This window comes from Camellia sinensis, chromosome 6, assembly GCF_055761805.1.
Source record: "Camellia sinensis isolate YWXY chromosome 6, ASM5576180v1, whole genome shotgun sequence".
Classification (NCBI taxonomy): domain Eukaryota; kingdom Viridiplantae; phylum Streptophyta; class Magnoliopsida; order Ericales; family Theaceae; genus Camellia; species Camellia sinensis.
The window spans coordinates 204,461,625-204,533,713 of NC_138966.1; the positions used below are offsets into that span (position 1 = coordinate 204,461,625).

Consider the following 72,089-nt stretch of genomic DNA (forward strand, 5'->3'; position numbering starts at 1 on the left):
AACAAAACAAAAAGCGTAATCATAAGCATTTCATGTATTCTTCATCTTCTTTCTTCATTTTGGAATTGGTGTAAGCATTTCATTTGAGAATGGAATATCATTGAACAGTATTTCCAGGGCAGAATGATTGGCAGAGGGAGGTTATTAATGGTGTTACATTGAGGAGATTCATTGGGCAAAGCAAAATTGTGGCTTTAACATCACACGACATATAATTGATAAATGAATTTGAGTGTCTATTACCAATTACATACAATAGCAATTTCACAGCATCAGACAAATTTTGAAAGGAAAATGGCATGAAGGGCCAATGCCATTTTACTTGAAGAAACAAATACATACATGTATGTTTGTGTGTTGCACATGAATGAATGAGTGTGTGAATACTAATAGACACTTGACATACATACAGGATATAAGTTTCCATTCTGGTAACAAAGGTGGAGATATAATAAAAACCACACCATCGCCGCCTGCGCCTGCAGCTGTGTGCGTGTACTCTCTCACTAGTGTATGTATGCAACGCAAGTTACACTTTGACTATTCAAAAAAATAAATAAAAGGAAAAAATAGCAATTATGTGGGGACAGGGTAAGTATATTTACAATTGGAGGTAAGTTATATATAAATGAAAAAATAAATTATAAATACATGAAATCTCAAAGATAAAAATTGATGATGGAATGGAATTAATGGTCTCCCAAGTTGTTGCAACAAGCATAGAATGGAGGAAATAATTTACTACGCGATACTACAAACAATTTACTATCCAAGTGTAAATTATTATACATTTAATCCTATATATATAATTGAAAATTTAACTAAGCGACCTGGCTAATTAGCTAATTAACTAATACAAATTGTTATACAAGTTGGTTATCAAGATAAATACGGCAATTGATAGAGAATTGTATTCTCCTCAAATTGATGACACTCCACAAATTACTCACATAAATTGACTGCTAATCCATGAAAACAAGTTGAGTAGTGTGGCTTTTATAATGTAGATATATAAAGTAGCTTGATCCTCACTGGAGATAAATTTCACTTTTCAGAATCCTTCTAAACCACTTATTTCCAAACCAAAAAAAAAAAAATCCACCTTAACGTGCTTTCCGTATCAGCCGCATGAAACACCACGGTATCCTCTGCGTCAATCGAAGAGCGAGAAATAAATAGACTGTTTCTTTGCACTCCATGTAATAGGATTGGGTCAGAGGAAAATACAAAACTGAAGGGGGAGCATCAATCATTCGGATCTTAAGCCCAATCAACATCAGAGAACCAGAAAAGAACCAGGCTTGTAAAGGATGCTATGGGTGATAGTCCCCTTGAGACATCTTAGAATGCGCTTTGACAGCCACGAAATAAACATCAATGGGACTAAATGCATATATTGACAAACACTTTTTGTAACAAAGAAAATGTCAATCTTGTATAAGGGAGATACTGCAAGGCCCCTTCAATGCAGTGAGATGCAATAAAGATATGCAGTAGGATCAAAGAGAGGCGTAACGATCGAGTTTGCTTAGTCAAGAAGAGGGAGTAGTACAAAAGGCTTTTCCAAGGCTTGGAGGCCATCATGTTGTGTTTGTGTAGAACATGTGTCATACTTGGCCTGACTGATAAAAAAAAATACCAGAAGGAAACAGTATAAACTTTTTAACCCCAGAAAACAATGCAGCAGTCCCAAATCCTCAAGGTCAAAAGCAGACTTGAGTTGGTCAAGAAAAGCTGAAATGCCACAAGTATCATTACCAGTAACAGTAATGTAACAATGCTATCATCCACGTGTAGAAGGGAGATAAATGGAGGACTTGTCCATGCGAACGATGCTTCAAACCAAGGGACAGAATAAATGCACAACCATGAGATGGGTACATGGGGTAAACACTTCCAACTATTTTATGTAATTGATAATATTTTTCTTGTAATTTAAAATGAACTCCAGTAAATAAATTTACATAGTGTTTCCTACTGAAATCTGGAGCCACGCAGATCACCGGTACTTAATACATTTTATCTCATGAATATGATTTTAAAATAAATAAATTGCAGTCAATGTAATTATTCCTTAGATTGCTCCGTACTTCAAACGTTCCCATATGAAGGGCTGCAAAACACAAACAACTTTAGGCGGGCTTTTGAAAAGCAGAGCCGCACATACACAGACAGCAGCAATGGCCAACAGTGAAAGCATTGCTGGCCTGTAGACAGCCACCGATGTTCTGCAGCTTCCATATGCCATCTTCTGTTGACATGCCTTGCAATGTCGCTGAATTGGCTTCAATTCATTCTTCTCAGTATCCAAGCTAGCAACCTTTGCCGTCTTATACCCATCCGTCAGTTTTTGAGTGACGTTGTATTCTAAGAGTGCACCAGGGATATCAAGCACTACATGCCCATTTCCTGATTTCCTGTTGATTTTCTTCTGGACCAGATGAATATAGGAATAGTAGCTTCGCAGGCAGGCGTAATCGTTGGGCGTCAATCCTGTGCTGTCACGGGCACCCTTCCAGGCTTCAATTCCCACCTGAAATGTTGCAGTCTAAGTCAGCACAGAGAAGATTTTCTTCTTCAGAGAAGACGTGAAATGTAACATGAGACTAGAAGATATAAAATTTCAATTTTAAATATCATCCTGATTGAGCAGTAGAATATCTCCTGTTTTTTAACGAATTCATTCTTCTGAGCCATTTAACTAAAACAATGTTCAGAGCTACAACCCATTAAGGGACAAAATTATTGGTTGGCAAAAATGCAGAGGGCAAAGCAGAAAGCAAAAGAAGTCTCAAATGTGTCAGGTGGTCAGTCTCAATTGTGAATTCTAAAACCTCATGACGCAAGTAAACAATCATAATATATGCTAGGCAAGGAGGCAATACCGATCCAGGATCATCAGTTAAAGCATCCAACACACTCTCAGAGCCATCACTACTGGCTGCTATGTGAAGAGGAGTCAAACCCCCAGGGCCGATGGCATCTGGTCTAAATAAGAAGTTGGAGCCCCTGTTAACATGCTGCTGCTGTTCGGAGACCGGTTTATCCACAACTTCAGTTGGGATGTATCTCAAAAGAACTTCCACCATAGATCTGCAATTTCTCCGCACAGCTCTGTGAAGGAGGCCCATGTCCAGCAATGCAAGTTCAATGGAAGAATGCCCTCCTGCATCCACAGTACCATTAAACACAATGCCCAGAAGTTTCTTCACTACAGCACACCAGTCATGCTCCATGGAGAACTCCATTAGCCACCTGAACCGTTTGAAAGGAAATAGATCCAAATTGGGGTCCATGCTACCCAATCTAAACTTCAATTGACTTCTGTGAAGAAGCCAACCCATTTCATGTATAAAGTCAAGTGCATTATTCCTGGCTTCTACCATTTCAGATTCTGCATGAATGTCATCAGCGATCTCAGCCACCTCTATTGCACTCTCAAGAGTACAGATCTCAGAGCAAACATCCTGCTCTGTGACTATAAATGGAAAGAAGCTGTTGCTGAAACTGTGGTCCTCAACCTGAATGGAACAAATAAAGAGTTCATGATTTATATAATAAGAAAAATTGAGAGACAGATAACATATACATATGTTTTATGTTTCCTGAATGAAGGCATAACCAAACCAAACCAAACCAAGCCTTAAGTCTCATCGTTAGTCAAATTAAGAAATTCGTATCTCTATCTACTATACTAGTCCACGTCAATCTAGGTCTACCCCTTCCCCTAACACTACCATCTACCGTCATTATATCGTATCTCTTCACTACTGCCTCAGTTAGTTTTCATTGTATATGACCAAACCATCTCAATCTATGCTCTCTCAACTTATCTTCTATCGATACTAGTCCTACCCATTCTCGAATATACTCATTCCTAACTCTGTTTTTTCTAATCTTGCCGCGCATCCACCTTAGCATCCTCGCCTCAGTAACATTCATCTTATCTACATGTTGTTTCTTAATTGCTCAACATTCCGTCCCATACAACATCGCTAGTCTAATAGCCATCTTATAGAACTTCTTTTTTAATCTAATGGGTACTCATTTATCACACAGTATTCCAAACGCACTCCTCCACTTAAGCCACTCTATCTTAAATCTGTAGACCACATCCGCTCCAATCTCCCCAGTCGTTGTGATAATCAATCCTAAATAATGAAAATGTTTACTCTTAGGTAGTTCTTGGTTCTCAATTTTACTTCTCCTTTGCTTTTATTGTGACTGTTACTAAAATTACAATCCATATACTCCTCGGTTCCCTTATTCCTTTTTCATAAGATTCTTTGGAAAGCGAGTGTCCCTTATAAAGTGAAGTTTTTCATGTGATCTTTCACTCAAAGAGGTGTTACAACTAATGATGTTCTTCAGAGGAGAAAGCCCAATCACTCTCTATGCCCCCAATAGTGTGTGATGTGCAAGAGTAATTTGGAGGTAGCTGATCATCTTTTTCTTCATTGCCCGGTGGCTACAGTATTATGGCAGCGTCTTTTCAGATTATGTGATGTGCAGTGGGTTGCTCCACAGGAGCGTATGCATATGCTTCTTATTCGGTTTGACAGGTTTGGGAATATCAAGAAAGCCAAAAAAATGTGATTAGGCATTGTTTTTGCTATTTTCTGGGTTATATGGTTGGAGAGAAATGTTCGAATTTTTGAAGACAAGGAAGTAAGCGTAGAGGCTTTGTGGGATAGGGCTGAATATTTGGCTTCTTTTTGGGCATTTGTATCTCCTCCTTTTAAAGGAGTCCCTTTATTTTTGATCTCTAGGGATTGGGCTGCTGTTTGCCATTCTTAGAGTTTTGAGTTTTGCGTTTTGCGATTGGGTTTGCTTTTTCTTCTCTTTTTTCTTTCCTTGTATGAGGACTTCTTGTCCTCTCCCTCTTTCCCGTTTTAATAAAATTTTGTTGTTATTCAAAAAAAAAATATATATATATATATACTCTATCTTAGTTCTACTTATACTCAATCCTTTAGATTCAAATGTTTTTTTCCAAATCTCCAACTTAGTGTTAACTCCTTCTCTAGTCTCATTTACTGACACGATATCATCTGCAAAAAGTATACACCATGACACATCATCCTGAATATTGCACGTCAACTCATCCAAAACTAAAGCGAAAAGATAAGGACTCAAAGTTGATCCTTGATGTAACCCTACAGTAATTGGAAATTCACTCGTCTCTATAGCAAGTGATCTAATAGTGGTCACCGCACCTCCATATAATATCCTTAATCACATCAATGTAGGCATACTAAAAAAAAAAAAATGAGATGAGTTAAGACGACACTTTTCCTTCACACACACAGACACACACGGGAAAAGCCCCTAGCAAGTGCCAAGCAAATTCAAAAGCCCAATGGTGGAAGAGAACAACAAACCAATGTTAGCTGGGATGACCTTACCTCAATGAATCCTCTTCCAGAGACATTTGGTATAGAGCAAGAAAAGCTAAGGCACTGGATCTCATTACCATCAACAAATGTATCAACTCCCTCCATCATGTCGGAACAACTTTCCTGCACCAGATACTTCCCTTCTAGTGCACAGAGTAACCTGAAACAGAAAGTAGAAATAACTTTGTAAATGTGCAATGACCTAAAAAATTGCAGGAATATTGAAATAAAACCTGAAATTCAGAATGTTGCCTCAGTGTTGATGCTCATGTAACATTAATGAAGGGTACCTCATAGTAGACTGGGACAGGCTGAAGCCTTTAACTAAGAACTGAGTTCTCTCAGAGAAAGAAACTGCAACTGGTTTGATGCTCAAGATCCTGGAATTTTTATGGCTTTTAAGAGGTAACAGTGTGTCCAAAACAACCTGGCCTGTGGCACAAATAAGAGAAACAAATTATCCTCCTATTAGAAATGTTATTGCCCATCCCCTTCCCCAGGGACGTGATAGAAAAAAGTAACAGCAGAAAAGAAATAAACCATAGAAAAGCAAAGAACAAACCATCATATATAAATGCTACGCGTTGCTGCACCCTAGTATACATCCACCCTGTTCTCCAGAAAGAATCGTTTGATGCATCAAGAAGCCTAGTCAAACTGGAGCTCAGATCACAGTAAAGCTGTACACAGCAACAGTAACTTAAAGCATTAGAAGGGATTTTCCAGGGATGAGGATTAGCAGTATTCATTCATAGTAATGACAGATAGGCTTACCTCCTCCCATGTGGATTTCCCTAATCGAAGATAGATAGTTAATATGATACAGCCAGGTCTTATGTAGCTTTCAATTTCAGTAGGACTGTGAGATAACCAGTCAAGTATCTGAAAATTTGAAACAATTAACAAAATAAAAATATGTTGACGTAACATTAAACAACTATATTCAAGTAACTTCACAAGACAGAGATACCTGTTTCCGCAGGACAAGAGGGAAATCACTTGGATCTTTTCCAAAGAGTTTGAAAACAATTCGATCTGTGCGACTCTGAAAATTAATCAACAAAAATAACAGAGATAAGAAAATAAATCCTCAAGGCCAAAAACAATTTAAATAATCCTAATTTGTCTGATAGAGGAGTATGTTCCACCCCTTTTGAGTATTACTATATTCAAAAGTTGGCAAGAGTTTTTTAGTAGCACAAACCATCAACTGAAAATGTAAAAACATTAGGATTGAATAGAAATTTTTTTTTTTTTTTTATGATAAATAATGAGTTTTATTGAAAAAGCATCAAGCTGATGCATGACAAAGAGAAAGAAAGAAAGCACGCCTAACCAATTACATCATTCAAAAAATCTAAGAAAGAAAAAAAGATCCAGCTCAACTTTACACTCCAACCAACTATACAAGGTAACTAAGAACCAACCCTCCAACCAAGCCACCGAATGCTGGCTGTCCTGGAAAATTCTCCTGTTTCTTTCCAGCCAAACCAACCACATCAAACAAAAAGGCACCAAGGCCCACACCCGTCGCCGACTCCGGCCAACCCGAGCTCCCCTCCAACTCCACAACATATCCACCATCTCCTTTGGCTGCACCCACGAAATCCCAAAAAGAGAACAAGCCAACCCCCAAAGTTGGGAGGTAATAGAACAATGGAGGAATAAATGGTCAACTGACTCCGCAGCAACACAACACATGCAACAACAATTGACTAACACACGCCCTCAACAAACCATATTATCAATGGTAAGATTATGACCTAAAGCAGCCGTCCATAAAAAGAAAACCACTTTAGAAGGCACACGAGGCACCCAAATACTCCTCCAGGGAAATGCACCACCCACTACCCCCACTAAACTCCGATAAACGGACCGAACAGAGAACAGACCTTTAGTTCCCACCACACTCCAAACCAACACATATTTCCCCTTACCCGATAGACCCAATCCATATAGGAAACTGAACAACTCCCTCAATTGATCCGTTTCCCAATCCTGAACTTCACGCCGAAGCTGAATATCCCAAACCACCACGGCTCCACCCCCCAAATAAGACTCAACCATTGCCTCGCGGTCCTTTGCAATGCCAAAGATCAAAGGGAAGCGCACCTCTAACACCATTTCCCCACACCACCTATCCTTCCAAAATCGAACCATCTCCGCAGCCCCCATAAAAAAATGCACCCTCTCCCAAAACTCCCCTTTCCCCAAGTAAATACCTTTCCACAAGCCCCTCCCATGAGACCCCATCACCTCCTCCGACCTCCAATCCCCCACAACCACCCCAAACTTAGAAGCCACCACCCAACGCCATAAACGATCCCACTCTCCAGCAAACCGCCACAACCACTTCCCTAACAACGCTCGATTAAATTGCACTAAACTCCGCACCCCCAAACCGCCCACCTCCTTGGGTTGGCAAATCCGCCCCCCAATCAACCAAGTGATATCTAAAATCTTCTCCCCAACCTCCCCACAGAAAGTCCCTCTGAAGTTTCTGTAGACGTGCAGCCACAGATGCAGGAATAACATGCAAAGACATAAAGTAGGTCAGAATACTGCTCAACACACTCTTAATCAATGTCAACCTTCCCCCTTTTGATAAGTATTGCCATTTCCATCTAGCCAAACAACGTTGAACCCGTTCCACCACTCTATCCCAAACCCCTGTCGCCTTGAAGGTAGCACCCAACGGCAATCCCAAGTAAGTCACTAGTAAAATTGCTACCTTACAGTCTAAAACTGCTGCTACCATAGGCAAACGCTCAACTTCCCCCACCGGGATCAACTCCGACTTGCTTAAATTAATCCGCAAGCCCGAAATTGCCTCAAAACAAAGTAGAACACAACGAAGGAACCCCACTTGCTCCACATCCGCATCACAAAAAACCAAAGCATCATTAGCATACAGCAAATGAGACACCACAATCGCTGTCCCAGTCGGAGACCCCACACTAAAACCCTCCACCAAACCTTCAAGCGCAGCCTTCGACAACAGACGACTCAAAGCCTCCATAATTAGGATAAACAACAAGGATCCCCCTGCCGAAGACCCCGAAAAATCAGAAAGAAACCAGCCGGTGAGCCATTCACCAAAAACAACATCCGCACCGTGGATACACAAAACTTTATCCACTGACACCATGTGACCCCAAAACCCATCCGACACATAAGATAAAATAGGAAATCCTAATTAACATTATCATAAGCCTTCTCAATGTCTAACTTACAGACCAGACCAGGTCACCCTTCTCGAAGTCGAGAATCAATACACTCATTAGCAACCAAAACCGTATCCAAAATCTGCCGCCCCCTTATAAAAGCATTCTAGGATTCAAACACCACGCTCTGCAACACACCCCGAAGTCTGTTTGCCAACACTTTCGCCACCAACTTATATACACTCCCCAGCAAACTAATAAGCCTAAAATCCCTCACATCGTCAGCCTCCCCTTTCTTCGGAATCAAAGCTAGGAAGGTCGAATTAAAGCTCCTCTCGAACTTCCCTGTGGTGAAAAAGGACTCAAACACTGCCATCACATCCTCCTTAACCACCCTCCAACAATGCTGGAAGAAAGCCAAAGTGAAACCATCTGACCCGGAGCCTTGTCACCACTCATCGTCTTCAAAGCCCCACACACCTCCTCCTCCGTGAAGGCCCGCTCCAAACCCTCCCTATCCCCTTCAACAAGAGTATCAAATAGCATCCCATCCAACCCCGGCCTCCATGCCCCATCTTGTTCCCGGAGAAGCCGCTAATAAAAACCCACAATACCTTCCCGAATCGTGTCATTTGTAGACAAATCTCTCCCATCTACCCACAGACGCACAATCTGATTAACCCTTCTATAAGCATTTGCCATCTTGCGGAAAAACTTGGTATTCCGGTCCCCATCTTTCAACCATAAACAACGAGATTTCTGTCGGAAACAAATCTCTTCCATATGAGCCAAACGAACATAATCTTGCCTAGCCGCCTCCCTTCTAGCCACATCCACCCCTAGAAGCCCACCAGAAACTTCCTGCGCATCTAAGGACTGTAGAATGTCCACCACTTCCACTTTCAGAACTTCCACCCGACCAAAAGTCTCCTTATTCCACAGTTTCAAATCTGTTTTGAAAAGTTTTAGTTTCTGAGCCAACATGCAACTAGGAGTGCCACTAACCGTATACGTACTCCACCATCGACGGACCCTCTCTAAAAAGCCCTCCGAATGCAACCACATATTCTCGAACCGAAAAGGCATCGACCCAATATGAACCCCTCCACTGTCAAGCAAAATAGGCCAATGATCTGAGACTGGACGTGGTAAGCGACTTTGAACGACCTCTGAAAAGTGCTCCTCCCAACCACTAGTGACCAGAAATCTATCAATTCGGGACATCTAGTGGCCATTAGACCAACTGAAACTCCCCCCCTGAAGAGGCAAATCAACCAAATTCAACTCATCAATAAATGCAGAGAACGCCCGCATGGACCCATTCGCCCTAGTATTCCCCATCTTCTTAACCGACCATCAAACCATATTCAAATCACCCCCCATACACCATGGCTCAAACCATCAATGCGCAACATCCCCCAACTCTCCCAAAAAAGAACCCCTCTCTGAATTTCGCACCGGCCCATACACTCCAAAAAACGCCCACCTGAAATTATCTGCCACACATCGAAAAAGACAAGACACCGAAATACCTCCTACCTCCTTATCCTCCTTCACCACTACTCTATTATCCTAACATAGAAGAACCCCTCCTGCCGTACCCACAGTTGGTAAATATGTCCACTCCACAAACCGACCACCCCAGATCTCTCTCACCACATCTCCACCCAACACCTCCATTTTCATTTTTTGCAAACATACCACATCCGCTCTCACGCTACAAAGCAGGGACCTAACTGCTAGGTGTTTATCCTTCTCATTCAAGCCATGCACATTCCACGATAACACTTTTAACTTCATTTCAATAACAAAGGACCTCCTCGCTCTCTCCTGGGGCCCCACCCACTCATCTCCCCTCCATGGTCATAGTTAACAGAACACTCCAAATTTCTGAGCTCCCGTAACCCTTTACGTTGCACCACTCCTGAAGAACCACCCTCCTGTGATGGAGCCCCTTGCCTCCATAAGTTTTCCACTGCTCTGAATAAACTCATAGCCTCAATCTCATGGCCTTCAAAAGATACACCCAGCAAACGACTAACCTCGCTAATCCTACTAAGCACCCACTCCGAAACAGTGTTTGCCGAGGGAGCCTCCATCTTATTCAAATCAACCTGACACTCAACCTTACCTTGGGGTTGCTCGGAAGAGGCCTCACCATGGATGGCAGCAATCGAAATGGCAAGAGGATGGACCACAAGAGACCACTCCCTCCCTAAATGCCCAGGATCAGATTCGTTCCTCCCAACCCAATCTGTCGCAGCATTCACTGCATTGTCAGTTACCCAGTGCTGCCCCAAATCCTCATCTATATCAAAAAACTAGCTGGACACTTTATCGTCCTCCAATACATCTCGCAATCCACCCAACTCCTCGTCGCGATCAGTGACAGACATCAACAATGTAACGTTCTTCCCATTCCCTAAAGGTCCTGAAGTCGAAGACCGACCCGTCTGACTTGGATCCAAATCACGACGCAAATTATCAAAGACCTGGGCCACTGGGGTAGTGAACCCAGAATGGCCTACAACTCCTTTCACAAAATGGGCCAACTCCTTCAACCCCAAACCCTAGACCCTATCCTCAGATTGGCCCACCCCAGTATTACCTTGCAACGGGTTGATATCCCCAGCCTTGGGCCCTTGAAAAGATGGACCACTAATTTTGTTAAATTTTCCCCTACCCCGGCCCAACTTAAGGCAAGCCCAAACTTGGGCCTTTGAGTATGGGGCCTACTGCCCAGATTTTTTTGGTTGCCAGGCCTTCTTAGGTCCGACCCAACGCTGTGAAATCTGCGACTGCATCTTCTTCTTCCCCAAATCACGACGACCATCACGCAGAACAGATAGCACCAAATCCCGGCGTTCTGTCACCAACTCATGACAATCACGCTGCTCCGGCAAGCCGTAAGTCTCCACCACCGGTCTGTCCTCCGACCAAATAGGCAGCGAGTATCTCCAATCACCCCAACGAATGGTGATTCACGGCGGAGCACCCTTAGTTGTACCACGAACTTTGAGTCGAACACATCCTAGAGGTCCCTCCATCGCTGTTGCTGCATCAACCTCCAGGAACCCCCCACAACGATCACCAATCGGGCGATAGACCTACTCGCCACGAAGATGTAGCAGAAGTCCAAGCACCTGCACCTAAAAACTCTGACTCAGCAATTAATGACTTCCCTTGGCACATAACGCCTCCGACGACCACCAATCAAGACTCAAACATCGACCGTCGACCACCCATTTACCTCCTAGAATTCTGATGGCTTTTGATTTAGATGGAAAAGCAAACAACATGTACTGTCTTCCGATGACCTTCACCTACACGCCTCCACTAACCTTTCACAATCAGTTAACCCACACCGAGAGGGCAGATAGCTCCATCCCCTTCCCCCCCCCCCCCATTCTCCCACTCTCCCCACCAGACATGAATCCAAAAAGGACACCCATTCGGCACCAGACCCTTGTCTCACCACCATATCCTCCCCCCCAACCCCAGGGACGACCACTGCGTTCCCAATCAGCCAGGAATTATGTCTTCCCCCTCTTAAATCCTGACCTTGTATGACCGATCCATTCCCCACCATAAATCCATCCAAAACCATAGATGTGCCCTCCCAGCCATCCCCAAACAATGATTGTGGAAGGAACATCTGAGTACGACGATCACCCATATGAACCACAATCTGAACAGCTGCCCCCACCTCCTCCGGACAAAGCCAACACGCCACACTGCGCCGCCCTCCAAAGACACGACCCAAAAACACCCCAACGGTGTTCATCTTGAATGCCTTCCTCATTTGATCCGCTACCCATTTGATCTTTGCACCGAACAACTCAATTGCTAGCCGAACCCCTTGACCACGTTCGACAATATCTACTCGACGTCGGCCTATTGCATCTGCCAACCCCTCCTCAAACTCAAAAGACTGATCGCCCAAAAAAATCAATCTCTGACGAAGCCTGGCCGACTCTACCGAAAACATGAGAGACAGAAGGAATGGCTGAAAGCTTCTCAAATCCATGAGGATTATGGATAACAAATTATATTATTATTCAAATTCAGTAATAGAATTTTATGCTTCACATAATAGAAAATACCAAGTAACACAAAATCTAACTTAGTGCTACACTTGCCCCTTTTGCAGTACTTACTTTCCCCTAATTTGAATAGAAAATCATAACTATAGACTTCAAAAATATAAAGAATTAAACAGTTTTTTTTTTTTTTTTTTTTTTGGGGGGGGGGGGGGGGGGGGGGATAAATAAATTTAGCCATGTATTAACCAAAGACACCAAGAGGCCACCATCCTAGTACACTAGAAATCACTCCACAGAAACTCAAACTAAAAACAACTTGGCAAAACTGAGCTCTCATATTAAATCAATCAAAGAAAAGGATGACTCAAAGAACTTCTCTTTGAACCAGAAATGAAACGACAAATTAACAATAATTTTAACCTACGAATAGCCATCTCTACATCCTTCAGAGTCATGTGGTTCTTTTGGCCCCAAATGCAACGCATCAAGCGCATGGGTGACAACATCCAGACCTTCCACAATCTATTAACATGACATCTCACATAAAAACAAATAACACCTCTAACGCCAACAAAATCAACAATTTTTATCAAATATCAGATCTCACCAAGACAACACCATGGCCATACAACTGCAAAAGTTTAAATATGAAACATTTAATTGATGATGGAGCAACATTCATGATATATGGATGGTTATATTCATCAATCCATGCTAGGTATAATTTCACAGTTTAATTTCAAATTTCAATTAGGAACCATGCACTTGAGACAAAAATATACCTGAGCCTCCCTGCTCGAACTAGATAGTGACTGGGTGGGTGTGGAGCCTGTATTCCCACTTGTATGAGGAGGGCTTGACTCTTGACCATCATGATGTCCCCGTAGAGTGCAATCAAGAGACCCAATCCCCAGATTTACAGGAGCATGATAACTCTCCAGGTTTTCTGAACAATCCTCAGAACCATCGTAAACAGTATTCAAGTCTATGTCTTTCAATTTCATCCTTCCCACTCCATTGTCTGGGGCACTTGCTTTGGCAGGAATGCTGTCTCTTGCAGGACATGGAATTGCACATGGAGTTTGAAACAGTCCACCCTGTGTATTGTCTGTGAAAGTTCTCTTCTCTGTCCCTTCAAATGCCATACATTGTCCATTAGGCCTCAGAGAATCCTGAATATCAATGCAAACATCCATCTTAGAAATAGAACCAAGCATTGAGCTGCATTTAGGACCATTTGAAATCAGATCTGGAACCTTTTCGGGAGTTCCAAGAGACATCGTAGCCTTTTGCAAGTCTTGAGAACCAGGCAATAATCCAGATATGTTCCTCCCATTAATTGAGCCAGAAATACTAGTAAGGTTTCTCAATAGGTGGGATAGCATATCCTGATCCTTCGTTTGATCCAAGCTATTAGCTGCATTACCATGAAAGGACAGCCTTTATTAGTTAAAGTAAGTGCAGCACAATGAAAGGAAATAAATTTAAAAACCATTAACTAAGAAAATGGCATCATTAATTCGATGAATCGACGCTATTCTCAAAATTTGGAATTCACTTTTCCTTGGATTGAATTTTCAAAAATACAATGTGGATGCCTCAAAAGCCAGATCCAAATGGGTGCATAAAGAACTTACACTGTAGCAGTTTTTTTTTATTATTATTTATATTTTTTTGGCAAGGGGGCAAGAAATAAGTAATCGATGGCTTTCATGATTAGGTGGACCTGAAAAGCCATAGAAAGATCCATGCCCACCATAATAGGACGAATAGCAGAGCAGACAATTTACAACACCGGTAGCAGTCACAAACTACCACATAACACCTCGCACTGACAAATAAAAAAACTTGATAAATACCTTAGATTGTACAATAAGTTCACAATTACAAACATAGATTTACAGTCAAACTATATTCATACGGAATAAAGGTAATTTGATCCTCAGCTAACAAGGAATACTACCTGCAAAGCACAGTACAAGAGTTAAACCCTGAAATCTAATCAGTGTGTTTGGTTTGAATTTTTTGAATTAAGTTTTTTGAAAACTGATTTTTTTAGTTTTTGTGTCTTTTTGTTTTTAGTGAATATTTTTAAAATTTTAAACATTTTTTTTACTTTTTTAGATGCACCTTACTTGGATGTATCTAAAAAGTAAAAAAATTGAGAAAACATATTTTAAAAAATTAATAAATACATGAAAATACAAAAAATGCACTGAATTCTCGTATTTTTTTTTTGTATTTTTGGTATTTAGTGAATTTTTAAAAGGTTTTTTTTACAATTTTTTTACTTTTTAGGTATATTTATGTTACGTATGTCTAAAAAGTTAAAAAAAAATTTGCTTAAAATATTAAAAAAATTCAGTAAAAACAAAAAAAAAAAAACACGGAAAACAAGAAAGTGGAATTTTCTGAAAAGTGTTTTTGGAAAAGTGTAACCAAACAAAGTGATAATGCCATTGCAGACTAGCCTGTTAAGTAACAAGACTTGAGCGCCTACCTACTACCTAGTATCAGAAGCAATTTCTTTCATTAGGCAAATGCTAAACAGCGCAATTCAGTCAACAAATTTCCAAGCTCCGGCACTGCAAACACGTTTCCAAATACCCAACAAACAACACTTTCTAATTGTTTAAGAATTTAAACTCATGTTTAAACACAGCAATTGTACAAATTCCATGGAACAGTCTGAAGAATGGTAAGAATAAATAATAATTTCCATCAAATATACAGTAGACTTCAACACTATGTTATCTCAAAAATCTCTAACATTGGCAAAACCACTGAGAACCCTTAATTTGAAGAAAAATTCCAAAACAGGAAACCAAACAAATTAGTTTCTACACAATTTATTGATAAACATCTTGAACTAGAAGCAAAATGCTATACAGATATCAAAAGATGTTAGTTCCGATGTCTGAACTAAAATTAACCCAAATGGTGTCCAATGCATCAATTTCTAATGCATTCCAGTAATTGAAGTCCAATAAATTTCCAATAATTCATATATAACAACACTTCAGGAGTCACTAAAGTTTAATCAGGATTTAACTTTTGAAACCTTCTGAAGCTCAAATTGGCACTTTCAACTTCCTTACAGATTAACATTGTTATTGTGTATTTTCACATTTCTAATGATGAGATCAAAAGAAATTAATATCTGGTTACTTAACAGCACTTTAAAAAGAACTTAACAACAGGAATTCCTTGAACCAAATTAACTTAAAGTCTGCAGCACAAATGCATTATGAAAGACGTACCATCATGAAAAATAGTGAAAACAAAACTTCCACCAAACAGCCAACCTCCAGGTCAAATCTGTGATTATGTCCTTCAATTCAACATCTCAAACTTTTTCTTTTCACAGAGAGAATTTTAACATTATTCTGAACAATGGAGTAGGCACCTTGCTTTTGTTTCATCAGTACAAGATTCTAAATAGCAGTATCAGAATATGAAGCGGTATAGAATCAAGCAATATGTATCGGAAATTGAGTCGTGAATTTTTGTAAATCATTAGAAACTCTCTAAAACTCAATGATATGTGTGTTTGGATTATTTTAATCATAATTTGTCCATTTTTTTCTTGTAAAAAACATAAAATAAATAATATAATGTCAACAAAAAAATATTGGACATTTGATATGCAATCAATCAATTTATGAAACAGTGGTCCGCACTGCAAGATGCCCACATTCTCCTTTGGAGCAGGAATGAGAACAAGGGGCTCTGCTTATTATATGGCATCAATCCCACATCAAGCAGATAAGGAACATGAGCCTCACAAGGTCAATTATAGAAAACAGCATCATTTCAATGATTCTAAGAGAAATGATTTAATCCCACATCAGCCAATCAAAAGGACTAGAGTGTGCCACCGGTTTTAAATAGGACACTACTCTTGCACTAAAGCACTGAGAAGCCATATCGAGGCTTATTTTAGTTATTTTGTAAAATTTCTTATTACTGCCAATTTAACAAACTGGACGGGTTCAGAACATAATCATTTCGTAAATCCGGTTTTTGCCAGTTCATACCACGAATTGGCTGGTTCTAAAGCGATTTTGATTTTACACTGGCATACAGCGGGATTTATCCGACTTGGTATCCCGAAATTCCGGTTCGAATGGGCTGGTACACCTTGTTATTCATCCAACTGAGGCAGATGGTTTGCAGAAATCACTTTCCCATCCAGAAAATTAAGATTCTGTAGATATCATCATCACTTGCGCCTTACGAAGAAAATTGTTAGCTTTTATGGGAAGACAAGATTAAATATTTATCATCTCATCTACCACAATCACTTGTAGAGATTACTAGGTATTAATTCTGTCTCATGCTGATAATGTTATCAATAGAAAGTAATTTAAAAGCAACAGTTAATAAAATTGAAATGCAATTATTGAATGCAAAAAAACACAAAAACATCTATATAAAACTGTCCCAGGAAAAAATAAATAAATAAATAAAAATCATATGCACAATCAAGTCCTGTCACATTAAGGTAAAGATGCAAAATATATATAATTTTTCAGCTAGACAAATACTTACTGTGCATGTTGGCGAGTATCCTCAGCAGACTAACAAGCAAATAACTACTACCATGCTCATCGTTCAAGGAGACTCCATTAACCACATTTTCCGGGTGTTTCTTTCTCCTACGTTTATTATGGCCTGCCAAGCGCCTACGACAACTTCTCTTCCCTTCATCAAACTCTTGAAGAACATGAAACCTGCCCATATGTAAAACCAAAATGTACATATTGGAGAAAATCTTCACGAAAATACAAATATGCCTTGTACAAAAACAACTTGCAAAGAATATTGAAATAAAATACAGAACTTAAGCACAAATAAATTTTGTACAGTTTGTTTGATTCAGCTTCATTTTGGTTCATCTGGTTAGGAGAAACAACTAAATGAAAGGCCAAGATTGTCCTTCATGACTAACCAAAGATATTCCTAATTCTTTCTCTTTGCAATTAAGCATAGACCATCACAGGAAACCTTTAAAAGAAATCTTCATACAAGAACTGAGTACTGACCTGCTACACTGCTGACAGAAGCGTTGCATAACATTTCCCACCAATGCACTACCGGCCTTGGAATGCATGTCGCAAACCTTGTGCCTTATGTGATAATGTTTGCTATTAGTCAAATCGACTCGACAATCATCCACCTGACACACTGAACAGTTAGAGGAAGTTGCAACCACTTTGCTCTTCTTCCCACACCTTCCCTCAGAGTTTTCCATCTCGGCTTGTGTGATAGGGTACACTTGCCCACCAAGCTTCAAATTAAGGGACCTGGCTTCATCATTACACTCTTCTTCATCCTCAACAACAACCACCCTCCTGCGTTTCTCCAATACCCGCTTTCCCTTGTCATTTCCCAAATTGGTTTCATCCGAACAAGCCAAGGAAGTGTTTGACAAACCAGGATTAATTGGAATTTCAGACACAAGAGAGAATAACTGCCTACTCCTGCAATCTGACGGCACAGAATTAAGTGGAGGAGCAGCGGTAAACAGATCCCCGTCCCATTTCCAATCATTTAAATCCCATTCCACACCCTTCTTCCCAGCTGCCTTCAAATCTGGCATCACCGGACCACATAAATGATGAACCTTTCCTCCAAATTGAGCCTCCTCCATTAGTCAACAAAATTCAATTCAAATACCCAACAGCAACCCTAAAAAGAGCACAAAGACTATAACAAACCCCAACCCTTAAAGAATCAGTAACCCCAATTGACGAAAAAGTGAACTCAGCCAAACAGCTCCTAATCAGCGGCACTACTACTACGCCCCCAAAATTCCAAAAAACAACAGCAGAGCAGAGTGACACAACGCATGAGTCCAAACCAAACAGAGGAGAGGAAATCACATGCCCAAATTAAACGCCTAAATAAATTAACGAGTGATTAGCCAACAAAATCACAACAACCACAAGCTCTGATTTTCATTACCAAAAAGAGTCAAAGATTCATAAATAATAAAAATAAATAAATAAATAAATACTAAGCCAGCTCAATAAACAACCGTAATTGAAGACCTAAAAACAGACAAGAACAGAGAATTAACATGCCAACTGAGGTCGTGGCGATGGTGGAGTTGCGGATCTGTGAATATCGCCGACGATTTAGATAGAGAGAGAGAGAGAGAGAGAGAGAGAGAGAGGCGAAAATTTAAAAACTTGGAAGGACTGAGACATATATATCTACCACAGGAAATTAAACAAAAATGTAATAGTAATTTATTTATTTATACTACAGCTTTTATTGGTCTTTTCTTTTATGCTGTGCTCTTGGTCTTTGGTATTTCATCTTAAATCTTTTCACTTTTTGTGTAATACTAATTTACTCTTCTTCGACGACTGTATAATATATATATATATATATATACTACTACTACTGTAATATAAATAATAAAAATATAAAAAAAGTTGAAAGAAACAGATTGAGGTTGTATTTGTTATTGTATATGATGTGCATGAGTTCTTATACGAAATCATTTAAATACATTTATATATATATATATATATATATTTTTTACAAACTTCTGTTAATGGTAACGAAATGTAAAATGTTCTTTTTACTTTGATCTCCAAGGCTTGGTCTTCTTCTTGTACCACTTTGATTCAAATGTCGACTACTAATACTGTTATCAAAGATAATTCATAATAAAAAAAAGAGAAAAGAAACAAAATCCAATTCTCCTGTCACATCCAGCACAACACTTGAACCCTACCCAACATAAAACCTTCACTCCCTGTTGACTTCCCCTGTCCATTGTCACCAACCCTATGTGGGTCTCGTGCAAATTTCTATTTCCACACTAGTATTTTTTTCAAGACACACTATTTCCTCATCTTTTTTAATTACTATTTTGACACTCAACAAAATTACCAAAAAGGACAAGAACATCTCAACTCAAATCATCTCCTATTTTGCAAATCCTAGTCGGGGTTGCAGGGCTGGCCTTGGCCTAACCCCAGTAAGGCTATCTCTTAGGTTCCAAAATTTTGGTTCAAAAATAGAATTTTTAAATTTAGTAAAATGTTATGGATCCAATATTTATTTATTTTTTTGATCAATTTAAAGAGTCTCAACATATTTTATTGGGTCCATATATGGTATAACTCATATATATTTATAAATGTAGTTTGACCCATATTTATTAAAATGAAAATATATATTAAAAAAAAATGTTTGGATCCAAGAAGAATAATACATACAATATATGGGCCTTAATTTTTTATTTTTACCTTCTTTATCAATTAAATTTTAGTGAAATAAATAATTTTACCTTAATTTTTTTACCTAGGTCTTTATCAATTTTAGCTGAATAATTTTTTTGTCCTAATTTTATTTCATTAAATTGTTTTGTTTATAATTTTAATGATTATATGTACAAGTAAATTTTTTTATGTCTACAAATAAATAAAAAAGTTATAACTTATTATTTTATCCATAAACTTTTTTTTTTTTTTTTTTTTCAATGTAAGGGAGTCCCATTTCCAAAATTCACTTTAGTCCCCCTAAATCTCTGAGCTGACCCTGCAAGGTCGGCATTGGCATCAGCACTGGCGACGCCATACACCAATCGTCAACCCTCGAAACACTTTCTCCACCCTTCCCCGTCACCTCCCCCAACTACTTTCCCTCCCAGTTCCTTTCTTCCATCCATCACTCCTTTTATTCCCCAAAAAAAACGGCCACTACCACCGCCACTGCTACCGCTGTCGTCTTTTCCGTGAACACTCTCATTTCCGCCACTCATTCCCCCATTGCAGTGCTACCGCAGCTTGCAACGAAGAGATGGAGATTACGATTGAAAAAGAGAAAAATCGCAAACGCGGCTTGCTATCTCCCTCGTTGCCCCCTACCTTCGGCGCCATCTCCCCTTTGTAACAACTCTCCAGCGCCCCCTTCCAACGACCCCCCCTTCCATCACACCAATGCAAACCCTCAGCCATTTTCTCGCGCCATTACACTTTCCCTCTTCTTTTTGTTTACTCTTTCTTTCTCTTTTTCAATCGATCGAGTTCAGTCGATCGTTAGGATTAGGGTGACAATCGCAAGGGTTGGGGATGGCGGTCTCTAGGCCTACGGTGATGATGGGGTTGAAGTAGGGAAACGCTAATATTTAAAGGAGGGACGGTGACAGTCGGGATAGTCTATGGAGGGATGGGCATAGATGGAAATAGGTCACCGGAGCTAGCAATAACGGGAAAGGAGACCACCGAAGCTAGGTTAAGGTTAGGTTAATTTTGATTAGGGTAATTTTAGTAAATATGGTGTGAATTGTGGAAGAAGAAAAGAAAAAAAAAATGTCAGGATATGAACCGAGAAATGGTATGAATTAAGTTGTGGTGGGTAAATAGAAGCTCTCGTCTCCTATTTTTTACCACCACCACGGGTGCCTCTATTTACACATCACCTTTCATCTTAAGGCATATCTTTAATAATTTGATAAATAAAAAATTTGTTCAATACACACCATAATCTTCCATCTTTATCCTTACTCACACACCTCATCTACGATCTTCCATCTTTACCCTTGCTCACTCACACACCCCACCAACAATCTTCAATCTTCCATATTTCCTATAGTACACACCTCCACTTGAAAAACACACATGTTGTGAACGTCCCCCTCCATTCTCTGTTTCATTGTTATCCTAGAGGTTTGAAAACCAGTTTAAACTAGTCTAAACCGATCTCCATTCGTGTTGAAAACACCTAGATCTAACTGTAACAACCCTCATACTGTTTACCGATTAATGACTGATTGATTACCGTTAAACCGAACTGATTATGACTGATAACCGAACTAATTAAAGTACTGAACTGACTGATTGAAAAACTGGAATCGAATTGACTGAGTATGTGTGTTAATTTGTATTCTATCTGTTTGACTGTTTGACTATCTGTTCATATTTTATGTTTAAACTGCTAATTGAAGGCCCTATCGGCGGCCGAACTGGGAATTGATTGAATGTTTCGTGATTCTTGGAATTAATGTGATTTAATGGTATAACTATCTGAAAACTGATTAGGTATGATTAGATTAGATTAAATATTGATCAATCGCATAGTTTGATTTATCTACCATCTTGCCATTGCTAGTGGGCCTTTATTATAACATGTTAGAGCCTTTGTATGCTTGAAACAAACATCTTGCTCAGCTCATTTCTTGCTTTTGCCGACTAGAGAGAGAGAGTTAAGGGAGAGAGTTAGATTTCACCTCATTTGGCTTGGTTTTGCTTGGAAATTGAAGAAATTGAAGTATAGATTTCATAATTGAGCTTCCTTGCCTATAATTCTAGACTTGGGTAAGAGAATTTAACCTTCTAGCAATGTATTTGAACTTGTTCATGCTTAGCTCTTGAGCCTCTAGTGATTTGAGCCTTGAATTGGTCCATGTATGTTGAATTGGAGCCTAGTTCATGCATGCATGCCTTTATTTTGAAGTTGTCTCTCATAAAATTGTGCATGCATGCTCATAATTTTACAAGAGACCATGAACTCATCATGTTTTTGAAAGATTTGGCTCCTTAGAGCATCAAATTGAAGCTTTGAATTGATTGAATTCATGCATATTTGCATGTCCTCCATGTTCATGAAAATGGTTTGAAATTGGGTTTGAATTAAACACCCTTGGGCTTTGATTTCTCAAATTGAGCTTTGAATCATGTTTAACTATGTGTTTATAAATGTTTTCCAGACAATGGGCCCAAGAGGATCGGTTTTGATGCATTTGAATGTGAGTTTGAGCTTGGAGGTGCAATCTGGAATTCCCAGATTCTGCATTTCCGCTCGAGCGGGGAAAATGCCGCTCGAGCGTGAAATCCGAGCATCCAGCATCTCTCTGCACTGTTTTACAGTCCGCTCGAGCGGAGGATTGGGCGCTCGAGCGGAGTCATGTCTCAAGCTCGAGCGGGCGTCGAGTGGAGATTTCACCCATCCAGTACTTTTACAGTGCGCTCGAGCGGTAAATTTGACGCTCGAGCGTGTACCTTTGTTGCATGTCCGCTCGAGCGGGGTTACCTGCGCTCGAGCGGGACTCTGTTTTTCTGAAACTGTCTTCCGAGTACATCTTTGCATCCTCATCCCATTCTAGGCATTCTTAGGCCTAGTTTTAGACATCTCATTGAGGATAGATGTAGAACACACCGAGGCATTAGGGATTAAGTTGTTATCTTTCCCAACTGTGTAGCTTAGTGTGTGTTCAACCTGTGAACTGTGTAGGGTTGGCGACTGGGGAGACACGCTCTAGCATACTGTAGCCCAAACTCTGTGAGTAACAATTGTGTAAAGATATGTTCAACTGATTATCTTTTGAATACCGAACTGAACTGTTTACTGAACTGGTATTACTGAATGAATGCATGTCCTTTATTTCTGAACTGTACTGTGGCATCCTTAGCACCTACTGTTTACTGTTACTGTTACAGAGATCTCTGTCGGTTCCCTCGTGGAGCCACTACTGTTTACTGACTGATGGCCATCATTACTGCTCGGTCTTTTAAGACCTACTGTTACTGATATGCTAATGGGTGTACCACATATGACTGTTTACTGTACTGAGCAACTGAAATACTGATTGAAATGAACTATTTTCATTACTGTAAGGACATTCATTCCAAACCCCTTTACGCTTTATGTTATTCACTGGGCTTTAGCTCACTGCTCATATATATATGTAAGTGTTCAGGCACCGGACCGCGGCTAGGAGCGTCGGGGTTACTCCAGTTTTGTCAAGCCAGCCTATGTGCCTCACTGCGAGGTTCCGAGCCTAACTGTTAAGGCTTAGGGGTGTTTTAGAGTTCCCCCTTCTGTACTGTCTTACTGTTCTGTATAGACTGAATGTTTATCGTACTGTTATGCAGGGATTAAGTCCCTAGTCTGAATGATTGTAAATATTGTGCATACTGTTCTATACCGTTTATGTATGAATGTATGAAAAGTCTTTGTGCATGCAGACTGTCACAGCTCATTGGGCATTGTTTCTTTACTGTATTGGCTTCCGCCGGGCCCTGTACTCTGTTTTACTGTACTACTGTTCTGCAGGCCTTCGGTAATCTCGGATTACTGGCCGGTTACGGTGCTAAACCCATAGGGCCGGGTTTGGGTCGTGACACTAACATTACTGCATTCCATGGATGCACAGTTCTGGAAAAACCAAAAAAAAAATTGTTATAAATGTTCGGAAATACATAGTCGAGCTAAATTTGAAAGTTCGACTGTTAAAAACTAAACAAATGCCATAAGTTCGGAACTTATTAACCGAACATGTGGACTATGTTCGACACTAGAAAATCGAACAATTAGAACTTGTTCGGTTTTAGATAGTCAAACATGAGTTTTGTTTGAATCTAAGTATCCGAACGAATACAAATGGTTTACCACTCAGCAAGTACACGAAAATGAAAAAAAAAAAAAAAAAAAAAACCTAACATTTTCCTTGTTCCATTGTTCAAAACCAATATTACAAGATGCATCTATTATTCAGTCTAATCAAGATCTTCAATAATACGTATATTTTTAGTTATTTCTTTAAGGGTTTTTTATTTTTGTTTCAGAATTTTTGAGTTCTTGAGAGAGAAGATATGTGAGTAACATTTGAGAAGAGAGGTATGTATTTTATTCATTATTGTTCTTTATGGTAATTCTACATAAGATATGTATCATAATCCTTTGTACTTTGTAGTCATCTTACATAATATTATAATAAAAAATAAATTAATTAATGGTGTGACTTGAGATAAAAAGTAAAGTGTAAATAGAAGCACCCCACCACCACCACCAATCTCCCACCATTTCCACCTTTCCTCACCCCTGCACCCTTAACACCCGTCAACACCTTCTACCACCAACATTCATACTAGACCATCACAGGCACCACACAAACCACCGCCTACACCACACTTGGTAGCCATCCAACCACATAATCCACAAAACCTCATCTTCATACCCCCAGCTCCACAACCACCACAACATCTCCAAATCCCCCAACCCCTGCCACTCCACTTTTGCACCACCTCTGCCAAACCGCCAATCCTCGCCACAATGCCTCTGCCACCACTCCATAGCTTTCTTAAAAGCTTACAAAATTTCTTCCCCATCCCTTCTCCACTCTCAATCACTTCTCTCCTTTGAATCCCTAATTCGATTTCCCAATCTGAGTGGCATCCTCCATTCCTAACAAAATCAAACCCCTAGAAACCAAACCAATTGGGGGAAGTGATCATGGAATTGAAGGTAGAGATGGCTGTCAGGGGTAAGTTTTCTAGCTGCTTTAATGTACAACATAATTAAGTATCCCCAAAAAATTTATTTATTTTTCAGGTCCATCTTTTGCTTAATACCTCCAACTCTTTTACATAATTGACATTTTCTTGTAATTAAAAATGAACTCAGTACATAGATTTACATAGTATTTCCTTCCGAAATCTAGAACCATACAGATCATCCGTACATGCTACATTTTATCTCATGAACATGAATTTAAAAAAATATATATTGTCGTCAATAATCGAGGAAACTACTACCTATTCCCTATCTTAGCTTGATCCGTACTTCAAACGTTCCCATATGAAGGGCTCGAAAACATAATCAACTTCAGGTGAGCTTTTGAAGAGAAGAGCCACACATACACAGACAGCAGCAATAGCCACCATTGAAAGCATTGCTGGTCTGTAGGTAGCCAGTGATGTTCTGTAACTGCCATATGGCATCTTCTGTTGACATAGCCTGCAATCTCGCTGAATTGGCTTCATTTCATTCTTCTCGGTGTGAAAGCTAGCAACTTTCAAGGACTTATGCACATCCATCAGTTTCTGCTTGATGTTGGATTCTAAGAGTGCACCAGGGATCTCAAGCACTACGTGCCCATTTCCTGATTTCTTCCTGTTGATTTTCATCTGGACCAGATGAATGTAGGAATGGTAACCTCGCAGGCATGCATAATCATTTGGTGTCATTCCCATACTGTCACGGGCACCCTTCCATGCTTCAATTCCCACCTGAAATGTGGCAATCAACATCAGCACAGAGAATGTTTTCTTCTTGGAGAACATGTTAAAACATGATGTCCAGGCACACATCAAGGGACATAAAATTTCATTTTTTATACATCAATTTTCAGCATCATCCTGATTGAGAAGTAAAATATCTATTTTTCCGTAGTAAAAACTGATCATTCTGATCCATTTAACTTCGAAGCTATGACCCATCAAGGGACAAAATTATTGGTTGGCAAAAAATGCAGAGCACCAAGTAGAAAGCAAAAAAAATTCAAAACTTGTGTCAGGTGGTCTCCAATTGTCTAAGAAGCACGACACTCCAAGATGGGTGCCACGTCTGTTTCAGACACAGTGGGCATATGTTTATCCCCACATGTCCGACATGCCACGTGGTATATCAATTTTATACATATATATATATATATTTATATTTCTTTTTGTAGGACACATTAAGAACACTTCATAAACACGCGTGTCCTATGCTTGGACATGCCTCAAGATACCTTTATAAGTTTTGTTTTTGTAAGATTTTAAAAAGCTGATTTGGGGTCAAAGTAAATTATATGGAAATAACGAGGAAAAAATAGAAAAAAATACAAATATACCCACATATATTTTCAAACCTCACATATCTATGTATCCTAAATTTATATTCATACACATGGTTAAAAAAAATAGATTTTTTTTTTTGGTTGTATCCATGTTGTGTTTGTATCCTAATTTTTTGAGAATCACCGTGTCCCATGTCTGCATCCATGCTTCTTATGTGAATTCTAAAGCTTCATAATGCAAGTAAACAATCATAAAATATACTAGGCAAGGAGACAATACCGATCCAGGATCATCGGTTAAAGCATCCAACACACTCTCTGAGCCATCAATACCAGCAGCTATGTGAAGAGGAGTTAAACCCCCAGGGCCGATGGCATCTGGTCTAAATACATTAACATGCTGCTTCTGTTCAGAGCCTGGTTTATCCATAACTCCATCTGGGATGTATCTCAAAAGGACTTCCACCATAGATCTGCAATTTCTCCGCACAGCTCTGTGAAGGAGGCTCATGTCAAGCAATGCAAGTTCAATGGAAGAATGTTCTCCTGCATCCACGGTACCATTAAACGCAAAGCCCAAAAGTTTCTTCACTACAGCACACCAGTCATGCTCAATGGAGAACTCCATTAGCCACCTGAACCGTTTGAAAGAAAATAGATCCAAATTGGGATCCATGTGATCCAATCTGAACTTCAACTGACTTCTGTGAAGAAGCCAACCCATTTCGTGTATGAAGTCCATTGCATTATTCCTGGCTTTTATCATTTCAGATTCTGCATGAATGTCATCAGCAATCTCAGCCACCTCTATTGCACTCTCAAGAGTACAGATCTCAGAGCAAACATCCTGTTCTGTGACTATAAATGGAAAGAAGCTGTTGCTGAGACTCTGGTCCTCAACCTGAAAGGAGTAAATAACAGTTCATAATTCAGATAATAGGAAAAATTGTGGCATAGATAGCATACCCATATGTTGTGTTGCTTGAATGAGGGCATACTAAAAAAACAAGTTCAAAAGCCTAATTTTGGAAGAGGTCAACAAACCAATGTTAGCCAGGATGAGCTTACCTCAATAAATCCTCTCCCAGTGACATTTGGTATAGAGCAAGAAAAGCTAAGGCACTGGATCTCATCACCATCAACAAATGTATCACCTACCTCCATCACGTCGGAACAACTTTCCTGCACCAGATACTTCCCTTCTAGTGCACATAGTAACCTGAAACAGAAAGTAGAAATAACTTTGCAAATGTGCAATGACACAAAAGATTGCAAGAAAATCAAAATAAAACCTGAAATGCAGAATGTTGCCTATATGACTAGTGTTGATGAACATGTAACGTTAATAAAGGGTACCTTGTATTAGACCGGGACAGGTTGAAGCCTCTAACTAAGAACTGAACTCTCTCAGAGAAAGAAACAGCAATCGGTTTGATACTCAAGATACTGCGATTTTTATGGCATTTAAGAGGTAACAGTGTGTCCAAAACAATCTGACCTGTAGAACAAACAAGAGAAACAAATTAGCCTACTATTAGAAGTGTTGCTGCTCATCCCGGTGACATGATATTAAAAAAGTAACAGCAGAAAAGACATAAACCATAGAAAAGCAAAGAACAAACCATCATATATAAATGCTGCACGTTGCTGCACCCTAGTATACACCCACCCTGTTCTCCAGAAAGAATCAATTGATGCATCAAGAAGCCTAGTCAAACTGGAGCTCAGATCACAGTAAAGCTGTACACAGCAACAGTAACTTAAAGCATTAGAAGGGATTTTCCAGGATGAGGATTAGCAGTATCTATTCATAGTAATGACAGATAGGCTTACCTCCTCCCATGTGGATTTCCCTAATCGAAGATAGATCGTTAATATGATACAGCCAGGTCTTATGTAGCTTTCAATTTCAGTAGGACTGTGAGACAACCAGTCAAGTATCTGAAAATTTGAAACAATTAACAAATAAAAAATCCGTTGAAGTAACATTAAACAACTATATTCAAGTAACTTCACAGCACAAAGATACCTGTTTCCGCAGTACAAGAGGGAAATCACTTGGATCTTTTCCAAAGAGTTTAAAAACAATTCGATCTGTGCGACTCTGAAAATTAGTCAGCAAAAAAAAAGGAGATAAGAAGAGAAATCCTCAAGGCCAAAAACAATTGACATAATCCTAAGAAATAATATGTTCATAAAATGAGTGTAGTTAAGATGAAAATGCATGGATGGATGTGTCATAAGACTAAGAAATATAGAATAAAAAATGAATATATTTGTGAAAAAAGTAGGAGTAGCACCAATTGAAAATAAGTTGTGAGAAAACATGCCAAGATGGTTTGGTCTTGTACAATGAGGACCTATAGATGCAATTGTAAGGAAGAGTAATACAATCACCATACATAGAAATGCTAGGGGAAGGGGAAGAGCAAAACTAACATGGGATGTGCTAGTAATAAATGTATGAATTTATTTAATTTGACTGAGCATATGGCCCTTAGCAGAGCATATGGGCGAAAAGAGATTCATGCAACCGATCCCACTTGATTGAGACACAAGGCTTATTTTGGTTTGGTTTGGGAGCATGCTCCATTCGTGTTGATTATTACTCTATGCAAAAGTTAACAAAAGTTTTTTAGTAGTTACAAAGCATAAACTGAAAATGTAAGACCATGAGGATTGAACAATAAATCATAACTATAGATTTTATAAATTTAATTAAAATAATTTAAAATAAACAGCTTTTATGTAATAGGAAAAGACACCTAGGGTGAACCATCCAAGTACACTAGATTTCTCACACTGCACAAAACACTTGGCAAAACTGAGCTCTCATATTAAATCAATTAAAGAAAAGAATGACTCACAGATTTCTCTTTTAGCCAGAAAATAAAACAACAAATTAACAATAATTTTAATCTATGAATTGCCATCTCTACAGCCTTAAGTGTCCGTCAGTTTCTTTGCCCCCAAATGCACCATATCAAGCACATGGGCGCCACCACCCAAGCTCTCCGCAATCTATTAAAATGACATCTCAGATAAAAATATCACCTCTAAGTCATGCTAACAAAAGTAAACAAACTTTTATCAAATAACAGAACTCACAGCCATGGTAACAAAAATTGCAAAAATTCCACATCAAAACATTTAATCGATGACGGAGCAACATTTATGATATATGGATAATTATATTCATCAATCCACGCTAGGTGTTTCACAGTTAAATTTCAAATTTCTATTAGCAACCATTCAGTGAAATGCAATCACAACAAATTCATACCTGAGCCTCCCCACTGGAACTAGATGGTGACTGGGTGGATGTGGAGCCGGAAATCACACTCATCTGAGGAGGGCTGGACTTCTGACTGCCATGAGGAACCCATAGAGTGCAATCAAGAGAGCCAATCCCCAGATTTACAGGAGCATGATAACCCTCCAGGTTTTCTGCGCAGTCTTGAGAATCATCGTAAACAGTATTCAAGTCTATGTCATTCAATTTTATCCGTCCCATTCCATTTTCCGGGACACTTGCTTTGGCTGGAATGCCGTCTCTCACAGGACATGGAATTGCATATGGAGTTGGAAGCAGTCCATCCTGTGTATTGTTTGCGAAAGTTCTCTTCTCTGTCCCTTCAAATGCAGATACAGTCGCACATTGTCCATTAGGCCTCAGAGGATCCTGAATATCAATGCAATCATCCATCTTAGAAGTAGAAGCAAGAACTGAGTTGTATTGAGGACCATTTGAAATCAGATCTGAAACCTTTTCTGGAGTTGGAAGACATGTCGCAGCATTATGTGAATCTTGAGAACCAGGCAATAATCCAGATAAGTTTGTCCCATTAATTGAGCCAGCAAGACTAGAAAGGTTACTCAACAGATGGGATAGCAGATCCTGATCCTTCGTTTGATCTGAGCTATTAGCTGCATTTCCATGGAGAGCACACCCTTTGAGTTAAAATAAATGTAGCACAATGACTTCAAAAGGGAAAAAAAAAAAAAATTGAAATGCCAGATCATTAATTCGTTGCGGTTCTCAAAATTTTGAATTCATTTTTCCTTAAATTGATTTAACCATTTCCAAAAATACAATATGTTTATGCCTTGAACACCAGATCCAAACAGGTGCATAAAGCACCTACACTGTAGCTATTTTCTTTTTCTTTTTCTTTTTATTTTCTGGAAGGGGTAAATAAGTAATCAATGGCCTTCATGATTAGGTGGACCTGAGAAGCCATAAATGGATCTATCCCCATCATAATTGAACAAATAGTGGAGCACACTATTCACAACACCAGGTCACAAACTACCACATAACGCCTTGCGCTGGCAAATAGGCTACCTTGATGAATACATTAGATTGTGCTATATATAACTTAACATTACAAATGTAGAGTTTCCAGATGCAAGAGTTGTGACCAATTAAATCGAGGAATTCAACATAGAGGCCTATAGAGGCTTACCAGCAAGGGACCGATTAGAACAACTGACGATTTATCAATGCCATTGCAGAATAGCCTGTTAAGTGGCATGGCTTAAGTGCCTACGTAGTATCGGAAGCAATTTCTTTCATTATGCACTAAGAAAAATTCAGTCTACAAACTTCTAAGTTCCCACTGCAAGTACCTTTCTTTCTTATTTAGACGGAGGGGGAATTTAAACTCATGTTTGAGACTGTGGAGAAGTGGTTTGGAAGTACCCTTATGATCCTGGGGGACGCTCGTGATCCTCAGCTAGCCACCTGAAAAGGAATGAACACTCCGGTCGGGGGTGCCGGAATTAGCACTCCAACGGGCAAATCAGTCTCTACTCTCTGGATTACTTGTATTTTAAGTTAAGCGTAATGGTTCTCACATACCTTTCTCTAATTGATGATCCTGTATTTATATTATTCTCGTTGGGCCCTAGGGCCAGGCCCATCTGCGATCCTTTACATGTACTCGGCCTTTGTTCTATTGATTGGAAAGCCGATTATTTTATTCGGCTCTTCAATTGACCAAGATCAATGCCGAATAAATATTATGTCCGGACTAGACTCGTCCATTCGTCCCTATTGATCCAATGAAATTCGGCTCCCACAATTGCGCCCCAAACACCCCACTAGCATCAGTTAGTCGGCGTGTTTGGCTTCGAGCCTGGAAAGTCAAAAATTCGGCGGTTAATCCTCCTCCCAATGCATGTCAGAACGCGTACACGCTTTTTGGTCATTATAACGATTTCCCTCCCCTTCATACACTGCCTCCATTTAATGTGATTTAAAATTGTTTCTTCGAATGTATGTTTTGAATACTCAAAAATATCTAGTTCGCCTTCTAGTGCAACTCCTTCACTTCGCGGCTTCTGCAACTCCTTGTTTCTCGTTTTCCCATTCATCTCCTGTAAGTTTTCTTCTCCTTCACTTCCGATCCCACTTCCTTGTTTGCTTTTAGTTTCCCATAATCCTTGGGCTGGCCAGGATGCAAAAACATCTGAAGGAGCTCCTTTCAGCGGATCATATCTCCGGCTTTCGACGCCATTTTGCCATCCCCAATGACTTCCATCTGTCACTTTTGGCAGACAGCACCATTGATATGGAGAGAGATGATGAGAGCACAATCGTCTTTCTTCTCCTGTCAATTGCTGAGGGCAGAATCCGCTTTCCCCTTCACCTATTTTTGAGGGCCGTTCTTCGATACTGGGGTCTAATCCCTTCCCAGCCCAACGTGAATTTTTTCCACATCATAATGGGGATTGTAGAGCTAAACCGGCGTCCTAGGATTAATTTAGGTATACCCGCCGTTCGGCATTGTTATGTCCTAGCCAAATCTACTGGCCGGCTAGGACACTACTTTCTTGGAACCAAGGATACTAATCATCACTTAGTGACTATGCTTGCCAGCTCTGGCATGCGTGTTGATGACGTGATGGTCGTTGTCCGAGGCAATTGAGAATTCGGCAAGGGTGAAGATCGCCTAGACCCCGTGCCAAGGCGAAAAGGCAAACCAGGTGGCCGATTAGATCACTTTTGTTTCTGTTATTACAATATCTGTATTCGGCACTATATACATCTAATCGCTTTGTTTATGCAGGTAGTGACTTGAAGAGAGCATTGGTTTCAGACGACGACGCTGTGCTTGCAGAAATTAAAACCGCGCTACAGTTCGTCGACCGTCCAAACCTTCAAAAACAAGGGAGGGCAACCCACATTCTCCTGTGGTACGAGCCGACTTACACGACATTTTCGGCGACAGACAACATTCCAATCTCGCGAGGCGACAACCATCTTACAGCCCTTATCTTCCCCAGCTTCAAGAACTTAAGGCAGATTGGTTTAGAAACATCTGATTCGGAACACGGAAAAGAACAAGCGGCCAAACCAATCGCCGAGGACCCGGGCTAGTTAGCAGCGAAAGTTGACGAAGCTCTTAACTCGGCCTTTGAGGAAGCCGGACTCAACTCGTCCGACCCTCCGTCCACATCAGGCCGAGGGGACGCCTCCTTCGAAGATATTTTTACAAATTTGGGAGACCTTCCCGGTGCTTATTCTGAGGGTATGGCTGGGGAAAGTCTCACGCAGTTGGCACGAAAGAAAAATGCCGAATGCATAGCCGCCCGACGGAAAGCCGAGGCCATCCGTTTTGGACCTACCCCGACTGAATCCTCCAAACCTATTATTGTAAAAGAAACGGCTCAAGTTCATGTGGCCGAGATGGAGAAGGATGCCGAACGGCCGATTCCAAAAGATCAGGCAGAAAAACGTATCGCCGAGAGCGAGGTCGGCTCTGAGGAGAACCCCGTTGATAAACAGCCACGCTTAGAGGAGTCGGGTGTGGTTACTCCTTTTGTTGTTGAACCAAAAATAAAAAACATGCCGATCTCCTCCGAAGCTTCGGCCTTGAAAAATCCAGCTGTGGCATTGAGCTTAGCTGCCTCGGTCTCATTGCCGGCTGACAAGGCAACCTTTCGTGCCGAGCCGAATTTGGTAGCAATAGCATTAGCGGCCCAATCAGCCCTTCTGGTATGTGACTTGATCCTAATTCCTTGTTTTGGTTTGGTTTGCAGACGGTATTTCTTGGTATGTGATGATCCCAACTCCTTGTTTTGCAGACGGTTAGAAGGATAGCCGAAATAGGCCGCCGCCAGCATGATGCCGTTGAAAGAATTGGCCGTTTGAAGTCGGAAGTCGAGGGTGAGAGGAGCAGAGCCGAGTTCGAGGCAGCAAGAGCCACAATGAAAAATGCATGAGCCGAAGCTGAGAATGAGAGGGCGTGGACTGCTGACCAGCTCAAATCCAACGCGGAGGAGAGGGCAAACGCGAGCGAGGAATCGCTCAAGTTAGCCAAGGAAGCGCTTGCCAAGCTGGAGGCCGAATTGGAAGAGTCAAAGAAGGCTGAGGAAAAAACCGACTCCAAGGCTTCCGCGGCGTTCGAAGCTGGGAAGAGTGTCGCCCTTGAAAACTATGTAGAAGAAGTCCCCAAATTCGAGAATCGAGGATTCAAACACGGCTGGCTCAAAGCCCTTGCTGTCGCTGGAGTGACATTGGCCATGCCAATTCCATACGAGCAAGTGGACGTTGAGCCACTTGAGTCTGATCCTGATGATTGATTTGGGAGACATTTTAATTTTGTTAGGAATTTCAATGTATGTTCTTGTAAACATGTTTTGTTTTCTTAGTAGACATCTATTTGCTTGGGGTAATCTTCATGTATAAAATGATGACTATGCCGTATTCAATTTATGAATGAATATTTCCCTTGCCTTACATTATTTCCTGTATTTAATTGTGGTTATCGATGAAGATTACTGTTTGTTTTCGGTATTTTGGGTAAAACTATTGCCGCCTATCGTGCGGTAGATAAACGTTCGTGTACACTTGCCAATTAGATAACTAAGGGTTAATAAATGTGATCAGATTAATAAATGTGATCTTGCCGAATATCATTAGTTTATGGGGGCTTAGGTTTTTGACCGATCAGATTAATAAATCTGCCCTTACCCCAGTCAATGTATGAACTCCGAAAGCCGAATATCATTAGTTCATGGAGTGGCTGCGGCACAAATCGATCGGCATCGGGCTTAAGTATTTGGCCGATCAGATTAATAAATCTAGTTCATGGAGTGGCTGCGGCACAAATCGATTGGCATCGGACTTAGGTATTTGGTTGATCAGATTAATAAATCTGCCCTTACCCCAGCCAATGTATGGACTCCGAAAGCCGAATCTAATTAGTTCATGGAGTGGCTGCGTCACAAATCGATCGGCATTGGGCTTACGTATTTGGCCGATCAGATTAATAAATCAGCCCTTGCCCCAGCCAATGTATGGACTCTGAAAGCCGAATCTAATTAGTTCATGGAGTGGTTGCGGCACAAATCGATCGGCATCGGGCTTAGGTATTTGGCCAATCAGATTAATAAATCAGCCCTTGCCCCAGCCAATGTATGGACTCCAAAAGCCGAATCTAATTAGTTCATGGAGTGGTTGCGGCACAAATCGATCGGCATCGGGCTTAGGTATTTGGCCAATCAGATTAATAAATCAGCCCTTGCCCCAGCCAATGTATGGACTCCAAAAGCCGAATCTAATTAGTTCATGGAGTGGCTGCGGCACAAATCGATCGGCATCAGGCTTAGATATTTGGCCGATCAGATTAATAAATCTGCCCTTGCCCCAGCCAATATATAGACTCCGAAAGCCGAATCTAATTAGTTCATGGAGTGGTTGTGGCACAAATCGATCGGCATCGGGCTTAGGTATTTGGCCGATCAGATTAATAAATCTGCCCTTCCCCCAGCCAAAGTATGGACTCCGAAGGCCGAATATATCTTCTAGATCGGAATGAATCAACAATGCCGAATATTGGTGGTTGTAGGAGTGCGCGCATTGATAATGTCGCCTCGGGAGTGGGGTGCACTCCTGAGTGATTGAAAAGGGGGTGAGAGATTCCGTCTGAGTTTCATAAAGTGACTCGATTCTGCTTGTCCTCCGTGGCCGGAAAAGTGTGAATGTCAACCAGACTTTTCTTTAATAGTAAGGGAGAGGGCAGGACTCTGGCGGAGCTGGACTCATCAATGAATCGAGGTGGCGAGCCTCCCCGTACGGGAGGTAAGGCATCTTCAGAGCATGAGAGGCGCCACTCTCCGCATCGACAAAGCAGGTCACCGAGGAAGGAGAAGTGCCAGCGGGGGAGCTCTCCTCGTTTGCAAAGTGAGGCCAGTGGACCACCACACCCATTGAGCTTTTCTGCTTTTGTTGGGAACAAACTGATGACAGAGGCAGATTCCATCATCCGTGACCCGAACATGGCGGTCGAATTTGCACGACAGATCTTTCCGCCAGAAGTCTAGCAGTCAATGGTCGGTTGACCTGACTTCGAGGTGTTACGAGAGGGCGTTCATGGGGCGGTGAAAGGGTTGTACACTGCCTATGAAATCGACATGCGCCTTCATGCTGCACGACGAGAAATAAAGAAGAAGGATGAACGCATTCGAAATTTGGAAGCTCGCGCGGAAGCGGCTGAGCGCGAGCTAATGAAGATCAAGGCCGGTCAGACATCACCAGCAGGACAAGCTAACCCAGTTGTGGAAGAAAGGGTGACCCAGCGCCTTATCAGTAATGCAATTGCCGATCGTGATACGGCGAGCATGCTTGCCATAGAGTCCGCGAAGGGGAGGGCTTATGAAAAAGGCTTCCATGAAGGCCGGAAAGTAGGGATAGAGAAGAGCTCGCCGAGGAAGTTTGCCGATGTGAAAATCGTGGATTTAAGCACGGTTGGATCAAGGCACTTCAAGCCGCGGAGGCTCTCCGCGCAGCGGACGTTGTTTCGGCGTTACCGCTGTACCAACGTGATCACCTCCCCTTTTCCGCCTTCGAAGTCGAGAAGAGTGACGATGAGGGAGACGCAGGATAAAAGTAGACATTGTAATGCTCAAAGTAGACATTGTAGACATTGCAATGCAAAATTATGTAATTATTGGCTAATTGAATAATAGTACATTTTTTACTTCAAGTGTTTTCAAGTGTTAGCGTACTTTTTAATTATATTAGTACACTGCATGCCAATCGATTAATCTAATGACACATTTTATTTTGAATGTTCACATGTTTCAGCCTACGTTTATACGACATGTTTCACCTCACGTTTATACGGCTTGCCCCATTTCTTTTTGAATGTTTACATGTTTTAGCCTTCGATTATACGGCTTGCCCCATTTCATTTTGAATGCCAATCATGCACTAATGGGGATCTGAATCCGAAGACTTGGCCAATCGTCAAATCCACGAAGGGTGCTCCGAATCCAGAGGCTTAATCAGCCCAGAGGTGTCATGCACTAATAGGGCTCCAAATTCGGAGACTTGACCAATCTTAATCGACCAATGGGGCTCCGAATTCGAAGACTTGGCCAATCGTGATATCCACGAAGGGCGCTCCGAATCCGAAGGCTTAATCGGCCCAAAGGTGTCATGCACCAATGGAGCTTCGAATTCGGAGACTCGGCTAATCGTGATATCTACGAAGGGTGCTCCAAATCCGGAGGCTTTATCGGCCCAAAGGCGTCATGCGCCGATGGGGCTCCGAATCCGGAGACTTTATTTGGCCAATCGTGATATCCACGAAGGGCGCTCCGAATCCGGAGGCTTTATCGGCCCAAAAGCGTCATGCGCCGATGGGGCTCCGAATCCGGAGACTATTTGGCCAATCGTGATATCCACAAAGGACGCTCCGAATCCGGAGACTTTATCAGACCAAAAGTGTCAAGCGCCGATGAGGCTTCGAATCCGGAGACTTTATTTAGCCAATCGTGATATCCACGAAGTGCGCTCCGAATCCGGAGGCTTAATCGGTCCAAAAGCGTCATGCGCCGATGGAGCTCCGAATCCGGAGACTTTTTTTTTGGCCAATTGTGATATCCACAAAGGGCGCTCCAAATCCGGAGGCTTTATCATAACACTTTTGAACTGAATTTTGCAGTGAGTAAACAGGAATCTTTGCTTTACAAAAGTGGAATGTGTACATGATGAACCATTCAAAACTAGTATTATTCCCCACAGGTCGGGTTCAATAATAGAATTTACATAAGTGCGTTGAGTTCCAAGGCCGTGGCAGACTCCTTCTAGACATGTCTTTGAGCCGATATGCCCCTACTCCTGCGATGGAATCGACCTGATAGGGGTCGTCCCAGTTAGGACCCAATTTTCCATCAGCCGGTTTCATGGCAGCTGGAAGTACTTTCTTCAGGACCAACTCTCCTGGTGTGTAGCGGCGCAGCTGAACACGTTGATTGTACGACTTAGCAAGCTGTTGCTGGTATCATGCCATGGACGCAAGGGCACGGTCCCTTCGTTCTTCAATCAGAATCAAATCCAAAGTCAGCATCATGTCGTTTCGGCCCAAATCAAAAACTTGCGATTTTAGGGTTGGGTGGTCGATCTCCAGGGGTATGATCGCCTGGGTTCCAAAGCATAAAGCAAACGGCGTTTCCCTAGTGGATCGCCTCGACGTAGTTCGATGAGCCCACAATACGCTCGGCAATTCTTCGACCCATTTGCCTTTAGCTTTCTCCAGCCTCTTCTTGATGCCGTCCAAGATAGATTTGTTAAAGGCTTCGGCTTGACCATTGCTTTGTGGGTAAGCCGGCGTGGAAAAGTAGGGCCGGATACCATACTTGCTGCACAGCTCTCGATAGACGCCACAATCAAACCGGGTGCCGTTGTCTGAGATAAGTGCTCTTGGAATGCCGAATCGTGTTATGATATTTCTCCATACAATGCGCTTAACATCAGCATCTCGAATGTTCGTTAATGCCTCCGCTTCGACCCATTTTGTGAAATAGTCTGTCACGTCGATCAAGTATTGCTTGTTCCCTGGGGCCCTCAGCAATGGTCCGACGATATCAAGTCCCCACTGGGCGAACGGCCAAGGACTAATGATAAAGCTTAGCTCTTCAGTAGGCAGATGGGTTAACAGGGAGAACTTCTGGCACTGTTCACATTTTTTCACATAACATTCGGCATCAATTCTCATTGTCGGTCAATAATACCCCTGTGTTATAGCTCGATGAGCCAAAGAGAGCCCGCCAGAATGGGGACCACAACTGCCTTCATGTATTTCAATCAGAAGCTCTTCGACTTTCTCCGGATGTACGCATTCCAGGTATGGACCAGAAAAGAATTTTTTATAAAGCTTTCCTTGCGGATCCAAGTAGTATCGCAGGGCTTTGTTTCGTAGTTTGTGCGCTTCTTTCTTGTCCACTGGGAGCTGTTCGAAAGACAGGAATACAGCAATGGGGTCCATCCAACTCGGTCTTGACTCTATGACATTGACCTGGACTTCCTCCGAAGGGCCAATGCTTGGCTCCAGGATGAAACCCACTTCGATGGTCCGTTTAATCTCTGAGTTAATGGCGGAGGCTAGGCAAGCCAGGGCATCTGCATGTGTGTTCTGATCTCGTTTTATTTGATTCAATTCATAATGGTCAAATTTTGCCAATAATGAATTAGTCGTTTTCATGTAAGCTGCCATACGGTCATTTTTGGCCACGTACTCCCCCTTTAGCTGATTGATCACTAGTTTTGAGTCGCAAAATACAAGCAAACGCCGAGCACCCAGAAAATGTGCATTCCGCAAAACGACTAGAAGGGCTTCGTATTCGGCCTCGTTATTTGATGCTTCGAAGCCGAGTTTGACGACCTACTCAATTATTGCGCCGTCGGGGGCAATGATTACTACTCTGGCTCCACTTCCCCGTTGATTGGATGATCAATCACAGTACAACTGCCAAATGTCCCCAACATAAATTCTCCAGTTTGGCTTAGGTTAAATTTCATCAGTCTTGAAGTCGGCAAGGCCCTCAGTGAATTCGGCCACAAAATCGGCAAACACCTGTCCCTTAATTGAGGTTCTAGGCAGAAACTGAATATCATACTGGCCAAGTTCAAGTGCCCACTTTGAAACGCGCCCTGATGCTTCTGCACTACGGAGTACCGACTGGAGGGGGTGATCTGTTAGTACCCCGATGGTATGCCCCTGAAAGTAATGCATCAGCTTTCTCACTGCCATGACAAGGGCTAGAATGAGTTTTTCCAATGGTAGGTAGCATGTTTCGGCGTCAACCATTGCCTTGCTCACATAATACACTGGCCGCTGCTCCCCCAGCTTTTCCTTTATCAGTACGGCGCTGGCGACCCGGTCGGAAATTACCAGATACAAAATCAGCGGGTCGCCTGCTGAAGGTGTTGTCAAGAGTGGAACTGATCGAAGGTAGGTCTTGAGGCCGTTGAAGGCGGTTTCGCACTCGGCGGACCATTCAAATGCCTTGCCCTGCCATAGTGTATGAAAGAATTGTCGACAGCGATTTGTGTACCGACTGATGAACCTGTTGAGTGCGGCGGCCATCCCCATCAACTTTTGAACCTCTTTCACTGAACGAAGGGAGCCAAGCTCCAAGATTGCTGTGATTTGCCTCGGGTTGGCTTCGATTCCTCGGTGGTTGACAATGTAACCCAAGAATTTGCCAGAGCCGATCCCAAACGCACATTTGGAAGCGTTCAGCTTCATTTTGTATTTGCTTAAAATGCCGAATGTCTCTTCCAGATCGGCCAGATGAGTTTGCTCTTCTTTGGACTTGACGACCATATCGTCAATGTACACTTCCATAGTGTGGCCGAGTTGCTCCTTGAACATGACAGTGACTAGTCTTTGGTAAGTTGTCCCTGCATTCTTCAGCCCAAAAGGCATAACCTTATAGCAATAGGTTCCTTTTAGGGTGAGGAATGCAGTTTTGTCTTGGTCCTCCGGATGCATGGCAATTTGATGATAGCCTCTGTAAGCATCGAGGAAGCTCATGCGCTGATGGCGTGCCATTGCATCTACGAGTTGATCTATTCTGGGGAGGGGAAAACAATCCTTAGGGCAGGCTTTGTTTAGGTCCATGAAATCAATACACACACGCCAAGTCCTATTTTTCTTCTTTACAACCACAGTATTCGCAAGCCATGTAAGGTAGGTCACTTCCCTGATTGTCCCGGCGTCAAACAACCGGTCAACCTCTTCAACAACGGCGACAGTGTGCTCTGCGGCTGACCGCCGGCTTTTCTGAATGATGGGCCTGCATTTAGGGTCAACATTTAAACGGTGTTGCGAAACAGACGGATCTACACCCGGCATCTCATATGGAGTCCACGCAAATACATCAAGGTTGCCGAGCAGGAAGGAAATTAGCTGCTATCTGTCGACTTGATTCAGGGAGGCGCCGACCATAAAGAACCTGTTTGGGTTTTCGTTGATTTCAACTCGATCTAGGGCTTCCGTGGCCTATTTACTTGGGAGCCGCCCAACATCGTCGAGGCTCTCCCGATCCATCACCTCAATAGAGTTCACTTGCAACTCCTTTGGAGTCTTTTCAGCAAGGAGACAACATGCTTGTGCCGATTTCTGGGAGCCACGGATTTCCTCAATGTCGCGTTCTGTCGGGAAGCGTAGCAGCTGATGATAGGTGCTTGGCATGGCCTGCATAGCATGCAACCAAGATCGCCCCATGATGAGATTATACGGCGATGGCAGCTTGACGACCAAGAAGTCCACATCCACTGTTCGGGAGCCCGCTCGAACGGGTAGTGTGATTTTCCCCAACGAGTATTTTGGATTGGCGTTGAAGCCGAATAGTGGATAAGGAGCGAAAGAAAGATCCGATTCAGAGAAGTCGAGTTTGGTGAATGTCTTTTAATACATAACTTCCGATGTGCTCCTTGGGTCAATGAGTACGCGCTCAATGATGAATCGGTTTACGCGTAACTCGATTACCAAGGGATCAATGTGGAGAAGTGTCACTCCGGCCAAATCTGAATCATTAAAAGCAATGCTCGCAGCTTCATAGGGCCGTTTAGCCGAAGTGAGTTGATTTTGAAGGTCGGGATTCGACTGAATCGTATGCACCGTGGATGACATTGGCAGGCTGTATATCATGTGGATCACGCCGAGTGGGGGTGAATCCTGTCTTAAGGCTATTGCTTTGGTTAAGTTGGCTTTTCGAACGTACTGTTGTAGCCGACCATCTTGTATCAATTCCTCTAGGTGGTCCTTCAATGCATAACAACTCTCAGTATTATGACCATGATCCTTGCGATACTCGCACCGCCTATCCCGTTTTCGCGTGTCAGGAGGTCCCACCATTTTCGACGATCATTTGAAGAACGGAAGGTATTGGATTTTGGACATAACCACGCTAATCAGCTCTGACAACTCCGTATATTTCTTGTCGGTGCGCCTTGTGCGCCTGCTATTGACTTGCAGTTGTTCATTTGCCCGGTGGGAGCATTGGTCGCTTGATCGACGAGAATCCCGTCTCTTGTCTCGTTTAGCCCGATGCCGTGGTTCAGGGCTCTGAGATGGTACATATTTTAACGGCTAAGCAAGTTCAGAAGGAGCCGTCTTATTGGCCACGTGCTTGATCGACGAGAATCCCGTCTCTTGTCTCGTTTAGCCCGATGCCGTGGTTCAGGGCTCTGAGATGGTACAGATTTTAACGGCTGAGCAAGTTCAGAAGGAGCCGTCTTATTGGCCACGTTTCCAGCTTAAACCCGCAAGGCGTCATCTTCCACTTTACAGTATTCCTCAACTTCCTTCATCAACGACCAGACTGTTTTGGGAGGCCGTTTGGTCAAAGAGTTGCGGAGGGCACTGTCGGGATGTAGCCCTATCTTGCAGGCGATGATGGCCATGGAGTCATTGCAAGCATCATCTACCAGATTAAAACACTCCCAATACCGCGCTGAATATGCACGAAGGGTTTCCCCCAGTTGAATCTACATTGCCCAAAGGGAATCAGCTTGCTTTGGCTGGACCTCATTAGTGATAAATCTTGTTCTGAAGGATTTTTAGAGTTGGTGAAAGCTCTTGATCGAAGCCGACTCCAATTTATAATACCACCTGACAGCCAGTGGTCCCAAACTGCTCGAAAATATTCTGCACATGAGAGCCTCATCGTTTGCATGCAACGTCATGGCTTGCTTGTAATGGCGGATATGATCGGTGAGGTCCGATTTTCCGTCGTCCAAGGTGAATGATGGTGCTTTGAATTTCTTGGGTAGCACTGCCCTTGTAATTCGTCGTATAAAGGAATCATGCTGGTCTTCTTCATTTGAACTGTTTCTTCTTCGCTTATGCCTTATACGTGGACTCTCTTCAAAGGAACTGGTAGTTTCGGGTCGTCCCTTCTTCTTGGGCTCCGGGGATAATGAGTCGGAGTCGCTATCGGTGTCTTGTTGTCGGGCTCGAGGTCGTCGACCACCTGCCCTCAGAGGTCGTTCCGAATCTTGGCGTATAGCTTGTTTGGACTTCGCCACTTCCAAGGCCAAATCCTGCCGGAGACGTTCGTTCTCAGCGATCATGTACTCCAATCTCTGTTCGTTTTGCTTTGCTTGTTCCATGATCACTTGCATTGTCTCATGTGCTAATGTCGAGGGTGAGGCGAAGTTCAAGGCGCGTCTTGCGGCAATAATCTCCTGTCCAAGCATGTTTATTGGAGTGAGGTCGTCTCTCTGTGTGGTTTCGTCAGTGACTACCGGAGGGTCTTCCATTACGCCTGCTATGGATGTATTTGAGTATTCCCACAGACGGCACCAATTGTGGAGAAGTGGTTTGGAAATACTCTTCTGATCCTGGGGGACGCTCGTGATCCTCAGCTAGCCACCTGAAAAGGAATGAACACTCCGGTCGGGGGTGCTGGAATTAGCACTTCGACGGGCAAGTTAGTCTCTACTCTCTGGATTACTTGTATTTTAAGTTAAGCGTAATGGTTCTCACATACCTTTCTCTGACTGATGATCCTGTATTTATATTATTCTCTTTGGGCCCTAGGGCCAGGCCCATCCTCGATCCTTTACATGTACTTATACTCGGCCTTTGTTCTACTGATTGGAAAGCCGATTATTTTATTCGGCTCTTCAATTGACCAAGATCAATGCCGAATAAATATTATGTCCCGGACTGGACTCGTCCATTCGTCCCTATTGATCCAATGAAATTCGGCTCCCACAGAGACACATAGGAATTGTACAAATTACACATAACAGTCTGAAGAATTGTAACAGTAAATGATAATCACAATCAAATGTATAGTAGGCTTCAATATTATGTATCTCTAAAATCTCTAACGTTGGCAAATCCATTGAGAACCCTTAAATAAGAGAAAATCCCAAAACAGAAACTAAAGAAATTAGCTTCTACACAATTTATCGATATAAGAACTAAAATTAACCCAGCGGTATCTCGTGCAACAATTTCCAATGCATTCAAGTATATCTGAGGTCCAATAAATTTGCAATAATTCGACCCATAATACAACTTCAGAAGTCACTAAAGTTTAATCACGGTTGAACTTTTGAAAGCTTCTGAAACTCAAGTTGGCATTTTCAACTTTTCCTTATACCTTAACATTCTCATTGTGTACTTCCACATATTTGATGATCAGATCAAAAGATACTAATACCTAGTTAATTAACAGCACTTAAGAGGATTCCTTCCAACAAATTAAATGAAATCTCCAGCACAAATGCATTATGAAAGACATGCCATTACAAAAATAGTGAAACACAAAACTTCCACCAAACAGCCAAGCCTAGAGGTTCAAGCCTGGCATTACATCCTGCAATTCAACTTCACAAACTCTTTTCTTTCACCAGTTTATCCTTTTATTCATCCAACTGAGGTAGGTGGTTAGCGGAAATTAAATCCTCATCCAGAAAATTAAGGTTCTTTAGATATTATCATCTGCACCTTAAGAAGAGAATTGCTAAGACAACTATATATTTATAATCTCATCTACCACAATCAATAGAAAGCAATTTAATAGTAACAGTCAATAAAATTAAAAATCACAATAACATTGATATAAATAACGGCTTCCAGAAAAAATAAATAAATAAAATCATCTGCACAATCAAGTCCTGTCATGTTAGTGTAAAGAAGCAAAGTACAAAATTTTCAGTTAGACAGATACTTACTGTGCATATTAGAGAGAATCCTCAGCAGACTAATGAGCAAATAACTACTACCATGCTCATCATTCAAGGAACCTCCACTAACCACATTTTCCGGGTGTGTCTTTCTTCTACGTTTATTATGGCCTGCCAAACGCCTGCGACAACTTCTCTTTCCTTCATCGAACTCTTGAAGAACATGAAACCTGCCCATAGGCAATAAGTATACTCAAAATGTATCCAAATCTTCATGAAAAAATACAAAACGCCTCGTACAAGAACATCTTGCAAAGAATATTAAATCAAAATTCAGGATTTAAGCACAATTAAATTTTGTGACGTCTGATTCTGCCTCATTTCGGTTCATGTGATTAGCATAAACAACTGAATGGAAGGCCAGGCTTGTACTTCATGACTAATCCAAAGATAATCCTAATTCTTCTCTGTGCAATTAAGCATATACTATAATAGAAAACCTTGAAAATAAATCCTCATACAAGAACTGACCTGCTACACTGCTGACAGAACCGCTGCATAACATTTCCCACCAATGCTCTAGTGGCCTTGGAATGCATATCACAAACCTTGTGTCGTCGGTGATAATCTTTGGCATTAGTCAAATCAACTTGACAATCCTCCACTTGACATACTGCACGGTTCGAGGTAGATGCAACCACTTTGCTCTTCTTCCCACACTTTCCCACAGATTTTTCCATCTCGGCTTCTGTGATAGGGTACACTTGCCCACCAAGCTTCAAATTAAGGGACCCAGCTCCATCATTAAACTCTTCATCCTCAACAACAACCACCCTCCTCCGTTTCTCCAATGCTCGCTTCCCTTTCTCATTTCCCAAATTGGTTTCTTCCGAACAAGATGATGAACTTTTTGACAAAGCGGTATTAATTGGAATTTCAGACACAACCGGGAATAACTGCCTACTCCGGCAATCCGATGGTACAGAATTAAGTGGAGCAGCAGTCAACAGATCCCCGTCCCATTTCCAATCATTTAAATCCCATTCCATACTCTTCTTCCCAACTGCCTTCAAATTCGGAATCACCGGACCATACAAATGATAAGCCTTTCCTCCAAATTGAGCCTCCATTAGTCAAAAATCAGAAACTCAAAACGTAAAATTTTTATAATTTTTTTTTTTTTTTTAAATCCCAGATTCCAATTCCACAGAACAAAGACACCGAATCCAACAACAACCCCAAGAGAGCACAAAGATGAAGCTGTACAATAACAAGCCTTAAATAATGACTAGTAACCTAAATTCACGAAAAAGTGAACCAGCCAAACGCCTTCTAATCAGCTTAAAAAGGCCCCCAGAAATCCAAAAACAGCCCAGCGACACAACCATGAGTCCAAAGAAGGGCAAACCACATGCCCAAATTAAACCCTTAAATTAACGAGTGATTGGCTCACCAACATCATAACAACAACCACAATCTCTAATTTCCATTAGCAAAGAGCACTCTAAGTTCGATAACACACCGTCATGAACAGAAATACTAATCAAAATCAATAAATTAACTGTAATTCAAGACCTAAAAAAAAAAAAGACAAGAACAGAGAACCAACTTGCCGACAGAGGTGGTGGTCGTGGTGGCGACGCTGGATCCGAACAGCTGTAGGTGGTGGAGTTGCGTATCTGCCAAGATCGGCGGCGATACACAGAGAGAGGGAGAGAGAGAGGGAGAGAGAGAACAGCGAGGTGAGAGATGAGATGAGGTGCTGAAAGTAGAGGCGAAAATGAAAAAGGTGCCGAGGGCTGATAGCTTAATAATACGAAATTAAAGAAATGAAGAAATGTTATACTCCTATTAAATTAATACTACGATACACTTTTTTTTATTATTATTAATACTACAATACACTTTTTTTATTATTATTAATTTAAATTTATTACTAGTATTTATTTTATTTTATTTTTTGAACAGGATTTATTACTAGTATTTTATTGACAGGAATCTAAACCCGACGTGACGAGGTCCATGTGTCTCTCTCTTACGAAGTCACGTTTTATATACGGTACATATATATATATATACACTACACTAATAATTAAATTTTACTACTATACTACTACACGCACATAACATGACTCATTTTTACGCACTTTTATTTGACTGCGTACGGTACTCTAAAAATTGGAGGCCTGTATACAATTTTCGAGAGTATTAGAGCGGGATATGACAGGGTTGTTTAAGAGCATCCCAACAGATTTGTTATATCTACCTTTTAGATCTTTTGTATAAATATATATATATATATATATAAAAAACCAATTTATTAATTTATTTAAATTATATTATCATTTTATTTTATTTTTAATTAATGTATTTAGTTTCAATTTCTTGAATTCAATTTTTTAGAAATTTAATTTTTTTCATTTAGATGTATCTAAATTATAAAATATTTTAAAAAATTAATAAATACACAAAAATATGAAAAATGTATTGAATTTTCATATATTTTTGTATTTTTTGGTATTATGTGAATTTTTTAAAGATTTTTTTCACATATATTATACTTTTTAAGTGTATTTATGTTAGGTGCGTTTAAAAATTAAAAAAAATTACTTAAAATATTAAAAAATTAAACGAAAACAAAAAATATAAAAAAAAAAAGTAAAATTTTTTGAAAATAAATATTTTTTCTACTCCTCAAAACAAACCTTAATCAAAATGAGTGTTTTTTTTTTCTTGTCAAAAAAACCTCAATAGTTCCCTTATCTAACCCCTTAAGGCCCCGTTTGTTTTGGGTTATAGTAAGGGGATTAGGATTACTAGTACCTTGGGATTAGTATATGGGCTGTTTGTTTTGAGAGATAGCCTTGGGACTATTAATACCTTGGGACTAACTAATACCTTGGTATTACTAATACCTTGTTTGTTTTGAGAGATAGGGAGGGTATTACTAATACCTTGGTATTACTAATACCCTTGGGGAGGGGATTCATAGTGAGGAGGTAGAGATGGTATTAGAAAAATAGTGAAAGGATTAGAAATTTTTTTATTTTTTTTATTTTTTATATATTGGAAATTTTTTTTAAAATATAATTTTTAATTTTTTATATTTTTTTATTTGTTTTATTATTTTATATAAAAATAATTTAACAATTCCTCACTACTAATCCCCTCACTATCAATCCCCTCACTACTAATCCCCTCACTATCAATCCCCTCACTAACAATCCCCTCATTATTAATCCCCTCACTATCAATCCCCTCCATTCTATCTCTGAAAACAAACGACCATCACTAACAATCCCCTCACTATTAATCCCCTCACTATCAATCCCCTCCATTCCATCTCTGGAAACAAACGGGGCCTAAGGGTTCACTTGGGATATGAGTTGGTTTTTTTATTTTTTGACTATTTTTTAGCTTAGGGCTAAAAAGTCTCATTTGGCATAGGCTTTTTGGATTTTTTTACTTTTGTAAGAGAAAAAATAAAATAATTATAAGTTAGATGTAATGTTTTATCTTATTAGATTAAAAAGTCTATTTTATCTTTTCATGATTATTTTAACTAAAAAACCTTCAATTTTTTTTATGCCAAACTAGCTCTAAGATATACAAGGGTCACTACAAAGAGTCACTAGCTTCACCAAACATATAAAATTATTATTTTGCTCTAATGTGTCATTGGCAGCCCATAGGTTGCCAGAAAAAACAGAATTTATATATCGTTTGCATTTTGAATCAATTATGATTGGTTTATTTGTTGATTACCATCATTATCTGAAAAGAATGAATTATTAGATTTTTTTTTTTTGTTTCTTATTTGGATTTTTATTTATTTAATTTAAAATTTAAAATTTGTAGGTCCTTAATAATCAAAAATTATCTAATAGTTTGGAAACGCATATGTCCATGTGTCCATTCAATAATATTTTATAAATTGTCTACAACTTAATTAAAAAAATAACAAAGAAATATAATTTGTCTACTACTTAATTAAAAATAATGAATAAATAATATTTAAATGAAATAGAGAAATATTATGGAGTATTAATGTTGGAGAAAGTAGTTGAAAAAATGACTCTCTAAAATAAGGAATCAATTTTTTAATTATATTTTAAGGAAGAAATAAGTGGCTTGTTTGGTTTGTGTTTGTAGAGTAGTTTTTAAGATAAAAAATACGAAAACTTGTTTGGTTTGCCTTTTTTCAGAAATGATTTTGGAAAATTATTTTGGGGAGAGAGTTTTAAAAAAAAATGATTAATTTGATGTGTATGAGAGAGAGAGAGAGTAATTTTGGAAGGAAGCAAACCAAACAAAATTTTGAGATTTTTTTTAGAAAAATTTGTTTGGTTTGATTACTCTTGAAAATTTGTTTGTAGAGAATTTTTTCTAAAAATTTTTTCCAAAAACAAACCAAACAATTGGAGATATTCTAAGCTCATCCAAAACTCTATTTGTGAGTCAAGATTATTCACCCAAGTCTAACTTGATACTTCTGAGTTATCAATAAACTCAAGGTTTGTTTTTATGCAACTAGATTAATTAATTTGTTAAAATTAAACTCTACCAATATGTTTTGATAACAGATGAAATACTAATAAATCATTAAAATACATATTGGTAGAGTTTAATTTTTCTTTTGTCTTTTTTCACCTTCTACCACTGCCGTAACCTAGCTTAACTTTAGTTCATTAATCATTTGGAATGACAGTATGGGCTGAGACCACATAAATACAAATTTTATATTTGAAAATGTATTGTTAATTTATGTACTTTTAAAATACATATTAAGATGGTTTTAAAATTATATATTTTTTATTGTAAGCATTTTTATATAAAAATGTCTATTTTTATTTTTTAAACTTCTTAACATATGTCTTAAAAACATAAAAAGTGATATGAGAGTCCTCTTGCACATACGGCATGTAGATGTCACCATGATTGAAAAATAAAAATAAAATAAACAAGTCTTATCTAAAATATAATTTTGATATCATGTTAAAAAACAATATATTACAAATCTCTAACACTCTTTCTGACATATTATCTAATCATATATTGAAGACGAAAATACGAATTACTAGTTAATTTGTTTCATACTATTGTTATATTGAATTCAACATACGAGTTTGCATATTTTGATTGTGTCTACCAAGCTTAAATTAAGGGTTGGTTTGGGATGTTTGAAAAAAATGCACTTTTTGACTTATAGGCTTATTGTGTATTTATTTAGGATAGCCAAACTTAGCCTTAGTAGATGCCAAACTTGGCCTAAATATAGTATAATGTTTGCTTTATTGAATGGCAATTAATTTTTTTATAATAATTTTAACATGAATGGATAGTACAATTTTGTATTATACTAATTCAATGGTTACATATAAAGATACCATTATTGTACGTTGTTATAGATACGTAAGGTTGGTAAGCATGGAAAGTAAGTTAGGTATTTTATTTATTTATTTTATTTGCAGGGGGAAATTTAGTAGGACAACTTTAGATAGATTGGTAGAAACTACTCAAAAAGGCTGGTGGGGCCGGGGTGGGGCTTCAATGACAGGTCAGGCCACTTAAAGACTTTGTTCTCATCTTCTTCTTCTTTTTTATTTTATTTGTGGGTGTGGGAGTATGGTGGGCCGGATTGACAACGAATTTGTTTATATAATTTTATTGTATGAATAATACATAAATTTTATATTTAAAAAATTTAATGGCTCTACTTAAATGTGTAGATGTTATTATTTTTTATTAATTACAAAAGTGCAAGAATAAAATCTGACTCAATAAGACTTACACAATGATACATAGTAGGATGCACCCAAAATATAAAGCCTTGTATTTTTATTTTTTCTTCTTGTTTTTTGGAAAATTAGAGACGAAATCATTCTGATTTACGAATAGCATTTAATAATTTATTTTTAAGTGTATGGGTGAGATTTTAAATTTAGAGAATTTGCATCTCGGTGAAAATTTTAAATTTTTTTTATAAGTTTAAAAATATTTTTCCAAACATCAACTCATTTAAAATTATCTCATAAATGTACAGCAGGAGATTCGAGCACATGTTGAACTCTGTGTTGTCAATTCCTTTTAAATTTCAACAATGAGCGATATAAGTGATGATGAATTGTTCTAATGTAAAAAATAAAAATAAATAATAATAACAACAATTGAATGGTTTAAAATATCAAGAATAAATATTTATTTTTTGTAATCCAAACCTATAATTATTAGTATTCGATCATTTTCAATTTGTTTGACTTTGGTTTTTAGAAAACACTTTTCAGAAAATTTTACATTCTTATTTTTTGTATTTTTTTTGTTTTCAATTAATTTTTTTTAATATTTTAAGTAATTTTTAAAATTTTTAGATACACCTAATATAAACACATTTAAAAGTATAATATTTGTGAATTTTTTTTTTTACAAAAATCACTAAATACCAAAAATACAACAAAAAAATATGAAAATTCAATACATTTTTTCACAAATATTTTATTATTTAAATACATCTAAGTAATGTGCATTTAAAAAAGTAAAAAAATTTGTTTAAAATTTTAAAAATATTCATTAAAAATGAAAATATTAAAAACAAAAAACAAAAAACTCAACTTTTAAAAAACTGAATACATAAAACTGAAATAAACACACTATGTGATTTTTTATTAATATTTTATTCAATATCTTAAAAATAAACTGTTCAAATCATAAAAAATAATCACAAAATGAGTTCACCAAACCTAAACACTCTCAGTTTAACCATCTCCAAACCAATAAAATTTAGGGCAAATTACATATACCTCCCTCAAGGTTTAACAAAATTACAGATATCCCTGAGGTTTGAGAAATTACAGATACCTCCCTGAAGGTACTATTTGCATAACAAATTAGGGGGTAAATTATTATGAAAATATAAACCTCAGGGGGATATCTGTAATTTTTGAAACTTCAAGGGTATCTGTAATTTAGCTAAACCTCGAGGGAGATATACGTAATTTGCCCTAAAATTTATCTATCTATACTATTATTAAAGAGTGCTACTATTAGCACCTACATAATTTATTTGGACCTCCCAATTTCTACTTTTTTTTATTACAATTATATCCTAAAGTAAAATTACATTAAAAGATAACTTTTAATGAAACGTCCACCCACCAAATAAAAACAATTAAAATGACACTCTATAATATTGTATACTCACCTCCATCCTTATCTAAATGTATTCCTCTCCAACCAAAACCCTAAACATATTCTTTTTCATCACCATCTTATACTCTAAACGTATTCATCTTCATCACCATCATAGTTCGATCCAAATCAGTTAACATTTCAAACAATTTTACTACGGAATCCAAGTTTCTCCAATCAATTTCCATCTACATTTGTATTTGTTTTCACCATTTGTTGATAATTATAGAGAAATGAAGGACGATGACAACATTTTTGATGAGGTTGACATTACATTGGTAAGTTTATCTATCTTCTGTTAGCGATTCTTAGTTGTTTTCAACGGTTTCTATTTTATTTGAGTTTGTTTAGTACTAGTTTGCCAACTGTTAAGATTTTGTTCGGCGGCACAGTATTAAACAAAAACATTTAGTTCAATGTATAGGTCTCAAACAAATCCTTTATTTTAGGCACTATTCAACCGAACATAATTTGTGATGAAACGAAGACAATGAGAGCAGTTTAGAGGCAGCAAGCGCAACGGTAGCTCCGCGCATTTGCAATGGTGGTGAGAAAGGCGAGGACGATAAGCTGGGCAGCTGGCGTTATAAAGCTAAGCCTTGGTCGTTGGAAAAGCGAGAGACAAAGAGAGACACACCAAAAGAAGAAGAAAAACGAGAGAAAGAGAGAGCAAAATTATGTAGGTATGCATTTAGGTGTGATAATATTATGACTAGGAGTAAAATTGACATTAAGCGGGGTGTTAGAATAAATTTTATTAAAATTTAGGATTAATGGTAGGAGTTCAAAGAAATGGAGGGTGTAAAGAATTAAGGTAAGTGCTAATAGCAACACTTTTATTAAAAATAAACAATTCACCTGGCTTCCATAAATCTTCTTCTCTCATTTTGCCAAGTGGCATTCTCTTCTTGCCCCGAGTATCAAATTCTCCATAAAAATAAAATAAAATAATTGTGGTATTATACGCATCAATTGGTGTACTAATTAGTATATTAACATATGCTATCATATTGCCACTTCAAACTATAGATCTACTCATTATACAAATTACAATTATCTAAAACCTCTAACATTTTACCACATTATCTGTTAATACATCAATTGATATACCAATTAGTATATCAACATATACTATGACATTGTCACTTCAAAACTATAGACCCAACTCAATATACAAACTACAAATACCTAATACCTCTAAAATTATATCACATCATCCATTAATATACTAATTAACATATCAATTGGTGTGTATAATTTTATTAAAAAAATAATAATAATTACAAGAGGGATACAAGAATTAAACCAATGACCATTGATATAATAAATAATAGTTTCGCCATTTAAATAACATAAGAGACATGTTTTTAATTCAAAATTAGAACCACACCTATCAAGTGAACTCACACCCCTAATATGTATATATGTATATTTTAACCTTAAAAGGAAGTGTTTCACTATGGCTTCGTTTGGCTTAAGAGGTTGAGATTAAATTAGTTACTAAAAAATAAAATAAATTTAAAAATTAATAAAATAAAATATTATATTTAAATTATAATTATTTTATTTTTTTATAAAAATTTTAAAAATAAAAAAAATTAACATAAACAAATTTTTTAATTCAAAATAAAAAAAAAAAATCTCAATTTTAAAAATTAATTAAACTTTTTTACTAAACGACAACTATATTTTAAACTTTTTTACTAAACGACAACTATATTTCACCCACCACAAACAGCATGGGACTAATTTCATTGTAATGGCCCGGCTAGTTGCAAGTCATTATTGTACCCATCTCTCTCTCTCTCTCTCTCTCTCTCTCTCTCTCTCCATGCATCTCTTGTCCATTTGTGTTCAGAGTACCATTTCGTCTCTCTCTCTCTCTTTCTATGCCTCGTTTGGTAAAATTTATTTTTAACTTACTTTAATTTTCAGCTTAATTTAAATTATTTTAGTTTGTTTAGTTCAAGATTATAATCTTTTCTAAGCCAAAAATCAATTTTTTCTTTGAGTAGGACAAAAGAAGCTTTTCCAAACAGCTTAAGCGCGCAACTGCCATTTGAGAGACAAAATGACTTAAATGCCCCTCACAATTTCAAATTATGACAAGTGTGCCATTATTAAAATAAATTTTATATTAATTAATACTAATCAATAATTTTAGTATTAATTGATTACAAAAGGCCATTAATTGCCACTAATTAATTTATAATGAAATAATTTTATACTAATTGATTTATAATGAAAAAATGAAAATAATAATTTATAATGAACAAATGAAAATAAGCCATTAATTGACACTAATTAATTTATAATGAAATAATTTTATACTAATTGATCTATAATGAAAAAATGAAAATAATATTTATAATGAAAATAAGCCATGAATTGACACTAATTAATTTTTAATGAAATAATTTTAAACTAATTGATTTATAATGAAAAAGTGAAAATAATAATTTATGATGAAAAAATGAAAATAATAAAATAATAATTTATGATGAAAAAATGAAAATAATAAATTATAATGAAAAAATGAAAATAAGCCATTAATTGACACTAATTAATTTATAATGAAAAAATGAAATAATATTATACTAATTAATTTATAATGAAGAAATGAAAATAATAATTTTTGTAATACTAATTATATTAACTTTTATTAATGAAATAATTTTTTTAAAATTAAAACTGAAAAAATAACAAAATAATTATTTTTATATTATATAAGGGCAAAAAGGATAATTACACAGCAAAAAGTTATTTTATATCTTATCAACCAAACACTACTCTGCTGCTTAAATTTATAATCTCACAGCTGCACTAAACAGATTAACAGCTTATATTCACAGCTATAAGTTATAATCTGTAATCACTTTTCCACAGTTTTACCAAACGGGACCTATATCTCTATCACCCTGCACAAGCCAACATTCAGGCTTGGTTTGGAAGAGATTATTTTATTATTTTTTTAATTTTTTTATAAAAATATGGACTAATTTGAGAACATGATTAAAATTTTAATTTTTTGTTTTTAAGTTATTTTGAGTCATATTGTTATTATTATTTTTTAGATGTTTTTTTAAAAAAATTAAAAAGTCAATTTCTAACTAACTTCCCAAAATAATCAGATGTACAAAAAAATTGAAAGAATTATGTGATAATTTATATATTTTTTTTAACTTTTTAACTAAATTTTCAAATTGTCAAACTAGAGTTGAAACAAATTTGAGTGAGCAAAAAGGCTCCAAAAATATATGAAGAACAAACTTTGAAAGAAAAAAAAATACGTCCCAAAAGTTTTTCTACATGAGCAAAGATACATTTCTTAATTATGAAATTTTAATTGAACTCTAATGATATGACAGAAAAAAAAAATAATCCAAACATTACATAAATAGGTGGGTCCCACCCCTAAAGCTCATTTAGAGCTCTTGTTTTAGAAATTAGAGCTGTTACACTAATATGTTGTCAACATCTTCCTTTTACTAATGCAATCTAATACTATATTGTTAAGAGTTTTGTCTTCCAGTTTTCATTAAAAAATAAAAAATTATATAAATTATTATATCATTTTTAAAAAAAATTTGTATATTTTTTCATAAAAAGTCAAAAAATTATTAAAATATTCAATTCCTAAACAAAGTCACATGTTAAGCAAGATGTTAATCACATGTTAACATAATTTAAGTCATTATATATTTTTCATTATACATACTTCTATGCTATATATTTTTTTAAAAATAAAATATATTATCATACTAAAAACAATTTATTCGGTTGTCAATAAGCAAAAGAAATTGTCAAAATAGTTAAATTTTCAAAACAAAAAAAAAAATTACACAAATTTATACAATTTTTTTACATATCTAGTTCTGATTGAGTGTTATATTCTAATGTCATTCAGTGATCTTATTATTTTGATTTTCACTAAAACATTTTATGGTCAAAATGCTTTAAAAAATGTTTGAAAAATCAAATGGGAAAAATTATTCAAATCAAACTAAATTAGTCCAAAGTAATACATTCATTGAATGATTATAATGTTAGACCTTGATTTTGTTAAATAAAATAAAAATAAGGTAAAATTTAGTGACAGTAGTAACAAGAAGGAAACTCAGGTCTCGTTTGGGAATAAGGTATTTTAATAACTTTTTGATTTTTTGCCTAAAATATGAGATAAAAAAAAAACTAGTATGTTTGGGGTGACTTTTTGATTTTTTACGAAAAGATATGCAAAAAGTAGAGATAAAATGGAATTTTTGACTTTTTGGTATAAGTTATAGGTTTTTTGACTTTTTTAGTAATTTTTTAACTTTTTGGCTAAAATGTTAACTTGCCAAACAAAGCCTCAATCTAAAAGGAGGAGGAAAAAAATTATGTCAAACTATGGCAGGACGTTTGTTTGACTATGAGATAGGATTTCATGTCTGGTGGATGAAATAGTTTATTGTTTGATTCAAAAATTTTACATCGGATTATTAGTTTCAAATATGTTGGATTATTCTGTCCCGGGGACTGTGGGACACAAAACCCATGATAACTCATCTCATGGGATTGCATTTTTAGCTGGTTGACTGGGGGACCACCGATGAATGCTTTTTTTGTCTAATTTTGCTAAAAATCTCAACTAAAAATTAAAATAAATATATATAATTTTTTATTGATATTCTATTTATTTAATTTTTTAAAAGTTCTATTAAAAAAATTAAATAAAATAGGATACCTATAGGATTTAATAGAATAGTATAATCCAGACATTTAATCTTATGACTAAACAAATATAGGATATACATTATTTCTAACCAAATAATCAAAGAATAATACATCTTAAGACTAACAGTATAGTAAGGCCAAGTTTGGGATGTTCCAAAAAAGCCAAAAAGCCAAAAAGTTACTCAAAAAGTTAAAAAGTTAACACTATTCACCAAAAGTCAACAATTACGGCTACACAACTCCCAATTCAAATTTTTCCCTACAAATCATTTTTTACAATTTTTTATTACACATTTTTCAATAAAAAGTCAAAAAGTTAACCCAAACATCCATATTTTCAACCTCAATTTTTTAGTCCAAAAAGACAAAAAGTACACTTATTTAGTCTTCCCAAACTTGACCTAAATTACAATCACCTATCCAATTCTTCTAAATAAACACACCTTTATAAGTAAATGATAGGAAGTGCATTGAATACAAAGGATGTGAATTTGTGTCATATAGGACACATCTTTATAAAGGTAAATGATTTTGCGTTTTTAAAATATAAAATTTTCTAACTTAATATATTTTCAATTATCGTAATGATATATTTATCAAATTTAGTACCATCTGAATTATTTGAATTTGTTCATACCGATCGTCGAGATGACAGGATGACGATTGCGGTAGACGATAGTGAATTCAGTTGTCCAACTTACACAAATTCAAGCAATTCAGATGACAACAAATTCTGGAATAAATCATTTCACTTTTAATTATTTGATCAAATATCAAAACGGGGTGCTTCCCTCCAGTTCGATCACCAGTTCGTGATCGGATTGGAAGGTACTGTTAGGCTCGTGGGGGTCCATTATGGGTTCTGTTTCGATAATCCGAACCGTTCAATATGTAAAACTCGTCGAACACTATATGTTTGAAAAAAAATCATGTTGATTGAGTATCGATAGCTATCTCATTAGATCATATTTATGTCAACCGTTTATTTTTCACCATCTATTTTTTTTATACAAAACTGATTTGATCACATATCTATCGATATCTGATCAATATGATTTTTTATAGGCATAAAATATTTGATGAGTTCTATACATACGGTTCAAATTATCGAAACAAAACATGTAATGAACCTTCACAAATACAACAGTACTCTGCAGTCAAATCACGGACTAAAAAGAAGCCCAGCCTATCAAAACAATGAAGCGAAAATTTTGGGACTGAGAATTGGGGGCCCTCTATAAAGAGAATCCGAGGAGGGAAGTGTACATATGACGCGGTCGTAGACCAAATCGTTGGCAGGTGATGTGAATGGGATGGAGGACAATTGAGCTTTGTTCCATAAGACGATGGACCCAGCATCCCACCATTTGTATTTCTATTTTGTATTTGTTCCTTACAATTATTATTTCTATTTTCCCTCTCATACACTCTCACTTTCTTTTCTTTCTTTTTTTAATTTTTTTTTTTTGCTTTTCTTTGGTGAGAGAGGAGGGAGAGAGAAGAAAATAAATAGATATAAAAATAAGGGTCCATTGTCCATGAGCATGAACATGAACATGAACAATGGAGTCCACCACTGCACATGGGAGGAGAGAGAGACAGATGCGGTCAAACATCAAAAGAAGCCCCAGGAAGAGGAGGAGAATTACAAAAATGTTAGAAGTTTTAAAAATTTTATTTAATGTCTCATATGAATATGAAATTTACATTGTGTAAGTTTCACATTCACGTGAGATATTTAGTTAAACTTTTGATAGAATTTTTTAAATCTTTACTATTATTTAGAAAATTACCCTCCTTCACATTAATTGCAACAAAAATGAAATGATTTCCACAGTGGACAACCCACCAGCACAAATTTACACATTTAATCCATTTGCTTTCAATTTTTATTAAGAGTAAATTATATCCCCGTAGTTATAATCCATTTGCATTTTATCTCTTTAATTTTAAGGGTTGTTTGGAATAAACTAAATAAGTGTACTTTTTTATTTTTTTATGAAATATGGGTCGTGTATGGGTCGGGTTTAAAGTGATGTGGTAGAGAGGTAATGTGATTTTAATAAAATGATGTGACTTCAATAGGATAATGACTTTTTAACTTTTTGGCATTTTTAAGATTATGCCAAACCATGCCTAAAATTCAATAGTTAATTATCTCAATATTATTTGATTATACTCAACCATTTTGGTTAGGATTCTATGAGGAATTTATACAAAATCAAGACACACTTATTGAATTTTTAGAATAATTATGCCCTTACTAGTGATACCATTTGACATGGATAGGCCCATAAGGCTTACGGCCCACAACAAACAACCTCAAACCCATCGCTTGGGACCCATAGCATAACTCGGTTGGCAAAGCCCAGGACAACTGGAGGCCACCTGGACATGGAGGGCCAATGGCATTCGGACATATGGCAGATGAAACACAGGCCACATCAGCAGACAAAGATCTGCAGAGTTATTGCCACAACACATCACCATTAATGCAGCCCATCACAGCATTTATTACGACAACACCCCCCCGTCGGAACAGAGCCCCCTCACCCTGAACAAGGTAAGCTACGACACAGGCTTTCGGCGGAAGGCGGCACGTCACAAGAGACAGTGAAATGATTACCAAAGGATATAAGCAAAGGTGGAAGACAAGAAGAAGGTTAAGTTTTCCCCTCTCTCTCTCTCTCTCTATATATATATATTTCCTTCTCCCACTACTGATTCGCTCGCCGGAGGGTTCACTGGGGGACTACCCCGTTCCCCTTTGGACTTGCTTGCAGGTCATCTGGTGGAATCATCCGCCTGAATCGGAACTTGAAGAGCTTGGACTAGCCCGACCCATCCACCTAGGACGGACTGCATTATCACCATTTATATTTTTTCACTAAGGAAGGCAAAATACAAATTAAATCACACACACAAAAAAAATATTATAGTTCTAAAAAATTAATAAATGTTTCGTAACTTGATTTTGTTTAAACTCCTAATATAATTCAAATGAAATGTGCTAAATGTACCAAGGTAATATTTTTAAGTGGTTAACTGTTGACACCACAGAACTATCTATTTCATTTGGACGGTCCCATGAAAGGGCTTGGGCTATTTTTGAGCCAGTTTAAAATTTTAAAATAATTATCTCAAACTCTATCAATAGCGGTGGGCAATTAATAGTAGTGTACGAGAGTAGAGAAAAATTAGAGATAAAAAGGTACAAGGGTAAAAAAAATTATATATATATATATATATTAAAATAATTATTTATACTTCTTAATGTATATATATTAAAATAATTATTTATACTTCTTAACAATATATTTGATTAATTATATTCTTAAAACCAAAACAAATAAACTTAATATTATATACATCTATAAAAGTGAATTTATGACCAATTTTTTTTTTATATATATATATATATATTTTCACCAGAAATATCTTATTTTTCTTAAAAAAATATTTATATATTGCACTTGGGTTTGGCACATTTCATGTCATCAAAAAAAAAAAAAAAACACAAAAGTCCCCTAAAAAAATAGGAATTTATGTGGGTTGGCATGACGTTTGACCGTTACGAGAAACCTCTGGCCTGTTTTCTTGGTTCAAAAGCCATGTGAATGCATGAAAAGTGGTATCTCTCCCTGTGGAGAAGAAACAAATAACAAAAATTACATTTAAATTGAGAATAACTCAAAAGAGACACTTTTATAAAAATAAAAAGTATAAATTTTAGGAAGTCAAAATATAGTTTTTTTTTGGCTAAAATTTACAAAAATATAAAATAGGCTAAAATAATTAATAAAGACAAAATGTTATATTAAAGCTATAATTATTTCACTTTTATTTTCATAAACATCACATCTAACTATAAAAAAAAAATCAATAATTTTCTCAAATACAAATATTTTAACATATTAAAATAGTCAAAAATTAAAATAATCTACTAAAATAATCAAGTTTCCAAATGAGGCCTTTATGTCACAATTTTCAATTATACATAACAAAAATTCACTTGTACTTTTATAAAAAGACAATTATTTTAAATAATTATCATTTAAATACACTTTTATCAACAAACAATCCCCAAATGAATATTTATTTGGAAATCCTACCAAGCATCTTCTTTCTTTCTCTCTTCGTGTTTTTTTAATCTTGGAAACACTACAAGAAAAGTGGGTATAAAACACTGAACTTTTTGCGACGGCGTGTATACCATCGTAAAAAGTGGTCTTTTGCGACGACATATGAAGCCGTCTCAAATAAATGTTTCTGTGATGGCAGTTTCTCCGTCGCTAATAAGCACACAACAAAAAGTCACTTAAATACGGAAGTATTCGCGACGTCACTGTGTACTGTTACAAAAATATTTTTTTTTGAGACCGGTGAAATTTACCGTCGCAAATAGTGGACATTTGTGACGGGAATTCTTTGTCGCAAAAAAAACTCTTATTAAAATGGCGTCGTTTTAATAAATTGATTTGATCATTTGTGACAGTTTTTCCATGTCATCGCAAATAGTACTGAAAAATTTCATCTCCCTCCTTCAACCGAAATGGCGCTTGATCAAATTCCCCAAAATTCCCAAAATCTCTAACACCTTTCTTCCTCAAAACCCCCAAAATCCCTAACACGATTCTCTCTCAAAACCCCCAAAATCCCTAAAAAATTCAAGAATTTGCTAACCACAAATTTCTTTGATCCAGCATATTCAGTTTTGTACTTTTTCTCCAAAGACTCCCAAAGTTCCTTTGCCGTCTTGATAGGGCTGTAGACGTTGTACAATGTGTTATGAAGTCCATTCAAGATGTAATTCCGGCAAAGGAAATCAGCATGTTTCTAAACATCGACCGTAGTAACCACTTGCCAGTCAGTTTCATCATCTTTCAGAGTAGGAGCATTTTCACGGAGGAAATGTGTCGGGTTTAGAGTAGTAAGATAAAACAATATTTTTTGCTATTGCCATCTTTTAAAATCAATTCCTAAGAACTTCTCTAGCTTTCCACCGTGATTGATTGGCACAGTCATAACAGGAGGAGGCGTTAGTGCAATTGCAGTCACTATAGCAGTACTTGTTAGAGCATTAGTTTCAGTAGCCGTTAATTCTAAATTATAAAACAAAATTATGATTAGAATTTTATGCTATACATAAAATTTAGGGGGATGCACCAATAAATCCCAAATTAATAACTTATGCACTGTTTAGTCCTAAAAGTTTTCTTATAGACGGAAAGGTCCCATTACAATGTTAATAACATCAGATACAATGTTAATAACATCAGAGTCATGTTACAAACATTGGATTTCAAACATCTAATGTTCATCAAATTTCAATAATGTTTGAAAATATAGGATGAAAAACATCTAATGTTCATCAGATTTCAATAAATTTTGAAATTATAGAATGAAACATCAGATCATTTACATCATTCACATCAAGTTGATGTAAAATGGGACTAAATGGAGCATAAGAAAACTTTTAGGAGTAAATGGTTCAACGTTTCAAAAACTAGGACTTATGGGTAAATTTTCCTAAAATTTAAACCAAAACCACAGAATTAAATTTTGTAAAAATAAAAGAAACAAGAATTGTAATTTTTATTTTCAATTAATTTGTTTAAATAAAATTAATTTGAAAATAAAATCAAATTTTATTTAAACAAATTAATTCCACACAGAAAAATATTTCTGTAACACTTTCAAAAATTAAAATACTGAAAACAGAATTTTAATTAATGAAAACTTAGAAATTATTTCTGAAAACCAAAATTAATTTCTAACCAACTTCACAGATAAATATTCTGAATTGTTAATGACTACCAATATATTACTACTACTTGTCAAAAAAAATAAACAGTATATTACTACTATTTGTTTTTCCAACCAGTATATTATTTTGTAAAACCGCAGAAAATAATTTTTGTAAAAAGAAAAAAAAAGAAAGGAAACAAACAAAAATTTATGTTTAAACAAAATAATTCGAATCTGTCTTAAGATTGTTGGAACAATCTTTTGTGTAAAATAAATAAGTTGAAACCAAATCAAACAAATAAAATAAATTACTTACAGAATTTATTTACCTAACAGAATAAATATTTAAAAGATCAAGTTGAGTATGTGACACTCTATCATTAAGATAGATTCGCCCTGCTACGGTACTTACGGATAAATGACGTCTATCTTCTACGATATAATGATCTACACAAATTGTAGTAGCACTCTAAACAATCTATACGGCGAACAAAACTTGTGTTCTATACTCTCAGAATTTTCCCTAAAATAATATGAAGAACACGTTTATATAAGAGAGCAAAAACTGGAAGGAAACAAGATAATTTTGGATATTCCAATCTGTTGGAATGGTCCAGGTATTTATAGGGCCGAATAGATCTGAAAATCAAACCGAACAGGTAGGTTCTTTATTTCAACAGGTGCAAAACAGTTTTGGACAGATAATTGCTGGGCAGTTTCAAATCTATTTGAACAGATAACTGCTTGGGCAGTTTCAAATCTGTTTGGAAGAACTGACTCTGTCCGAAACTTCTGGGCAGTTTAGAGCAGTTCAAAACAGTTGGAAATTAGACTAGATGAGGCACAATTTTGGACAGAAAATTGAATTCAAATTTGGCACAAAATTTGAATTTATTTCATTCAGAAAAGTTAATTTTTCTGCAAGAATTTAAATACATTTTGTTTAAAAATTAATATTAGAACCAATCCACACACCGCATAGCTCGACTCGGCTGGCGGCGGCATGCACATGAGTGGTAGTTTGGGCCAAGGTTCACTTTGTCCATAACACCTCTCTTCTACAAACTTGGGGTGGTCCTTGGGACCCAATCCAAGTGTTGTCACATTGAGCTTATATACATACACAAACTCTCTTAAAATCTCAATGTAGGACAAGCCTTACAAGGAAATCCATATTTTATTTTTTAATTGTCCATTCTACAAACCAAAAAATGACGTCAACTTCTCATTCACTCATAAATGGTTTTGACGCACCGTTTGTATCGTGTGACTTGTCACGCGATAAGGAACACGTCACCTCTTTGGACCCATCCCAAAAGACGTGTGGAACCTACTCATATTTGGGCTTAAAGTTGACTCAAAATAAGCCTATAAAACTATTATTTCCAACATTGATTAATGTACATATGAGTTCACTTTTTCAAGTGACACACATTCAAAACACTTTTCAAACAAATATGAAATCAAATCATTCCAAATTTCATGAAATAGTTTATACTTGTCCGCCTCACATAGTAAATATAACATAATAATCAAAACAATAGCATATATTGTACATAAGAATCACATCGTGATTAGTAGAGACCAATCTTTGATCGTGTGAGTGGGGTGCTCAATTCATGACCTTCTCCTCTGATACCTAAGTTTCCGAGCCGAGACACTTTGGTGATAACAGATAAGTGGCCTTTGGCGACTTTGTAATCTGGCAATGCAGTCCATTTCTGGCATCTCTAACGATAAATGGATTTTTCTAAGATTTGTCAGATTTAAATTCTCATTTGTATTTATCTATTTCACATGACACTTGTAAAACTAAATTTAAAATCACGAAAGTCCGAACTATAAGACTACCCTATTCGAAAAGACTAAATTCCTCCCAGAAGTATGAAAAGCAAGCTACATCCACACATTATATGTGTGTGTACGTAGACAGTTGTTCTAAATCCTATGAGACCATCCATGCATAATGCATACGCATTACGTACCTCATCATTTAACGAAAGCTCATTCGTTTACATTAAAAAATAAAAAATAATAATAACAAAAGAACATAACATACGGGGCTTCAAGTATCGGACAAATTATGGATATATTTGACAAAGATCAACTAATGGCGGCTGAACCTTAATTATCTTTCCTTTTTATTTATTTATTTTTTCTTATATAATGTTTTTAACGAATTATGTTTTACAAGTGAGATGTATTGATTCACTTGTTGGTAAGGACTTAGGACATAAATTACTATTATTCATCGACCAAATAAATTATGTAAATAATATTATATAATATTTTGAAAAATATAAAAAAATATATATTTTTTATAATTCCATTCATCACATTTTTTTAGATAATTTGTAGCTTCTTTCTTTCTTTACTTCTTCTAATTAGTCACTAGTTGTTATTATTGGTAGGGGTTGTAGTTGGTAAGGCTATATGATTAATTATTATATGAGGAGAGTTAGTTATTACTGGGGACGAACCATTTGGGACTGGAATGTACAACAATTTCAATCCCAACATCTTTTTTAAAAGTCAACCAAAAGAGAAGGGCATTTTGACAATTTTACAAACTTCTAAATGAAATTCAACCACCATAAATTATATTGAAATTTGTATCCAATGTCATTCCTCAGACTGGGAAAAAAAAAGAAGATAAAGGGAACTTGTCCACCGCATGTTTTTCTATACGTAATTATATTAATATTAACTGAAAATAAATTTATTTAAATAAAAAATATTTTTTAAATTAAAATCTTACAAATGCACCAGATTACCCACCTCCACCACTCTACTACATGCCATCCCACCACAATCTCCACTACACCACCTTTATTATTCTACCATCACCACCAGCACCATCGCTAATATACAAACATTAATACCTTAACTTCAAAATTGTAATCAAATATAAAAAGCGCTTTATATGAAAAATATTTTTTCACCCAAAAAAATAGTAATATTTTTATTCATTATCAAATTTGTTTACAAGTTGATTTTTGTTAGTTTTCTAGAATGATAATTAACTTTTACTAATTAAAACAAATTGAATAATTAACTTTTACTAATTATGTCAAGTTTGTAAAAGCAGAAAAGATGTTCCAATTCGGATATATTCCCGCTGCTTGCTAGTATATGGATAATTTTCTTTCTCCTCTTCCACTTATAATTACAAAAGTACAACTAGTCAAAATAAAATAAAATATACATATAATCTAAATTCATTTCACGTATTAATTTTTTTTGTGCATGTGTTCATTCCATCAACTTCAAGAACTTGCCACTATGATTTTTTCTTTCAACTTGCCACATTGACTTTGAAATCAATAATATATAGTATTTAATTATTTGGTGGGAATCAACCTTTCAACTTTTCATGTTTGATTGTTTTGCAGTTAAGTTAGAAAACTTTTCTTGTTTGGTAGTTTTGCAGTTGGACAAGTTAGAATTAAGAATTTGATATAAGTAATTAAATTTGTGGGGATATATTTTGTGAATGACAGCACGTGATCAAATGTGACACAGAAGTGTCAGTTGAGGTGCCACGTGGTCTGATCCTGATGCCGAGGTGATCTCGTCTAGGCCGAGATTACCTGCGGAGATGCCAGAATTCGAGATGAGCGGATAAAGGATAAGAGTCCTAGAACATGAGAGGATCTCAGTTTGGATAAGAATAAGGCTCAATAAGAGTTTATTTCTATCTAGGTGAAGGTCCAGGATGAGCATTGAGCTTGAGTCCGTTAAGGTAAGGCTTCTACATGGATCAGGTTAGTGCTGTCTATGAAAGTAGGGCACCCTCGTGAGTCTGAGGTATGTTTTTGATCTTTGAACAATAAGTTATTTCTTGTGATTTTAAGTACAATTTGCTATCTTTGAGAGATATTTGATTACTAACTTGAGCATCGGAGTGTCCCCGAGTAGACGAACCACCGCCAGATTCTTATCTTTCTGTGATAGGTTGTTCGGGTTTAATCTATTCTACTAGTGCTCTTCAGCTGAATTCCCCTTTTTGGTTGTGTGGTCAAAAATCAATATCTGCAATTTGGCCCTGTCTGTGGAACGTAAGGAGAATAGATGGCTAATGACGGGCAAAAAGAAAAGATCGAAAACGACATCCCTAGCGGGAGTGGTAAGCATACTGATCCAAACATGGAGGAAGAAAACTATAACGAAGGAATACAGAATCAGAATCCCGGGGAGAAAGACGTCGGCCAAGAGGGAGACACACTAAAGAAAGTGGGCCGAGACGAGTATCACATCGAAAGCGACCTCCAGGTATGGAAAGATGAATGCCTGAGGAGGGACGGTGAGATGAAGGGAATGACAAACAAGTTGGCAGACCTATAATCAGTTGTCAATTTCATGATGCAGAACAATGTCATGCAGCCACTGTTTCCATTGAAGGACACGCCGATTCCAACGGCCAAGAACGACGCCCATAAAAGGGGGCAGAAAGCAATTCCAATAGTCCTTCAACATGACAAAATGAAGGAACGCTCACATCGGCCTTCATGGGACGCCGGGCGAGCAGAGTCAATGAGAGGAGAGTCTTAGAGGACGCCTCATACCAAGGGAACTTATGCCAAGGAACATCGACATGTTCAAGGGAAGGAACTTTGTTTTGAAATGGTGAATGAAGAGAAGTTTAAGAGGACGCATAACAACACTGGGAGCAGCGCACCAAAAAGGTTGAAATCCCTTGACAGCCGAGCTCCTGGTTGGACTAAGGAGGATTTGAGGGACTACCTTCAGAGGAAAAGACAGAATGCTAAAGTCACATCACATCACCCGTCAAATCGAGAACGCTATTCTCAGTAGAGTTGGATAAGTTTGAGGCCCCAAAAAGGTTCTATATGCCGAGGTTCCAGATATATGACGGTAAACCCGATCTGAACTTTCACGTCAGCTTGTAACTGAATTCAATGGCCTTGTATGTCGGGAACGAACCATTACTGTGCAAGGTGTTCCCCTCATCTTTTGGGAAAATTGCATTGGTTGGTTTCACAAGTTACCGAAAGGAACTATGAAGAGTTGGGAACGTCTGGCCGAGATGTTCGTGGCCAGGTTTGTCACGAACAAGTTGCAACCATTAAGGGTAGACTCCCTAGTGGCTTTGAAAATTGGCGAGGTTGAGAGCTTTAGGGCGTATGCCAAAAGGTAATATGAGGTGTTCAACTGAATACTAAGATGCAACCAGGAGTTGGCGGTCGTGTTTTTTAAGAATGGCCTGGAGGATGACTACATGCTTCGAAAGTCGCTAGCAAAGACTCTGCCAAAAAGTATGGAGGAGCTCATCATGGCAAGGATCGAGAAATATGCCAGAACAGAAGAGGATACGTCGGAAACAAAGGCACCGATGCAGGAAAAGAGAAAAGGGCTCGCCGAAGCGAGGCCGAGGTAATATTCACTAGGCAAGAAACAGGGCTGAGGGTTGCACAGACAGTCACCAATGTGTTCCAGATCCTGGTTTATAAAGTTCTAGAAAGGATCAGGAACCAGCCGTATTATAGAGCGTCGGAGAGGATTCCTAGCAAATTTATGGGGAGAAGTCTTGGGAAGCATTGTGCTTACCATAATGATGATGGACACTTGACTCAAGAATGCAGAGCCCTGAAGACGCATTTGGAAGATTTGATCAATGTGATCCACTCGAAGGTTAATGAGAATGATATACGAGGAGAGACCCAGAAGGTAAAACACTTACAGTATGTGTGTCAGGTCCAACAAAAGAGGCCTAGAACAAACAAGTACCAAGAACCGATGGTGTCCTTTACTGAGGCAGACCTTGACATGGTATAGTATCGACACAATGATGCTCTGGTGGTGACCCTCAAGGTTAGAGAATATCAGTTAAGGAGCATTCTGATCGACCAGGGCAGCTTTTGTGACATCATGTATGTCAGGTGTTACAAGGAGCTTGGCCTTCATCGCGATGATTTGGAGCAATCCAACAGCCCAATGGTTAGGTTCAATGGAACGCCGACATGGCCTATGGGGGCAATGAATCTAGAGGTGCAGGCAGGCATTGGGAAAGTAAGCACAAAGTTTACAGTAATTGACATCTCCTCCCCTTACAATATTATCTTGGGAAGGCCATGGTTGCACACAATGAGGGTTGTCCCCTTAACATTGCACCAACTGTTGTGGTTCTTAATGGTGCATGGAATTGAGGAGGTTAGAAGGGATCAGATGCAGGCAAAAAATTGTTCTATGGCAGAAATGAAATCCGCCTGCAACGTGCGAGAAACAAAGACAACAGAAATTGAAGACGAGGACATGGAAGTTATAGATGATGTCAGCAAAGAACCAGCCGAGAAGAGTAAGGAAGCCATGAAGAAAATTCTGGTCCAAGAAGGGGATGAAGAGCGCTTCTTCCTTCTCGGCTCAGGCTTGGTTGAAGATGAGGAAAATGAGTTGGAAGCTTTAGGTTGGCTAAACTTGTCATCCAGCGAGCGAGGAGGCCGACGTTGATGCATGTTGAGTCCATTGAGGTAAGGCTTCTATAGTGATCAGGTCAATGCTGGGTATAAAAGTAGAGCACCCTCGTGGGTTTGAGGTATGTTTTTGATCTTTGAACAATAAGTTCTTTCTTGTGAGTTTAAGCACAATTTGTTAGCATTGAGAGACATTTGATTACTGACTTGAGCGTCGGAGTGTTCCCGGGTGGACGAACCACCGCTGGGTTCTTATCTTTCTGTGATAGATTATTCGGGCTTAATCTATCTGCCGGTACTCTCCAGCTGAGTTTTCTTTTTTGGCTGTGTGGTCGGAAATCAACCCCCACAAAATTATTTTGCAGTTTGAGAAGTTAGAATTAAGAATTTAAATACTTAATCAAGAGAGGGACATAATTTTAAATACCCATATCAAAAGATGTGTCGATATCAATCATGATATATAATGGTATCAAAAATATCAAATGATATATTTCAAGAATCAAATGTTGTGATTGTAAATTTTTTAAAAATCATCAATCAAAATATAAGCTGAATTAGAAATATTAACTATGAACCAACCATATCAATTGAGAATTTATATGCTAGTGAGTTGGCTTAAAATGAGAAAAGGACAAAAATGACTTAAAAAAAGACAATATGGTATTAAAATCATCCAGACCAGTCTCAATAAATGTAGGTTTTGGTTAAATATAATTAACAAATCATAAAATTCTTACTTTATCAGTCTGAACAAATTATTTTTAAACTAATTTTTGGTTAACTTTGCTACAATAAATTGTTACATATAATGATACATTGTTCACAAGTTATAATATTTTATTATTTATTTTTAAGAGTGATCACCAAACATCCTATCCGACGACCGACTGCTCTACAATTATTATTATTTTTTAATTTTTTTTTTAAGAATATGAAAGTGCATAGACTTTTGATATCCTATACTTTTCATAGACTTTGGATGTCCTATACTGAGCTATTGTTTAGCAGGACAACCACTTCTCGGCACATTTGTTTTTGTTTTTTAATGTGAAACTGCATATGTTACCATACGAAATTAACTTCTCTTATATTATTTTGACTACTTTTTAACGGTACAAAATGAATGGTTTATAAAATTTAATTTTAAAATAGAGAGTTTAATGTAATGTATACATAGAAAAAATATTAACTAAAATAAGAAAATATATTTTTAATTACAATTTGTCTCAAAATTTGTCAAGATTAATGTAAATACTCTACGTAATAGCGAGCCACCAACCCAAAAAAGGAATTAATAAAAACAAATGAAGTGAATGACCATCCATACCATCTATCATTGTTAAGTGTTTGATGGGTTGGAGCAATTATGCATTAACTATCCACTTAAACTTACAATAATTAATAATTAATATAGAGAAAATAACCCAACAGGGTAATTTAAAAAAAAAAACATATCAAATTAATGAAAATTTTTATACGTATTAATAACTAAATTTGTATACTTTTTCGTGAATTTATATATTTTTTATTCCTGACTTCACTAGCATGTAATAACCCCATGGCCTATGTGAGCAAAAGTCATATGATTGGAGTCAAAATCAAGATTAGGAAAGTCATCTATAGGAATTTAGGCCAAGTTTGGCATGATTGAAAAAAGACAAAAAGTCAAAAAGTCACTATCCTATTTAAGTCACATCATCTTATTTAAGTCATATCACCTCTCTAACACATCACTTCAAACCCAACCCAAACCCAATCCATATTTCATAAAAAGTCAAAAAGTGCACTTATTTAGTCTACCCAAACTAGGCCTTAATTTCTATAATATAATATTTAAATTTGTATACTTTTCTATGAATTTATACCTTTTTATCCTTGACTTCACTAACATAAAATAATCCCATTAATATAAGGGTAAATTATCAATAAGTTTTAATAAAATTGTCATTAAAAATAATTTATTTGTGATGATTTCTTGTTTATGTCATTAAAAATTTACAATTAGTGATTTTTTTTTATCATGATTTTTATAAATTGTTGGTAAAACTTACAATTATTGACTTTTTCTGTGACGAATTTTTTAAATTATCACTGAAAGTTGAAACTTTGTATTTTTTTTTGTGATACTTTTTTTAAACTGTCGCTGAAAATTAACAATCAGTAAAAAAATTTCATAGTGTTTGATGAGGATTGTTATTAATTTTCATCGAACCTATTAGATAATAAATTTACCTATTAGGATCTACACGTAAATCATTCTAAATATAAGTGTGCAAAAGTCATATGATTGGAGTCAAAATCAAGATTAGGAAAGTTATCTATAGAAATTTAATTTCTATAATATAATATGTTAATAATATATAGATTATGAAAATCTTGATATTGAAGCCTCATTTGAGAATATGATATTTTAATAACTTTTGATTTTTTTATAAAAAAAAAAATATAATATATATATATATATATATAATAATTTATAATAAAATTTTAACCTTTTAATTAAAATATATAATTGACCAACGACGCCATTAATCCCAAACTTGTTTCATCTCTGGTTTGTCATTTTCATTAGCCGCGGGACGGTGACCGTGGACGAGGTGGAGGTGGTCTCTGTTCACACTTAAGGATTATGGGCAAATATAATAGTTTATAATATGTCATTTCCTTGTCCACTTTTTGGAAGTATTATTGGACAAATATTAGTTCCATTTACATCAAAAAAATAAAATAAAATAATATTTATGATAAAAATATATAACATGTCTATCTTCTCTCCTATGTCGTCTTCTTCTTTTTCTGCTTCGTTTTTTTTTTTCTTTTTTTTTTGTAATCTCAGAGAATTGATTGCGATGTCTCCTCTAGCATTTTCAGTCCATTAACTCTGCGTGAGGCCTGCCTCATTCACAGTCCATTAACAAGTTGAATCTATCAAGTCATGATGACAATGGACCAATGATAACGTCTGGCCCACCTACTTCTACACAACTGATCAAGAGCCCGTGTACCCATCCTCGGCCCAAACGATATGAAATGGGCTTGTTTGGTTGTTTGGTTTAGTTATTGGATGAATAACTACACAGTTGTAATCTTTAAGCATAAACATATTAATGAAAAAGATTAGGGTAAATTACACTGACCTCCTCTGAGGTTTATCTTAATTACAAGGACTCCCTTGCAGTTTCAAAAATTACATAGACCACCCCTGCTTTTGAAACTAATATATAGATTCCCCGAGCATGGACGACGTTAAGTTTGTAGCCAAAATGACCATAATACCCTTAATAGAAAAAAACCCCTAATTCATTCCATTACCTAGGGTTCACAATCAGAAATTCAAAGAAAGAAGAAGAGTGAGCAGCGAAGGAATAGAGGAGAAGATGATGGCGTAGGGATTTTTTCGAAGATTTGGCCCGATTATCTTTCATAATGCAAAGTGTGAAAGAGTTTAATCGGTTTGTTTTCTGATTTACGGCTTCCAAGTAAGTTCATTAACAAATATGTTGAAGATCAAAATTTCTGGAAAAAAAAAATGCAATATATGGGTTTAGGGTTTACGAATGAAGGATTTTTTAGTGTTTTGGGGGTTTTGTTAGTGTAATTTTGAACCAATTTTTATGGTTTCAAAGTTGTATTTTTTGGTATTTACGGTTTTTCTAGTTCATAATCAAATATTGTAATTTTTTTGGATTATTCAACATTATTACTTACTAGATTTGGAATATAAAAAGGGTTTGTTAGATTTTATTGAATTATTTTTGATTTAGGGTTTTTGTTCGATTTTGTTCAATGTAGATAGATTTTGTTCAATACAATGTTGTATTATTTGTTTAATGTCGTGAAAAATATATACAAAAATTGTAATTTTTTTTGGATTAGTAAGCATTAT

At 37.4% G+C, this 72,089-nt stretch overlaps 2 protein-coding genes across 12 annotated transcripts; both read right to left on the minus strand.

The window, feature by feature from the left end:
* Positions 1 to 1,882: 1,882 nt before the first annotated feature.
* LOC114309171 (squamosa promoter-binding-like protein 1) lies at positions 1,883 to 19,095 on the minus strand. Of its 8 annotated transcripts, none has more exons than XM_082875891.1 (12): positions 18,690 to 19,095; positions 17,649 to 18,505; positions 17,155 to 17,336; positions 13,860 to 14,020; positions 13,386 to 13,775; positions 6,367 to 6,441; positions 6,171 to 6,278; positions 5,959 to 6,076; positions 5,687 to 5,828; positions 5,406 to 5,556; positions 2,886 to 3,521; positions 1,883 to 2,533 (listed from the first exon to the last, which is right to left on the minus strand). In XM_082875891.1, the coding sequence occupies exons 2-12, from the start codon at positions 18,254 to 18,256 to the stop codon at positions 2,075 to 2,077; spliced, it is 3,030 nt and encodes a 1,009-aa protein (XP_082732017.1). In that variant the 5' UTR covers positions 18,257 to 18,505; positions 18,690 to 19,095; the 3' UTR covers positions 1,883 to 2,074. The 8 variants fall into 8 exon arrangements, with proteins under 8 accessions (XP_082732017.1, XP_082732020.1, XP_082732019.1 ...); XM_082875894.1 differs by having other exon boundaries at positions 18,657 to 18,930; XM_082875893.1 differs by having other exon boundaries at positions 18,686 to 18,920.
* Positions 19,096 to 24,983: 5,888 nt separating this feature from the next.
* Positions 24,984 to 46,014, minus strand: LOC114308902 (squamosa promoter-binding-like protein 1). Of its 4 annotated transcripts, XM_082875896.1 has the most exons (12): positions 45,730 to 45,943; positions 44,652 to 45,624; positions 44,169 to 44,350; positions 29,949 to 30,109; positions 29,466 to 29,864; positions 28,212 to 28,286; positions 28,016 to 28,123; positions 27,805 to 27,922; positions 27,539 to 27,680; positions 27,251 to 27,401; positions 26,463 to 27,083; positions 24,984 to 25,631 (listed from the first exon to the last, which is right to left on the minus strand). In XM_082875896.1, the coding sequence occupies exons 2-12, from the start codon at positions 45,248 to 45,250 to the stop codon at positions 25,170 to 25,172; spliced, it is 3,018 nt and encodes a 1,005-aa protein (XP_082732022.1). In that variant the 5' UTR covers positions 45,251 to 45,624; positions 45,730 to 45,943; the 3' UTR covers positions 24,984 to 25,169. The 4 variants fall into 4 exon arrangements, with proteins under 4 accessions (XP_082732022.1, XP_028110481.2, XP_028110429.2 ...); XM_028254680.2 differs by having other exon boundaries at positions 44,652 to 46,014; XM_028254628.2 differs by having other exon boundaries at positions 29,466 to 30,109.
* Between the last annotated feature and the right edge of the window lie 26,075 nt (positions 46,015 to 72,089).

Bases quoted from the DNA above. Each gene is read 5' to 3' on its own strand.
- LOC114309171 (XM_082875887.1), bottom strand. From the start codon at position 18,256: ATGGAGGAGGCTCAATTTGGAGGAAAGGTTCATCATTTATGTGGTCCG. The intron at 5,829-5,958 runs GTTTGTTCTTTG...TTTGTGCCACAG, and splicing joins CGTAGCATTTATATATGATG to GCCAGGTTGTTTTGGACACA. The intron at 5,557-5,686 runs GTACCCTTCATT...TTTCTGTTTCAG, and splicing joins CTGTCCCAGTCTACTATGAG to GTTACTCTGTGCACTAGAAG.
- LOC114308902 (XM_082875895.1), bottom strand. From the start codon at position 45,250: ATGGAGGCTCAATTTGGAGGAAAGGCTTATCATTTGTATGGTCCGGTG. The intron at 30,110-44,168 runs GTAAGTATCTGT...ATGGAAATGCAG, and splicing joins GATTCTCTCTAATATGCACA to CTAATAGCTCAGATCAAACG. The intron at 25,632-26,462 runs GTATTGTCTCCT...GCCACATTTCAG, and splicing joins TAACCGATGATCCTGGATCG to GTGGGAATTGAAGCATGGAA.